Raw genomic sequence first — 62937 nt, 5'->3', positions numbered from 1 at the left:
AAATTAGCCAGGCATGGTGGTGCATGCCTGTAATCTCAGATACTCAGGAGACTGAGGCAGGAGAATTGCTTGAACCTGGGAGGTGGAGGTTGCAGTGAGCCAAGATCGCACCACTTCACTTCAGCCTGCGTGACAGAGCGAGACTCTGTCTCAAAACAGTGACAAAAATCTATACTGGAGCACTTGGATCTCTCAAGTCACCCGCTTGGCCCTCTTCCAAGTGTACTTTACTGCCTTTTGTTCCTGCTCTAAAACTTTTTAAATAAATGTTCACTCCCACTCTAAAACTTGCAAAAAATATTTTAAAATTATACTGGCCCATAAGTATAAATATGTAACGCAATGCAGATCATGTGACAGCGTGTTCTTTACTCATAGTCCAAAAATCACTGCTAAGGTAGAACATTGCTCTCAAATCACCTCATATATATATACATTTATAAAGAAGAAACTGCAGTTAACTAAATAAGTGTTAAGTCTTTCTTCAAATACTTAATTAGTAATCTAGTACAGGAACATATTTATCTCAACAGACATAACCAAACTATTGACAGTTCTCAACATCTGCAACCTCAGCTCAGTTGGAATCTGTTGTCATTTTGCACTCAGGAGAAGCACCAGGAGACTGACTTAAAGGCTCTGTGGTTAACACATCTGAAGTTCACGATCAAGTCCAAGTAAAAATATATGTTGGCATGAACAACTGCTATACATGAAATTATTTAATAACTATATTTGAATAATTTCATTGTTCTTCTGTATATACTGTAGGCCATATACCAAAAAGACATTATAAAAATATTAGGAAAGGTAACACAGATAGGAATTTTGTTGTTTTCTTTCTTTCAAAAGGATATTCAGCTCACTGCCTCTAATTCATGGTTCCACTCTGTAAAGGACTGTCACATAATGAAAAATAGAATGTGTCTGCTAGATCATCCTGTGACCTCCTCCTCTAGTGAGCCTCTAGAGGACATTGATACTGAGCCTGGAGTGGGGAGGACTAAGGCTCCCATGTACTGAGATTGACAGTAAAGTACAAGACAGTTAAATATGAATTTCGAGTAAAGACATATATGTCTATATACATAATATAGCTATTACATAGAAACATTACATGCAAATACTGAAATATAATTACACTAAAAATTATTTGTTGTCTTTATATATTTTGAACTTAACTGTGTGTTCCATATTTTTGTCTGGTGAATCTGGCAACCCCAACGTAAAATAACCATGGATCTGAAAACATGGTTCAGACCTGAAAGAAACCCAATATAAGAAAAACTCATAAAGGTCACATATAAGAGGTTGGTCTGATCTGATTGTAAAGGAGAATTAGGTCTTATCTGATACCATAAACACTTATAAATTGGAAAGCACATCTTAGCACTCACTGTGAGACATGGCAGCCAGGTCGTCCTTGGACTGATTGTGAAGCCCTTGAGAATTCTCAGAAGACAGGCAATGCAGATCAAGTTCATCGTCATATTTCTGACTTCTATCTTAGTCTATTCTTAATATTTAAAGCCACAAAGCATATGCAAAATCATGGAAATGTGAGAGAAAACACCACCATTGACCAGGAACCAAAGACTGTTCATGAAGTCTAAGGGCTTAGATCAGATGTTTGAGAAAGAGAAGGAATGTAATAATAGAAGTCATTTACAAACCCAATGCTAATACGTTATTTTGGACAAAATGAAGTTTGATAATCTCTATTTTTGAATCTTTATAATAATATCCAATATTTAGAGTTGTATTACTTTATAAATTATGTCATTTTAATAGTTTTTTACATTCTGTATTTAAGTATAAATCTATATTACAAAATAACCTGTGTTTTATTATTATAATAATCAAAAAAGTATCATATTTCTTATCCCAATTTTACCATATCCTATGAATAGCATTGTAAAACATATGACTGGTTATCAAGCCAATAAAGTGATTATGAGAATTGCAGATGACCTGGGGTTGGTGGGGAGGAGGGTTTGTTTATTCATCAGCAATAGTTGGCAATCTGCGAAACACAGCTGGCAACATTAGGAAAAGGAATTCCCTTTCACAGCTAAATAAGTTTCATGAAAATTATTTGTGAAATGTACAAATGGCAAGAGAACAATGTTATGGTCCAGACACCTCTAAAAAACTGAAACATGTCTACTATTCTTTAGCGATTTAACTTAGAGTAGGATGCATCTAGAAGTACAATGCTCACTGTGGACGTTCATAACCTGAAGACATTTTATTCTTGGCTCAACTGAGGAAACACATAGGCATGAGAAATGTCACTGCAGGGGTAGGGGACAGAAACACACCGCAGGAGTTTGATCAAAAATCCTGTGCCAGAAATTTTTGGAAGCCTTAAAATCCTGGCTGGTGCGGTGTGTTTTTCTAACTACCAGAACTAAAAAGTTATGATTAAAATATAACACTTTCTTTATCTAAAAACTTTAAGATCTTTTACCACCAAATCCCTGTGCCACACATTAATGAGAAGTTCACAGTCATATTAATTGCATCAATTATTTTATTAGGAAGGAAATAGAGGGCATATCCTCTGTGCTCAGGAACTCTGATCAAGATTAATCAAGACTTATGCTCTAAGACATCCTTTCTCTACCTGAAATGCAAGAAACATTTAAGACAAACTCAAACTGCTCTAATGAGCAGGTACAGAGAAGTTTTATACTGATCAAGTATTTCGAGGTTTCAGTGCCCTCGTGAGCCACAGATAACTGACAATTTCTGTCATTATAATTTTATTCCCTTTGTTTTTGAGTGTCTTGATTGTATCCTCTGTTTTCCATTTTAAAGACACACAGACACTAGAAGGCACTAACCTTATTGAACTCAGATAATGCTAACTTGTAAATTTCAACAACCAACTTGAAACTTACTTGTCACTTTTTGCGAATACATGTTTTATTGAGTTAACTATAATTGAAACCATAAGGGAAAAAAGTAGGGATAGTGAATTTAGAGGATTTTTAAAATAAAAAGTGAATGCTGTGTCATTCAAGTTTGCAAATCATTACTTTATAACATCCTTATCTAAATAGTCTTATATTATTGGAAATATACTAAGTACCTTCAACCAAAAAAAAGAGAGCATAATTAAATAATTCTGAGTTAGTTCAGATTATTGTGCCTGAAAAGATAAAACTTCCTATAAATCCATAAAAATAATTTATTGTTGTACTAATTTATAATGAGAAATAGTCAAGTAAAATTTCAATTGAAACACACCATTACAAAATTACACATATCCTTTCAAACATCTATAAATTTATGTGCCCATAATATTAAAATTTATATTTTTACCTGGAAATACTTATTAGCTATAATTCAGTGAGACACAAGAACAAAATTATGAGAGAGTTATCCACATCATTGAGAAAATCCTCCTCCCACTACACACGTGAGTCTTGATCACTCACTTTTACTGAAGCTAAGAAACATCCATTTGCCCAGCGGAGTCCTGGAGTGAGTCTGTGTGTGTGGATGGTGGTCCCTGAGACTTGGTTATAAAGAAGGGATGCTGTCAGCTCATCTCCCTCCGGGCCCATAGCTGTCCTGTCACCTGTAGAAGCAGGACAGCCCTGGCCTTGAGATAATTGGAAAGGGGAGCAACCAAAGGGAAAACTGAACATATTTAATTCCTGGAAAACATCAGTGTAGGACAGATGGGTTTCAAACTTTAACGCGTGTGAGCTTGTTTGCTTAGGGAATTTTGCCCAGGAGCATTGTCTGGTCTCAGTTATTGCCAAAAAAGTAGAAGTTAAGCAATAACTATAGATTCAAACTTTGATTAGTTTCTGTGTTGCTTTACCAAACATATCCTTGCTAACTCAAGGGATTTCTGGGGGCCTTCACACATGGTCCCCAGTGGTCCCTAAGTTTCAATATTACAGGTAGTCTACGTAAAATTTTTTTGGGAATGAAGAAAATGCCCCCTGCACTAGGCTTACATAGCACTTACAGTGAAGTTGTTTCTGCTTACAGGGATGTTTAACTACACAGTCAGCATTAGAGCATGTACAATAAAATGATTAACACATCCTTAGCAACTGACTACCTTTATCTGCTTCTGAGACACCATCAACGACACCTTTGTTATAACTAGTGCTAACTTTAACTTTAACCTTGATCATGATTGCATTTAGAGTACACTTTCTTAATCAAACATCATCTGATACTGAAGTGGTGACTACTCACCACTGATTTTTCCCCAAGGCACCAGATCTGAATATGTTTGAGTTCACCCTGGTATATCTCGCATGTGCCATATCTGAGGCTGTAACACATAAACTCTCCAGGCCGTGCACAGTGGCTCATGTCTACAATCCCAGCACTTTGGGAGGCTGAGGTGGGCAGATCACTTCAGGTCAGTAGCTGGAGACAAGCCTGGCCAATATGGCGAAACCCCATCTCTAACTAAAAATACAAAGATTAGCCAGGAGGGGTGGCGGCGCCTGTAATCCCAGCAACTCGGGAGGCTGAAGCCGGAGAATCGCTTGAACCCAGGAGGAGGAGGTTGCAGTGAGCCGAGATCAGGCCACTGCACTCTAACCTGGGCAACAGAGCAAGATTCTGTCTCAAAAAATAAAATAAATAAAATAAAATAAAATACAAACTCTCCATTCAGCTGCAGTCAGGACAGCTTGACCCCCAGACTTCTACTGTCTTCAGTGACAATTCTCCCTGTCAGCTTAAATCCAGCTGCCATCACTATGACCTTGAAGCTCAATCCAATCAGTGTCCTTAGGTCCTGATTTATTTTCCTTCTTTGAAGCCTTTTTTTTTTTTTTTTTTTTTAGACGGAGTTTCCACTCTGTGGCCCAGGCTGGAGTGCAGTGGCACTATCTCTGCTCACTGAAAGCTCCGCCTCCCGGGTTCATGCCATTCTCCTGCCTTAGCCTCCTGAGTAGCTGGGATTACAGGTGTCCACCACCACGCCCGGCTAATTTTTTATATTTTTAGTAGAGACAGGGTTTCACCATGTTAACCAGGATGGTCTCTGTCTCCTGACCTCGGGGTCCACCCGCCTCGGCCTCCCAAAGTGCTGGGATTACAGGCGTGAGCCACCCACGCCCGGCCTTTGAAACTTTTCAATTACTTCCTATAAATTATTTTGTCCAATGCTCACAAAAAAAGTTTGTCTAATAAGAACCCTATACCCACAAAAACCAGCTATTAAAAATGAAGGTTGGGGCGGAGCAAGATGGCCGAATAGGAACAGCTCCAGTCTCCAACTCCCAGCGTGAGCGACACAGAAGACCGGTGATTTCTGCATTTTCAACTGAGGTACTGGGTTCATCTCACTAGGGAGTGCCAGACAATTGGTGCTGGTCAGCTGCTACAGCCCGACCAGCGAGAGCTGAAGCAGGGTGAGGCATCACCTCACCTGGGAAGCGCAAGGGGAAAGGGAATCCCTTTTCCAAGCCAGGGGAACTGAGACACACAACACGTGGAAAATCGGGTAACTCCCACCCCAATACTGCGCTTTAAGCAAACGGGCACACCAGGAGATTATATCCCACACCTGGCCGGGAGGGTCCCATGCCCACAGAGCCTCCCTCATTGCTAGCACATCAGTCTGCGATATTGGCGGCAAGGCAGCAGCGAGGCTGGGGGAGGGGCGCCCGCAATTGCTGAGGCGTAAGTAGGTAAACAAAGCCACTGGGAAGCTCGAACTGGGTGAAGCTCACAGCAGCTCAAGGAAACCTGCCTATCTCTGTAGACTCCACCTCTGGGGACAGGGCACAGTAAACAACAAAAGCAGCAGAAACCTCTGCAGACGCAAATGACTCTGTCTGACAGCTTTGAAGAGTGCAGTGGATCTCCCAACACAGAGGTTGAGATCTGAGAAGGGACAGACTGCCTGTTCAAGTGGGTCCCTGACCCCTGAATAGCCTAACTGGGAGACATCCCTAGAGGCAGTCTGACACCCCACCTCACAGGGTGGAGTACACCCCTGAAAGGAAGCCTCCAAAGCAAGAATCAGACAGGTACACTCGCTGTTCAGCAATATTCTATCTTCTGCAGCCTCTGCTGCTGACACCCAGGCAAACAGGGTCTGGAGTGGACCTCAAGCAATCTCCAACAGACCTACAGCTGAGGGTCCTGACTGTTAGAAGGAAAACTATCAAACAGGAAGGACACCTACACCAAAACCCCATCAGTACGTCACCATTATCATCAAAGACCAGCGGCAGATAAAACCACAAAGATGGGGAAAAAGCAGGGCAGAAAAGCTGGAAATTCAAAAAATAAGAGCGTATCTCCCCTGGCAAAGGAGCGCAGCTCATCGCCACCAATGGATCAAAGCTGGACGGAGAATGACTTTGACGAGATGAGAGAAGAAGGCTTAAGTCCATCAAACTTCTCAGAGCTGAAGGAGGAATTACGTACCCAGCGCAAAGAAACTAAAAATCTTGAAAAAAAAGTGGAAGAATTGATGGCTAGAGTAATTAATGCAGAGAAGTTCCTAAACGAAATGAAAGAGATGAAAACCATGACACGAGAAATACGTGACAAATGCACAAGCTTCAGTAACTCGATCAACTGGAAGAAAGAGTATCAGCGATTGAGGATCAAATGAACAAAATGAAGCAAGAAGAGAAACCAAAAGAAAAAAGAAGAAAAAGAAATGAACAAAGCCTGCAAGAGGTATGGGATTATGTAAAAAGACCAAATCTACCTCTGATTGGGGTGCCTGAAAGTGAGGGGGAAAATGGAACCAAGTTGGAAAACACTCTTCAGGATATCATCCAGGAGAACTTCCCCAACATAGTAGGGCAGGCCAACATTCAAATCCAGGAAATGCAGAGAACACCACAAAGATACTCCTCGAGAAGAGCAACTCCAAGATACATAATTGCCAGATTCACCAAAGTTGAAATGAAGGAAAAAATCTTAAGGGCAGCCAGAGAGAAAGGTCGGGTTACCCACAAAGGGAAGCCCATCAGACTAACAGTGGATCTCTCGGCAGAAACTCTACAAGCCAGAAGAGAGTGGGGGGCAATATTCAACATTCTTAAAGAAACGAACTTTAAACCCAGAATTTCATATCCAGCCAAACTAAGTTTCATAAGTGAAGGAGAAATAAAATCCTTTACAGATAAGCAAATGCTTAGAGATTTTGTCACCACTAGGCCTGCCTTACAAGAGACCCTGAAGGAAGCACTAAACATGGAAAGGAACAACCGGTACCAGCCATTGCAAAAACATGCCAAAATGTAAAGACCATTTAGGCTAGGAAGAAACTGCATCAACTAACGAGCAAAATAACCAGTTAATATCATAATGGCAGGATCAAGTTCACACATAACAATATTAACCTTAAATGTAAATGGACTAAATGCTCCAATTAAAAGACACAGATTGGCAAACTGGATAAAGAGTCAAAACCCATCAGTCTGCTGTATTCAGGAGACCCATCTCACATGCAGAGACATACATAGGCTCAAAATAAAGGGATGGAGGAAGATTTACAAAGCAAATGGAGAACAAAAAAAACAAGGGGTTGCAATACTAGTCTCTGATAAAACAGACTTTAAACCATCAAAGATCAAAAGAGACAAAGAAGGCCATTACATAATGGTAAAAGGATCAATTCAACAGGAAGAGCTAACTATCCTAAATATATATGCACCCAATACAGAAGCACCCAGATTCATAAAGCAAGTCCTTAGAGACTTACAAAGAGACTTAGACTCCCATACAATAATAATGGGAGACTTCAACACCCCACTGTCAACATTAGACAGATCAACGAGACAGAAAGTTAACAAGGATATCCAGGAATTGAACTCATCTCTGCAGCAAGCAGACCTAATAGACATCTATAGAACTCTCCACCCCAAATCAACAGAATATACATTCTTCTCAGCACCACATAGCACTTATTCCAAAATTGACCACATAATTGGAAGTAAAGCACTCCTCAGCAAATGTACAAGAATAGAAATTATAACAAACTGTCTCTCAGACCACAGTGCAATCAAACTAGAACTCAGGACTAAGAAACTCAATCAAAACCACTCAACTACATGGAAACTGAACAACCTGCTCCTGAATGACTACTGGGTACATAACGAAATGAAGGCAGAAATAAAGATGTTCTTGGAAACCAATGAGAACAAAGATACCACATACCAGAATCTCTGGGACACATTTAAAGCAGTGTGTAGAGGGAAATTTATAGCACTCAATGCCCACAAGAGAAAGCAGGAAAGATCTAAAATTGACATGCTAACATCACAATTAAAAGAACTAGAGAAGCAAGAGCAAATGCATTCAAAAGCTAGCAGAAGGCAAGAAATAACTAAGATCAGAGCAGAACTGAAGGAGAGAGAGACACAAAAAACCCTCCAAAAAATCAATGAATCCCGGAGTTGGTTTTTTGAAAAGATCAACAAAATTGACAAACCGCTAGCAAGACTAATAAAGAAGAAAAGAGAGAAGAATCAAATAGACGCAATAAAAAATGATAAAGGGGATATCACCACCGACCCCACAGAAACAGAAACTACCATCAGAGAATACTATAAACACCTCTACGCAAATAAACTAGAAAATCTAGAAGAAATGGATAATTTCCTGGACACTTACACTCTTCCAAGACTAAACCAGGAAGAAGTTGAATCCCTGAATAGACCAATAGCAGGCTCTGAAATTGAGGCAATAATTAATAGCCTACCAACCAAACAAAGTCCAGGACCAGATGGATTCACAGCTGAATTCTACCAGAGGTACAAAGAGGAGCTGGTACCATTCCTTCTGAAACGATTCCAATCAATAGAAAAAGAGGGAATCCTCCCTAACTCATTTTATGAGGCCAGAATCATCCTGATACCAAAGCCTGGCAGAGACAAAACAAAAAAAGAGAATTTTAGACCAATATCCCTGATGAACATCGATGCAAAAATCCTCAATAAAATACTGGCAAACCGGATTCAGCAGCACATCAAAAAGCTTATCCACCATGATCAAGTGGGCTTCATCCCTGGGATGCAAGGCTGGTTCAACATTCGCAAATCAATAAACATAATCCAGCATATAAACAGAACCAAAGACAAGAACCACATGATAATCTCAATAGATGCAGAAAAGGCTTTTGACAAAATTCAACAGCCCTTCATGCTAAAAACTCTCAATAAATTCGGTATTGATGGAACCTACCTCAAAATAATAAGAGCTATTTATGACAAACCCAGAGCCAATATCATACTGAATGGGCAAAAACTGGAAAAATTCCCTTTGAAAACTGGCACAAGACAGGGATGCCCTCTCTCACCACTCCTATTCAACATAGTGTTGGAAGTTCTGACTAGGGCAATCTGGCAAGAGAAAGAAATCAAGGGTATTCAGTTAGGAAAAGAAGAAGTCAAATTGTCCCTCTTTGCAGATGACATGATTGTATATTTAGAAAATCCCATTGTCTCAGCCCAAAATCTCCTTAAGCTGATAAGCAACTTCAGCAAAGTCTCAGGATACAAAATTAATGTGCAAAAATCACAAGCATTCTTATACACCAGTAACAGACAGAGAGCCAAATCATGAATGAACTTCCATTCACAATTGCTTCAAAGAGAATAAAATACCTAGGAATCCAACTTACAAGGGATGTAAAGGACCTCTTCAAGGAGAACTACAAACCACTGCTCAGTGAAATAAAAGAGGACACAAACAAATGGAAGAACATACCATGCTCATGGATAGGAAGAATCAATATCGTGAAAATGGCCATACTGCCCAAGGTTATTTATAGATTCAATGCCATCTCCATCAAGCTACCAATGAGTTTCTTCACAGAATTGGAAAAAACTGCTTTAAAGTTCATATGGAACCAAAAAAAAGCCCGCATCTCCAAGACAATCCTAAGTCAAAAGAACAAAGCTGGAGGCATCACGCTACCTGACTTCAAACTATACTACAAGGCTACAGTAACCAAAACAGCATGGTACTGGTACCAAAACAGAGATATAGACCAATAGAACAGAACAGAGTCCTCAGAAATAATACCACACATCTACAGCCATCTGATCTTTGACAAACCTGAGAGAAACAAGAAATGGGGAAAGGATTCCCTATTTAATAAATGGTGCTGGGAAAATTGGCTAGCCATAAGTAGAAAGCTGAAACTGGATCCTTTCCTTACTCCTTATACGAAAATTAATTCAAGATGGATTAGAGACTTAAATGTTAGACCTAATACCATAAAAACCCTAGAGGAAAACCTAGGTAGTACCATTCAGGACATAGGCATGGGCAAAGACTTCATGTCTAAAACACCAAAAGCAACGGCAGCAAAAAGCCAAAATTGACAAATGGGATCTCATTAAACTAAAGAGCTTCTGCACAGCAAAAGAAACTACCATCAGAGTGAGCAGGCAACCTACAGAATGGGAGAAAATTTTTGCAATCTACTCATCTGACAAAGGGCTAATATCCAGAACCTACAAAGAACTCAAATAAATTTACAAGAAAAAAACAAACAACCCCATCAAAAAGTGGGCAAAGGATATGAACAGACATTTCTCAAAAGAAGACATTCATACAGCCAACAGACACATGAAAAAATGCTCATAATCACTGGCCATCAGAGAAATGCAAATCAAAACCACAATGAGATACCATCTCACACCAGTTAGAATGGCGATCATTAAAAGTCAGGAAACAACAGGTGCTGGAGAGGATGTGGAGAAATAGGAACACTTTTACACTGTTGGTGGGATTTTAAACTAGTTCAACCATTATGGAAAACAGTATGGCGATTCCTCAAGGATCTAGAACTAGATGTACCATATGACCCAGCCATCCCATTACTGGGTATATACCCAAAGGATTATAAATCATGCTGCTATAAAGACACATGCACACGTATGTTTATTGCGGCACTATTCACAATAGCAAAGACTTGGAATCAACCCAAATGTCCATCAGTGACAGACTGGATTAAGAAAATGGGGCACATATACACCGTGGAATACTATGCAGCCATAAAAAAGGATGAGTTTGTGTCCTTTGTAGGGACATGGATGCAGCTGGAAACCATCATTCTTAGCAAACTATCACAAGAGCAGAAAACCAAACACCGTATGTTCTCACTCATAGGTGGGAACTGAACAATGAGATCACTTGGACTCGGGAAGGGGAACATCACACACTGGTGCCTATCATGGGGAGGGGGGAGGGGGGAGAGGGGAGGGATTGCATTGGGAGTTATACCTGATGTAAATGACGAGTTGATGGGTGTTGACGAGTTGATGGGTGCAGCACAGCAACATGGCACAAGTATACATATGTAACAAACCTGCACGTTATGCACATGTACCCTAGAACTTAAAGTATAATAATAATAATAATAATAATAATAAAAGAAATTAGTACAGCATTACATCGGTTATACTGGCAATTGGGGGAGGTGCTCTCTTTAGTGAAATGAATGTATGGTTTTAAGGATATACCACCACCCACTGATGAGGTCCAGCCTTGATATCTGGTTGTCCATAGGACATTATTTCAGCTATGACAGACTTGTTTTCCTACATTTGTTAAGGAACAAGAGTCTTGGTAGGGACAGCCTTTCACCTTAAAGGGGCAGAGATACCTTTCTGAGGCTGAGAGCTGCCTCCAACTTTGGAGATCTCTACAGGGTATGACTAGACAAGCATTAAATGTGATAACCTGGAGTGAGCTTGATTTAGTTACATTAATGACAAGGTGGTCAGCATTGGAAGGGGAAAAGAAGGAAGACTAATAGAATAGATGGAAGAGAGTTCAATTTTTCTTAGCTTTAGTTTGAGGGAGTTTTCCCCTGGAATAATGACCCAAGACTTCAAGGGTAGTGGTGCTTTCTTGACTCAGGTGTGATGGGTCCATCCTTTCTCTGCTGTCTGGACTGCGGTTTCAGTGGTGGGAAGTACTAGGTTGGCTCCTTAGGCTGGTGTTGATGTACTGGGAACTCTAGGAGCAGCGCTTGTACTGGAAAATTTTGAGTTCTGAGGGAAGAGAAGGTGGAAGATAAACCAAGTGTATAAGAATGTTGGCAGTGGATTGTTTTGAGAGGTAGTTTGGATTCTTACTAGGGTACTAGGAAGACAGAAGACATTTGATTTATGGCAACCAAGTCTCTAGACTTGTTTGGCTAAAGGTATAAATTCCTATACACATATAAACTTTGTGCTATACATGGCTTGGGGTCTTTAATGGGTCCTCTAATGTAGGTAGGATAGGACTTCCTTCGTAAGAGGTTTGAATAGCAGTTCTCTGAGTTCCCTTTTAGCACCTACAGGAGAAATGGCAGCCGGTTTGGCTTATCTGATTTGGTAGGTTATTTTCTTAACTCTTGAAAAACAGGCTTTTTTGGTGCCTGGGGATACGGACAGTAGCTATTTTTTTCTTTTCTGGTAACTGAAGGTTATTTAACACTTGGGTGATTAACTCCTCATGAACAAGGCTTTGACTTTTACTATTATTTCAGTTTGAAATTTTCTAAACATATGAGCTACTGTAAAGGCGTATTTAGAATCAGTATAGATTAGCATAGATGGTTCTTCTGCAGGTACTCTAAAGCTTGACTAAGTGCAAACAGCTTACAAATTTGGGCACACTAATTATTAAACAATTTTTTTACTTTATTTCTCTAGGAACTTCTTTATTAATTACTGAACACCCGTTGTGTCCTTTTTCTCTTAATCACTTTTGAAGGGGGTTTCTCTTAAGTTTGGCCAGACGTTTGTATGGTAATCAGTTAAATCTAAACATGTGTGCTTTCTTTTTAGATTTGGATCTCTCATCAAGAAACTTGCTAGGTTAACTGAATTATCAGTAGTTAATGTTGTAGCAGGACAAGCCGTAGACAAAACTCCTCAGACACCGAGTGAAAGAAGGAAGGGGTTTATTTGGCCGGGGGCATTGGCAAGACTCCTGTCTCAAGAGCCGAGCTCCCCAAGTGAGCAATTCCTGTCCCTTTTAAGGGCTCACAACTCTAAGGGGGTGCATGTGAGAGGGTCGTGATTGATTGGGCAAGCAGGGGTTACGTGACTGGGGGCTGTATGCATCGGTAATTAGATCAGAACAAAACAAGATAGGGATTTTCACAGTGCTTTTCTATACAATGTCTGTAATCTATAGATAACAACCGATTAGGTCAGGGGTCAATCTTTAACTACCAGGCCCAGGGTGTGGCGCCGGGCTGTCTGCCTGTGGATTTCATTTCTGCCTTTTAGTTTTTACTACTTCTTTCTTTGGAGGCAGAAATTGGGCATAAGATGATATGAGGGGTGGTCTCCTCCCTTAATGTAAACCATCTTTTTTAACAGAGTAGCCTCATGCTTATACATATGTAATTTTTTTCTGATGGCATATTTTAATATAAGTGACTTTAAAGAATCAAAGTTTTTTTCTGTTGGATATTTTCGCTTTTAACACTGGCCTGACCACAATAAATGCTAGTGGATATATCAGCTGAAAGATTACCTGCTTGGGGCATAGGCAGGGGCCGGACCCGCGTGTCCCACAGAGTTGCCATTAATACGGTGCCGGGAACCTGGAAGATGCTGACAACATGTTGCAGCCCATCCTTGATGTTGTCAGCTGGACAAAAGCCACCTGGAAACTTAGGAGCTTGGAGTCCTTTCAAGGGGTGGGGACTGGCTGCCTGAGGGGAAGGGCTGGGTGTATTAGGTGGGGGATGGTCTAGGGGATCCTGTGTGCTGTTCTTTTTGCTAGGATCCCCCGAGCCAGCCCCTTCCTTCACTGTTTTTTTCATTTAAGATAGTTCTATTTTAATGGGGTGTGTGTGCAACTACCTTTCCTCCAAATATTAGTTTTTGACTTGCTCCTTTCAATTCTTGGAGGAGGGGAAAGGACAAGTCCTTGCCACCAACATAGGGCATAATCTATTTCATCCTGGGAGGCGGGTCTACTAGCAACATTTTCTATTAGAAGTTCACAATTCCATTCCTCATTTGACCCAAATTCTGGCCAGAAAACTAAGGGTTCGAGGATTGGTTCTTGAGTCCAAATGGAACAGCAATATTTTATCATTTGTTGTTTTTTCTTATGTTTAGTCTTTTCATTATCTTTCCAGTGTTTAACATGAGACCTAGGGGACTATCAGGGGAGATATCTTTGTTGCTAACTTTATCTTTTTTGCTTGTAATATTTCCCATATTGGGTCCTGGCTAGGCTCAATCCCTCATATTAGGAATCTCTTGCCTATTTGGGGGGTTCCTTGTGGCTCAGCCCCTCATATTAGGCGTTCTCTTGCCCCTCCTTCACTAGAAACTTTGTTAAGGTTCAATTCCCCTATCCTTTAGCTCCACCTGCTGGAGGCTCCTTGCATCCTTCTTTCACTTTGTCCACTGTGGCCGCTTCCCTCACCTGAATATTTCAGATCCCTCTTAGCATTGATGGCCGGTCAGTATAAACCCATGACTGGACCTCCGAAGGGCCACCCTAAGCAGCATGAGGTGACCACGGAACCCCAGATTGGACTCACTCCGCACAGCAGCAGTGCTTGTTACCATTCACGCTCTTTCAACCTCCAGAATGCCCCGACCCCACCCCCGACCACCAAGGAAGTACTTTATCACCCCTGCGACATTTCCTACCTTGGCACAGAGTTACCTGGTCGCTACGGTATTGCAAGCCTTTCTTCCCCACGTTGCTGAGAATTCAGGTTTTTTCATCACAATGGATGGGTCTTGATCTCCTGTCCCTCAGGCCACCGCAACAGGACAGTGGGACGCGTTTCCCCTGGGTAGAGTGACGGAAGACCCCTTCTCGAAGGAGAAGGGGATCCCAGATGAGCCCCCAGAATTGTTGGATATAAAATGCTCCAGGAATAAATGCTCGGTGCCGTGATGTAAAACCAGCACTCAGGCAAAAGTTTAATTCTCTTAGCAAAGAAATTTACTTCTGCAGAAGGGTGCCACTTGCATCAATCAAGATCGCAAGAGCACAGGGAACAAAGGAGACTACGGGGTTTTTGTATTTTTAACACAATCCCTACTTCTGTGTCCCTCCCTGATGGGCTGGGGTCGGATGGCACAAACTGAGCTGACCTGATTGGCTACTTGTACATATTTTTCTAAATATAGAAGAGGAATGGGAAGTGAGGTACAGAGATGGAATGTGTGAGACGTGCAGTTTCAGGGGAACAATGGGTGCAGGTAACCAAGGGAACAGATGTGAGTTATTGATTAGAGCTGACTTGGTAAAGGGGTAGGCTGTTTTACAGTAACCAGGGGCAAGGAGGAACAGGAAAGTTGAGTTTGAGAATCAGAGACAAGGAAGTTAGCCGCTAAATTTTTGAAGAGAAACTCAGAGAAATTCATTGAATCTTACCAGAGACACGGGAGGCATCACCCTTTCAAACTATCAACTCTCATGAAAACTCATTCACCATCATGAGAACAGCATGGAGGAAAATGCCCCCATGATCCAATCACCTCCCACCAGGTCCTTCCCTTGACAAGTGAGGATTACAATTCGAAATGAGATTTGGGTAGGGACACAGAACCAAACCACATCACTTATTTTTCTAGAACCCTGTAGCACAGGGGTGTCTAATCTTTTGACTTCCCTGGGCCACATTGGAAGAATTGTCTTGGACCACATATAAAATATACTAATACTGATGATAGCTAATGAGCTAAAAATAAAAATCATAATGTTTTAAGAAAGTTTATGAATTTGTGTTGGGCTACATTCAAAGCCATCCTGGGTCCCATGTAGCCTATGGGCTGCGGGTTGGACAAGCTTGCTGTAGCCAGCTGGGACGATGTACTCATAGCAGGTTTCATCCAATCATTGCATGAAAGCAGAGATATGCCTTCCACAGCATAATTAGGGCTTGATTATAGATTTTGTTGTTCTTGAAATAAAGCCAGTTTTCAGGTTTCTTTCTTCTTTCTGTTTTCTTCACTGTGAGGAAAGAATGTTCTATGTTTCCATGAGTGGAACTTCCATTTTACTTTACACATTTTGTTTATAGTCTTCCCCTGTCACACCCCCTCCAGCTTGTCATGCAGCACAGTCCTTTTCTGAGCTCATGCACTTCTCAGCTCACCCTGACAATGGCAGTCATGAACACATGCACCAACCACTTCTAGCCTGTTCTCCTTTCCTTCCAAGCATAAAGAGGACGTCTCATTTCCTGGCTCTAAAATTTTGTCAGCAGATAGAGCTTTACTGTAGTTTGGGCCGGGCATAGTGGCTCAGGCCTATAATCCCAGCACTTTGGGAGGCCGAGGTGGGAGGATCACCTGAGTTCAAGACCAGCCTGGCCAACATGGCAAAACCCCATCTCTACTGAAAATACAAAAATTAACTGGGCATCATGGTGGGTGCCCATAATCCCAGCTACTTGGGAGGCTGAGGCAGGAGAAAGGCTTAAACCCAGGAAGTGGAGGTTGCAGTGAACTGAGATCATGCCACTGCACTCTAGCCTGGGCAGTGGAGCAAGACTCTGTCTCAGAAAAAAAAAAAAAAAAAAAAAGAGCTTTACTGTAGTTTGCATTAGATGGGTTGCCCTCTATCCAGGGCACAGTGTGGCTTGGTATCACCCATGGACTGATGCCCAAGAACAATTCACCTGTATACCTTTTCTGGGAGGGTGTCACTCTAGCAGCTTATGGGGACTCTGGGAAGACCTTCCAGAGGGACTTGGACCAGAGATGTCTGCCTGTGTGTAAGACAGACAACCTCCCACCTCCATATACCTGCTGGGCCAGGACATGGGAATCTCACAGGGCACCCTGCCCCAGGCAGAAGAAGAGGGGGCTAGCTTCAGAGGGGGTGGACAGTTCCTTGGTTCCTGAGAGGACTTCAAATGTATCGCAGAAAGAAACCCCTTCACTCTCATTTTCAGTCCAACCAACTTACTTGGTGGCTAGAGAAACTTCATGTTTCTATTTATATACATTTTAAAATATATATTTTTTTATTTTACATGAGATGTGTATTGAAACAACCAGATGCTGAATTTGAAAAGGAACATATCTGGGATTCATTCTGTTCTTGTAGGTGTCACTACTCCTGTGTAAGGACAGATTTGCCCTAGGTGTAACAGCTAAATTTTAAAAAGTTATGAAATCGTCTTTAGTTTCACAATGGAATATTTTAAAAATAAAATTCTCCAATTGAACAATGTTTTGTTTAATTGGAATCAGTGTTTTCCCTCGCCTTGTGTCCACTGGAAATCACTCAACACAAGCCACTGGTGATTCAGTACAATCAAACAAACAAGCAAACAAAATCATCCATATGCTTTTGCAGTTGCACTTGATAATTTCTGTACAGTAAAGGAATGAAGAAGGAGAAAGTGAAGAATAGAGAAAGGGATACTGGACCTCAGATGTGGTGGAACCACATTGCAGTTTTCCACATGAGAATGTCTGCTTGGTCTGTAGGAACAGAGTTCTGGGGTAAAACAGTGAGTGTGCTTTCAGTAGACACTCCCGTCTGCTTCTGGAACACATCAACTGAAACTTTGTCCTCCATTTCCAGTTCTGCAGATGTGTCTGTTTCACTGATTGGCCCCAAAGTGCAATCTGATCTGTGTCATGGACAAACTCTGCCTTTCACCAAAGGCTTCCACTCATTCACTAAGTGGTGTGCACCTCTTCACCGTCAACTGCACCCCAGGACCATCCTACCCACCACCTTCAAATTCATAGGATTCTGCCCTTGGCCTTGACTCAGGCTCTTTCTCTGCCATAGCAGAACCTGAAGGTTCTTCAGCTGCAGCTTCACAAAAGACATCCAGAGTATGCACCAAACTAGCGAGCCAGCAGCCCCCGATGCCACAGGCGGAGGAGGCAGCAGAGCCTTACTTGGTGTTTTTATCACAATCCCTGCAGCAACAGCAGCAGCAACAACAATCACAACCACTATTTCTACTCATGGTAATAATGATCACACTTAGAATAATGATGAATAACAATAATTGTAATTGCTGACATGTTCAATTTATATGTACATTTATTATTTGTAATATTCTATAATTTACCTTTAGTAATATAGACGTTAATTGTGTCATAAATGTCAGGACCCCAAAACACTCCACCTAATGAATGATTCTCACCTATGGACCTATGGCTGCCCACCCGCTAGTGCGGGTCCTCTCACCACTCCACCCCTAGAGCTTTGATCTGTCTGGTCAACCTTCTGGGATGATGAAGTAGCTGAAGCAGTCATATGATCTGATTGGGGTCTTCACAAATAGCTTAACTTGTTAGAAATCAAAGGCTGACTTTAAGATGTACTCAGCTGTTTGGCTAAATTGAGGCAGGAGGAACTGTGTTCTCAGCAGATCTACCTTTGTGTCTCTTGCTTTCAGTGTAAAACGTTGTTTCAGGAACAGCAGTTTAATTTAGTCTGTGTTAAAAATCATAAACAGCCTACAAATAACGAACGGGGATGAAAATAATTTCCACACCTGTTCAGTCCATTATATGTGCTTTCAGATCTCTCTTATGATAAGAAATGAAAAAGTTATGCCTTGATTTTTTAAACTCAGACATCAGCCATCAGCCATTTTCCCAAATTATTCTAAATGTTTCCAAGACATTTCAGAAGCATTCTCTGGTGGGGATTACTCCTAATTGTGAAGAATCCTACTAGAAGGATGAGCATCTCAAAAGAACCTTTATTCTATTGCAGAAGAGTCAGTCTTCAGGATCTCAAAGGCCTAGGGAAGCTGCCTGTGTTGTGAGGTCTATGGAGGTACATGGGCTTTGGAGTCAGGCAAAGTTGATCCTGAGTCCCAGTCCAGCTACTTAGTAGCTGTAGCACTTTGGACAAGTTCCTTGACTTGGAACAGTTATATAAACCTTGTTGTAAGAAAAGGCAGAATGATACTGATTGCCAAAATGGCAGCAAGTCTGCATCCCCTCTGGTGTCCATGCCCTTTGGAACATGCTTTTACAGCTGCTCCAACATAGAAGCAGTATCTGTTTCCTGACACTTGGATCTGGACTGGCCTTATTTGCTCTGGGCAATAGAAAGCTATAAATATGGCAGTATGACAGTTTGGGGTCTAGGGACAAAAGGCCTTGAATGCTTCTGCTTTTTATTTTAGAAACCTGCCATCTCCATGAGAATAGCCACATGTTACCCTGCTGGAGGATGAGATTCCATTGGGGAGGAAAACAAAGGTGCCCCAGTTGACAGCCAGCTCATGCCCAGAAGCAGAGCCACTTAGTCAACCAGCAGCTGACCACACATGCCTGAAGGAGCCCAGCTGAGACCAGAAGAATGGCCCAGTTGAGTCCAGCGTAAATGACTGACCATCCCAATCATGAGCTAATAAGGCTTAGGGTGATTGTTATGCAGCAATAGCTAAATGATACATACACCCGTGCAGTCAGGATGCCAGGATTCAAATAACAGGTTGCTTACTGATAGTTACTTGGCAAACAGAAGGCACTGTATCAGTATTGATTTCCTTTTCCTTTATTTAAAGTGGGCCTCTTGTTAGATGGGGATAAGTTATACAGAAATGCATGTTGACATGCTTGGTGCTTAAACTCACACAGTCCCCACACCACAGGAAGAAACAGCTGGCCATAGCCTAATCATCAGGGCCAAGGGCAAATTGCATAACAAAAAGTTTGCCTTTATTCCCTCCACATCCAAACTTTGGTGGTCAAGTCTGTGGACAGATCTGAAGACGGGGTTTCCGCTTCCTGAAGCCCGACACTCTTTGTTCACTGTCTGACCTTTGGAAGGGTGAGGGAGCCCTGCCCAGCAAAGGTGGGCAGCAGAGGTCGACCTGTGGACACCTCCTTCCTGTAGCCCTGGCTCTCTCACTGGGCACTGCCTCTCCCACCCTTGGGCGCGAGTAAAGAGATGGGCAGGATCTCTGGCAGGAAAGGGGGTCCAGGCCCTCGACTTCCCTGAGGTTAGATGGAGGGGCCTCAGAGTGGTTCTTGAATGCGTCAGCCGCTGCCCATGTGGGGTTGCTGAGCTCTTTGGATAGAGCTGGTTGGAATTGAAAAGTGCTAGAAGTTTAAATACAGAGTCACTTTAAAAAATTGAGTACCCCAAACACCTTCATTAATAATTTCATATTGCTCACATATTTAAGTGATAATATTTTGGATATATTGGGTTAAAGTATCACCATCAATTTCACCTGCTTTCCTTTCATGATGCCACCAGACTACTGTAAATGACACATGCGGCTCACATTTTATTCCTATCGGACATTTCTGACTTAGAGGACTCCGTCTCTTTTCAAATCTCATGCTGCCTTCTCAAGGGACCAGAGGCCGTGAAGGTTATGAAATCTGAAATTTTAAAAGAATCGTTATTATCTAATTTCCAATTTTAAATATTACATATATTACTCATAAATTGATATAACCTTATGGGCACGGTTAAATGCCAATGCCCTGGGCAGCCCCAGGTCCCAGCACAGGGAGTCAGCCCTGCCTTGAAAGGGCTGCAGACAACAGTCATTCATTCCGGAATCATTCAGCCACACCTGTGATCGCATCACCAGTCACTCGGGGGCAAGGGGGCGGGGCCTGGAGCCCTATCCAATCAGCGGCACCGTGGTCGAGCCTGTCCAATCAGGCGCACAGCCGAAAAAGGGGAGCAGTTCCTTCAGCCTGTGCTGGCTTTTTCCTTGGCCAGGTGTGCTTTCCTGCTTGGTGCGCCTCCGCTGCTCTTTCTCCTTCGTTCCGCAGCCTCCTTTGTCCTGTGACCTGCAGGTACTGGAAGGTCGCTAGACAGGATACCTTATGGGAGAATCCTGAAGCCGCGAGATGTTGAGTCTGCGGGGCGGAGCTTCCCGAGACGCTGCAGAGGGCCGGCGGGAATCGGCGGGGACCGGGCCTCCCCACTGGCGGCTCCGGAGTCGGAGCCCGGAGTCTCCTCGGTCGCACAGTGCATCTGGGCCGGCAGCTGAGACCCCGGGCGTCCCTTTCCGTCAAGTCCCTGCGCGGCAACCTCGGCCCTGGCCGAAGCCCTCTCCAGGCAGTTCCGCGCCCTCAGCCCCGAGTCTACCCACGTTGTGCGGTGACGAAGGAAGGGTCCTTAAGGGCGAACCCAGGCTTGGGGTGCAGGGTTCGGGCGTGGGAGGAGCTGTGGTCCATGGGGTCCCTAGTCCGTCCTTTCTTGTGTTAAAAATTAAACTGAAGTTTGGTTAAAAGTTAACGGTTTTATTTGAGCAAATAAGGACCGGTGAATCAGGAAGCCACAACCATGGATTGTGGTTTGGGGTCCACCGGAGGGGCTTGAACGAAAGGGTTTTATAAGGTGCATGAGGAGGCAAAGCCAATTCAGTAATTGGCTACAGTTATGTAGTCCCTTTATTTGAACTGTCCAAGCGGAAATTCCCTGATTATGTAATCAAAGGTTAATTGGTGGTGTGTGGTTGGTTAAGACTGTTTTGTTTTCCTTTAAATTATTTCTAAGAAATGCATGAGTTACGTTTTGCTTTTCTTAGGTAGAAACCCGGGGCCCTGCAGCCACTTCAGTCTATTTGCCTCTTATTTTAACACTCCGCAGGGGGACTGATTTTCCCTGCATTTTCCACATGTATGGCAAGCAGGGTCTCAAATCCACCACCCTGTTCCCCCAAACTAATTCTTCTAAGGCTTGCAGTAAAATTCTAAATTTTCACTTCCTTCCCCTGATTCTCAACTGTCAGCTTCCCCTCTGCAATTCACAACGTTATCAACCATTTGCTCTTTATTGTAGATTTCAAGCAGATGCAGCCTGACCATTAGGGTCAAGGCCAAATTGCAAAAAAAGAAGTTTGCCTTTATTCTACTCCATCCACATCTAAACTTTGGAGGTCAAGGCTGTGGACAGATCGAAAGACGTAGTTCCCTCCTCCTGGGGCTCCACATCCCTCATTCACTGATCTCTGGGAAGGAGGATGGGCAGCTGGTGGGTGGCAGGTGGGCAGCAATAGTCTACCTGTAGACACTTTCACCTAGGCCTTGAAGGATGAGTCAGAGTTTGCCCGACAGACTGAGATGTCGGGGGCAGCATGGAAAAGCACAGAGGTGGAAGGGTAGGTTTCGGCTGTTGTCAGTCCTCTCTGGTTTGGGGAATATAGGCAGTGGAAGAGCCGGCAGGAGCTGGGGTTGCCTTTAGGCAGATACCTGAGAGCACTGGCTTAAGAAGCTTGATTTTGGCTGGGTGCGGTGGCTCACGCCTGTGATCCCACCACTTTGGGAGGCCAAGGCAGGTGGATCACCTGAGGTCAGGAGTTCAAGACCAGCCTGGCCAACATGGCAAAACCCCATCTCTACAAAAAATACAAAAACTAGCCGGGCATGGTGGCTGCACCTATCCCAGCTACTTGGGAGGCTGAGACAGGAAAATCTGTTGAACCCAGGAGGCGGAGGTTTCAATGAGCGGAGATCGCACCACTACACTCCAGCCTAGGAAACAGCAAGACTACTCCATCTGAAAAAAAGAAAAAAAGCAGCTTGGTTTTGTGAGCAGTGCTCTTCTTAGAAGGGTTACAAGTGGCACTCTTGAAACAGGAGGTGGGAGATTGAAGGTGGGTGAGGTAAAGGGTGGGGGTCCTTCGCAGAGCAGAGATCAGTTTGTGGAGGAAGATGAATTTCATCCCTGCAGGATGGGCCTTCCATGATACTGAAGGGAGAGCCACATGTTAATGCCCGGGAGACAGCTGTCTCCTCGGTCTGAAAGGCCTGATCGAGGCCAGGATTGGCTATGAGAGCTGGAAAATGGGAGCACCTTTGAAACCATGGGAGAGGGTGAGGTGAGAATAAGGAGAGGCTGCGGCCCAACACACCTAGCTCAGGACTGGAGGAAGAGGATGGAGCTGGAGAGGGAGGGATGAAGGTATGGTATGTGTCAGGGAGGAGGAGGAGGAAATGAGCAGTGGTCTGGGTGCTGCTGGGTGGATGGATGCACCTGGGCTGGAGAAGCCCCTGGGAGTTGGCCCTGAGGGTGGCCTTGGTGATGTGGGGAGAGTGGTTTGGACAGTGAGCTCAGGTGGAAGCCAAACTGTGGTTGTCCCAGGAGCAGTCGAGGAGGGAGGCACGGGATGTGGAAGGAAGAAGGTGGCGGCCTGCAGGTGCGCCAAGGGTGAACTGGGACTGTGGAGCCGAGGCTCGGGAGGGCACGTGGACACAGTTCCATATGACTTGTGCCCATCCAGGTGGTGTGAGGCGGACAGTCCTCCCTCACCAGCAAGGCCCATCTGACTCAGTGCCTTACTTGTTACCCCCAGAGCCACCATCACTCATGTTCTTGAATGGGAATGGCCTGAAGAGCCTGAAAAAGGAGCGTGAAAGAGGAAGGAGGAGGCTGAGCCACCCTGGGAACATAGGCTGGATAAGTCCAAGCCAGGAGATGACACCACTAAATAGAAGTCACCACTCAGGATTCCGGCTTTTCTGTGAAGATCCCGGCCCCGAGATCTAGCTCTTCTCCCTGCAGGTATGATGGAGGAGTGGAGCTGGTGATCAGGCCTGAGCCTGCTGGGGAGGATGAGGCTGGAAAGCCCAGCTTTGCCTTAGCTCCTCCTGACCCCATGCTAACATGGTGGACCTGGGAATGGAGTCCAGGTTCAGTTACTGCCTTATTGCTAGAGGACAGCTACCAACTGGGCCTACTAGCCCTGTTCAGGGAGAGGAGTGGGAGCGGGTGGGTAGTGTCAGGTCCCAGGACACCCTAGCCTCTTGCTCTGTGCCCTCAGGCAAGTCACCTCTCTCTGGGCCATGACCTTACCATCTGTCACCAGGGCCTGGGGGGTGGTATTGGGTGTTCTCCAAGGACAGAGCCAACCAGAGGACTTGCAGGCTGGTAACTTGGTGGGGAGCCGGACAAGGCCCTCTCATGTCCTCTCTGCTCCCAGGCTTGGGCCCTGGAGCACCCCTTCAGGAAGGAAAAGGCCATTTCCCCTAGCGTGCTCGGCCCTTGGCACTAGGCAAGGGCAAGAGCAAGCCTGTCTTTCTCCCTCCCCGCTTTCTTCCAACTCCCTCTCCTCTGCTCTGGGGTTGCTCTTAGGCTGCAGGAAGAGTCAGTGGGGCCAGGCTCTGTCCTGCACTTGGGCACACAGGTGCCAATGGGCAGGCTGTATATGGACAGAGCCTGGAATGTAAAAGCCAAAAAGTGGGAAACTGAGTATTCGAGACATTTATTCTCAGGACCCAGGTGTTTGGGGCTGGGGAAAGGGGTATGTCCCTGCTCCCTACCATATGGCCTCTCACCAGGGTGGTCTGGGCCTTCTCCCTGGCAGGTATCCCCGCAGGAGATGGTGCTGGAGATCCACCGGGTGTTCATGGACCATGAATACCCATGTCCCCGCCTCACTTCTCACTGCACCCGGGTGGCAGCACGCTGGACCACCTCTCAGAGCTGCGCAGCATGGCGGGGCCGCAGGCGGGCTTGGTGCTCCACATGGTGGAAGGTTGGCCCGGAAGTTGGGCTGCCTGCCCAGGGAGGGCCCCTGTGAGCAGGGCCAGGCAACACTTCACTGCCCCAGCTGGGGCCTGTGTGTCACAGACGAGCATGTGGAGGTGGGACTGGAGCACAGGTCTGCTCTTCAGGGCATCATACCTGCATCTCTAACTTCATGGCCTGGGGTGAAAAAACAGTTGAAATTCTGAAAAGAAAGCCAGTCAGTACGAAGCTAGGGCTTGGAATCAGCCCGATTAAATTCTGAAAAGATGAGCACTTAGTCTCCTAAAGAAACTAAAAAGTTTTACAGTCCTTGAGTGGGGAAGTCAGCTCCAAGCAGCACCATCGGCTGGTGTGGTGAGCCTGGCTTGGTTGCCAAATAAAAGCTTCCATAGACTCAAGTTCCCTGGGCGAAGCACTCAGGTTCCAGGGGCCTGACTATTTATTAAGACTATTTGTGGAAAAGGTCTGTACCTCAAGGGGGCCCACAGTTCATCACAACCTCTCCCCTCCCCCAAAACAATGACCATTAAAATCCCATGAAACTCAATGGGGGCATTGAATTTGGCAGCCCTAGAAAGTTCTCAGGCCACCCCTGCATGAAGGCTGCCCCAGGAGAGCTGGGCGAGGCTGCAGAGGCCCCGCAGTGCCAAAAGCCCTGCCCACCCGAGACACTAGAGCACAAAAAGCAGGAGGCTTTGTGGGCTCCCCAAGGCCTGTGTGTGCTTCAGAAGCAACTGGCAGGAGGTGCTTTGCAAGCGAGGATTCTTGCCCTCAGCCAGCCAGGGTGTGTGTGTGTGTTAGTGTGTGTGTAGGTACATGCGTGCACGCACATGTGTGTGTTGAAACCAAAACTCTAGCTTATGTGTCCATAGCGGAATTTGAAAATGGAAGCCCTTATAGGTTCTGGATATTAGCCCTTTGTCAGATGAGTAGATTGCAAAAATTTTCTCCCATTCTGTAGGTTGCCTGTTCACTCTGATGGTAGTTTCTTTTGCTGTGCAGAAGCTCTTTAGTTTAATGAGATCCCATTTGTCAATTTTGGCTTTTGCTGCCGTTGCTTTTGGTGTTTTAGACATGAAGTCTTTGCCCATGCCTATGTCCTGAATGGTACTACCTAGGTTTTCCTCTAGGGTTTTTATGGTATTAGGTCCAACATTTAAGTCTCTAATCCATCTTGAATTAATTTTCGTATAAGGAGTAAGGAATGGCTGGGTCATATGGTACATCTAGTTCTAGATCCTTGAGGAATCGCCATACTGTTTTCCATAATGGTTAAACTAGTTTACAATCCCACCAACAGTGTAAAAGTGTTCCTATTTCTCCACATCCTCTCCAGCACCTGTTGTTTCCTGACTTTTTAATGATCGCCATTCTAAATGGTGTGAGATGGTATCTCATTGTGGTTTTGATTTGCATTTCTCTGATGGCCAGTGATGATGAGCATTTTTTCATGTGTCTGTTGGCTGTATGAATGTCTTCTTTTGAGAAATGTCTGTTCATATCCTTTGCCCACTTTTTGATGGGGTTGTTTGTTTTTTTCTTGTAAATTTGTTTGAGTTCTTTGTAGGTTCTGGATATTAGCCCTTTGTCAGATGAGTAGATTGCAAAAATTTTCTCCCATTCTGTAGGTTGCCTGTTCACTCTGATGGTAGTTTCTTTTGCAGTTCAGAAGCTCTTTAGTTTAATGAGATCCCATTTGTCAATTTTGGCTTTTGCTGCCATTGCTTTTGGTGTTTTAGACATGAAGTCTTTGCCCATGCCTATGTCCTGAATAGTACTACCTAGGTTTTCCTCTAGGGTTTTTATGGTATTAGGTCTAACATTTAAGTCTCTAATCCATCTTGAATTAATTTTCGTATAAGGAGTAAGGAAAGGATCCAGTTTCAGCTTTCTACTTATGGCTAGCCAATTTTCCCAGCACCATTTATTAAATAGGGAATCCTTTCCCCATTTCTTGTTTCTCTCAGGTTTGTCAAAGATCAGATGGCTGTAGATGTGTGGTATTATTTCTGAGGACTCTGTTCTGTTCCATTGGTCTATATCTCTGTTTTGGTAGCAGTACCATGCTGTTTTGGTTACTGTAGCCTTGTAGTATAGTTTGAAGTCAGGTAGCGTGATGCCTCCAGCTTTGTTCTTTTGACTTAGGATTGTCTTGGAGATGCGGGCTTTTTTTTGGTTCCATATGAACTTTAAAGCAGTTTTTTCCAATTCTGTGAAGAAACTCGTTGGTAGCTTGATGGGGATGGCATTGAATCTATAAATAACCTTGGGCAGTATGGCCATTTTCACAATATTGATTCTTCCTATCCATGAGCATGGAATGTTCTTCCATTTGTTTGTGTCCTCTTTTATTTCACTGAGCAGTGGTTTGTAGTTCTCCTTGAAGAGGTCCTTTACATCCCTTGTAAGTTGGATTCCTAGATATTTTATTCTCTTTGAAGCAATTGTGAATGTAAGTTCATTCATGATTTGGCTCTCTGTTTGTCTGTTACTGGTGTATAAGAATGCTTGTGATTTTTGCACATTAATTTTGTATCCTGAGACTTTGCTGAAGTTGCTTATCAGCTTAAGGAGATTTTGGGCTGAGACAATGGGGTTTTCTAAATATACAATCATGTCATCTGCAGTTATGCTTTATATGAATGAATTCAGATTCCTGCTTCCAGGAAAAGAAAAATTGTGGGTTCATTGCAGAAAAAACTTCCTGATGTTTGATCTTGACATTTGCCTTTTTTCTTGAGGTGATGTAGAAGCTTCACTGTAGTTTAGTGGTGATTCTAGAAATGGAGTGACATAAACGATCATTGCCTACACTTTAAAATCTAATTCCTTTTCCTTATTTTTGACTCAGTCATACTTGGAAGTGAAGCTCAGGATTCCTGTTTTTAAAATGCTTCCTAAATATTGTAAGGAAGCTGACAGGAAACAGTGTTTGGGGAAGTAATTTTCTAGGATCCTCTATAATGTTCCCTCTTTACTGAGTATCCTACTGAGCTGGCAATTAAAGAACTCCCAGCAAGAGTCATGTGACTTTTTCTAATAAGACAGGTCTCGCTGTCTCTTAAGCCGGACCTGATCACCTTTTTGGAGCAAAGGAAAGAGCCCTGGAATGTGAAGAGTGAGGAGACAGTAGCCATCCAGCCAGGTAGGTGGGAGCAGATGAAGTAGATGACATGAGTGAGAGGTCCAGCGGTCAAGAAAGAACCAGACCTTGGAGTGTGAATTGGGAAGTTCTCCAATGGAAATGATTTTTGAGACACCTGGGTTTATTTCTTTCTCTTGCTGTCACAGAGGGACATCTTCTGTCTCATGTTCTTAAATTATCTGATGATTCTCCTTCCCCTTCTGTGATCCACCATCAAATTCACAGTGACAGCCAAAGTGCTCCCCTTGGCCTATGAGGGCCTGTGTGATCTGACTGTTCTTCCATTGATTTGGGGGCTCTGGGAAAGTCTGGGCATGTTTCTACCTCTATGTGGAACCACTTTTAAAGTTCTGGTTTTGCCTCATGTCAGAAATGTATGAGGGGAGTGATGGACAGTGGAATTTTTTTCAGAAGTCCCAGGAATTCTGTGGACAGATGTCACATATTTTCTGGTATATTAATTTCTAATCCTATGGTGGTTTCCAAGATGATCCTACAAAAATTGAGACTCAGTAATTTCATCAGAGCACAAAGTTATCTTCCTAAATGTAAAAAAAAAAAAAATCTGATTCCGTATTTCACTTCAACTTTTCATCTTTCCTAGCCTAAACTAAGATTAGAAATATAAGCTCTATGCACAAATTCCACAGATTTAAAATCATTTAATATATTACTTACTATGTAGAATTCTTAACTAAATGAATGTCTATGGGGAGTTTAGAACATTGCCTATTATATGGCGAAACTCTCAACTTTTACCTTATATGTTAATAAGATTTTATAATTTCGTCTGGATAACTGTGAAGTTTAATGTGGTCTTTATGTTCATTTTCTTTCTTTTCCTTTTCTTTTTCTTTTCCTTCCTTCTTTCATATAGATTTTTTTCCCACACTTGTAAATTGTATATATTTAAGGCATACATCCTGATAATTTGATTTTACATATGTATACATTGTATAATGATTACTACAATGAAATTAATTAGCACATTAATCATCTCACATAGTTGCCAGGATTTGTGGAGACAGCATTTAAGATCTACTGTGTTAGCAAATCTCAAGTATACAAGAGTGTTGTAAACTATATTCACAATGCTGTACATTAGATCCCCAGAATTTATCTTTTCAGTGGAAGTATGTACTCTTTGACCAGTATCTCCCCATTTTTACCACTTCTCAGCTGTTGAGACCCATTGTTCTACACTTTACTTCTATGAGCTCAACTATTTTAGATTCCACAAATAACCAGTATTATACAGTATTTGTATTTTTCTATCTTATTCAGTTACCATAATGTCCACCTGGTTTATTCATCCATGTTGTCAGAAATGGCAGGATTACCTTCTTCATTATGCTGAATAATATTCCACTATATAATGTGAATAATCAGCTATGAACATAGGGGTGCAGATATCTCTTTAACATACTGATATTGATTAATTGATTGATTGATTGATTTTTGAGATGGAGTCTTACTTTGTCGCCCAGGCTGTAGTGCAGTGGTGCCATCTCGGCTCACTACAACCTCTGCTTCCCAGGTTCAAGCGATTCTCCTGCCTCAGCCTCCCAAGTAGCTGCGATTACATGCTTGTGCCACCCTGCCTGACTAATTTTTTTGTATTTTTAGTAGAGACGGGGTTTTGCCATGTTGGCCAGGCTAGTCTTGAATTCCTGGCCTCAAGTGATCCACCTGCCTCAGCCTCTCAAAGTGCTGTGATTACAGGCATGAGCCATTGCACTCACCAGATTGTATTTCTTTTAGTATATACTTAGAATTGGGATTGAGATTCATATGGTATTTCTATTTTTAATTTTTTGAGGAGCCTCCATGCGTTTTCCATAATGGCTGGATCAATTTACATTTCCACCAACAGTGTACAACGTTTCCTTTTCTCCACACTGTCACCAACATTTGTGATCTCTTGTCTCTTTGATAGTAGCCATTCTAACAGCGTGGGGTGATATCTCATGATTTGATATCTCATTGTGGTATCTCTGTAAATGTGAGGTGATGGCTCATTGAGGTTTGATGTGCATTTCCCTGATGATTAATTATGTTGAGCACCTTTTCTTAAACCTGTTTGCTACTTTTATGTCATCCTTGGAAAAATTTCTAGTCAGGTCCTTTGCATATTTTTAAGTCAGATTTACTTTTACTGGCAATTGAGTTGTGTGAGATGCTTACATCTTTTGGATATGAAACTCTTATCAGATATATTTTCTCTCAGTCCTTAGGCCAGTCCTTAGGTTGCCTTTTCATGTTGTTCTTTGTTTCCTTTGCTGTGCAGAAGCTTTTTAGTTTGATGTAGGCCCACTTGTTTTTGTTTTTTGATTTTGTTGGTTGTGCTTTTTTGGTGTGAAATCTAAAAATTCAGTACCAAGGCTGATGTCGAAGAGTTTGTTCCCTGTGTTTCTTCTAAAAGTTATACAATTTCTGGTTTTACATTTAAGTGTTAATTCTTTTTGAGTTCATTTTTGTATATGGTATAAATGTTCAATTTCATCCTTTTGCTCATAAATATCCACCTTTTCCAGCATCATTTATTGAAGAGAACATCCTTTACCCTTTGTGTATCTTGGTGCCCTTGTCAGTGATTGCTAACTGTATACACATGGGGTTATTTTTGCTTTCCTCATTCTGTCCCATTGGTCTATGTGTCTTTGTAGGTCAGTGTAATACTCACTATTAGTATAGCTTTGTAATAGTTTGGAATGAAGAAGTGTGATGCCTTCAGCTTTATTCTTTCTTAAGATTGTGTTGGCTATTTGTGGTCATTTGTGGTTTTATAGAAATTTGGAGGTCAGATGCAGTGGCTCACACCTGTAATCCCAGCACTTTGGGAGATCTGAAGCAGGCGGATCACTTGAGGCCAGGAGTTCAAGACCAGCCTGGCCAACATGGCGAAACCCCGTCTCTACTAAAAATACAAGAATTAGCCAAGTGTGGTAGCACATACCTGTAATCCCAGCTACTGGAAAGGCTGAGGCAAGAGAATTGCTTGAACCCAGGAGGCCGAGGTTGCAGTGAGCCAAGATCATGCCACTGCACTCCAGCCTGAGCAACAGTGAGACTCTGTCTCAAAAAATATATATAAAATAAAATAAAATAAATTTTAGAATTTATTTTTATTTCTGTGAAAACTGACATTGGAATTTTAATAGGGATTACTTTGTATCTGTATATCACTTTGTGTAGTGTGGACATTTTATCAGTATTAATTTTTCCAGTCCATGAACAAGGGCTATCTTTCCATTTATTTGTGTCTTTTTCAATTACATTCATCAGCGTCTTATGGATTTTAATAAGCAGATCTTTTACCTCCTTTATTAAATGGAGTCATAATAATTTTACACTTTTTGATGCTATTATAAATTGGATTGTTTGCTTAACTTTTTTTCTCAGATCGTTTATTGTTAGTATATAGAAATGCTACTAATTTTTGTATGTTAATTTTGTGACCTCAGCTTTACTGAATGAGTTTATTAGCTCTAACTCTTTTTGTATACTCTTCAGGATTTTCTGTATATAAAATCACCTAATCTGCAAGCAGAGAGAATTATAATTCTTCGTTGCTGATGTGAGTGCTTTGTATTTCTTTTTCTTACGTAATTGCTCTTGTTGCAGGGCAGGTGAGCCCCCAGATTGGGGCTTATCCTGGGAAGGTTCATAGCTTCACTTAGGAAGAATTCAAATGCAAGGTAGTGGTAGAAGAAAACAGCTTTATTGAGCTGGCAGTGTTGCAGCTCTATGACTGCTCCTGTGGAGTGAGGCTTCCCTGTAGGCAGTGTGCTGAGAGGAGCAGTTCTGCAGTCATGTACTTATATACCCACTTTTCATTACATGCAAACTAAGGGGCAGTGTTTTTTCCCTTCAATTTTTTGGAAGAATTTGAGAAGGATGGACATTAATTCATCTTTAAATGTGTGATACAATTCATATATGAAGTCATTTAGTCATGGGATTTTTCTCATTGGACTTTTTTTATTATACTTCAATCTCCTTTCTTATTATTCATCTGCTTGGTATTTCTATTTCTTCATGATTTAATCTTGGTGAGTCATTCATTTCTAAGAGCCTATTTCTAAGTTATCCAATTTGTTGTCATACGATTGTTCATAGTAGTCTCTTATTATTCTTTGTATTTGTGTGGTATCAGTTGTAATGACTCCTGTTCCTTTCTTTCTTTCTTCCATTCATTCATTCATTCATTCATTCATTCATTTATCTGAAACAAGGTCTCACTCCAATGCCCAGGCCAAAGTGCAGTGGCATGATCATGACTCACTGCAGCCTCAACCTCCCAGGCTCAGGTAATTCTCCCACCTCGCAAGTAGCTGGGACTACAGGTGTGTACCACCATGCTCAGCTAATTTTTGTACTTTTTGAAGAGAGGAGTTTCACCATGTTGCCCAGGCTGGTCTCCAACTCTTGAGCTCAGGTGATTTACCTGCTATGGCCTCCCAAAGCTCTGGGACTACAAGCACAAGGAAGTACACGCAGCCCATTTATAATTTTTCGACTCCTCTCTGTTTTCATTCCTTTGCTTAATCTGGCCAAAAGTTTCTCAATTTTGTTTTCTTTAAAAAATTCAACTCAGTTTCTTTGATCTTTTCTATTGTCTTCCTATTTGGTCTCTTTTTGTTCTAATTCTTATCATTTCCATAAGTATGCTAACATTGGGATTATTTTGTTCTTGTTCAAGTTTCTTGAGGAATTGAGTTAGATTTGCTTATTCAACATCTTTTTCTTCTTAATGTAGGACTTTATTATTATAAACTTCTGTATTAGAACTGTTTTGGTTGCATCCCAAAAGTTTTGGTTTCTTGTGTTTCTAATTTCATTTGTCTCAGGATATGTTTAGATTTTTCTTGTGATTTCTTCTTTAACCCATTGATTTTTCAGGAGTGTGTTGTTTAATATTTACATATTTGTGAGTTTCCAGTTTTCTTTCTGCTATTGATTTTCAGTTTTATATCAGTGCAATCAGAAAAAAAACTTGATATAATTTTAATCTTTATAAATTTGAAAAGACTTACTATTTTTTACTTTTGGTTTAACATGTGATCTATCCTGGAGAATATTTCATGTATTCTTAGAAGAATGCGTATTCTCATATTGTTGGGTGGGATATATATGTATATTTAGTCTATAGTGTTATAGTGCACTGTTTTCTTAATTTTGTGCTTGAGTGATCTATCCATTTTAAGTAGGATACTAACGTTTTCTTTTATTGTATTTCTGTATATTTCTCTTTCCAGTTCTCTTAATGTTTGCTTTATATATTTAGGTATTCCAGTGTTGGGTGCATATATCTATTTAATTGTTCTATCCTCTGGACAAATTAACCTCTCTATTATTATATAGTTAACTCCTTTGTCTCTTGTGACAGATTTTGTCAGTCTGTTTTATCTAATGTGAGTATAACTACCCCTGCCTGCACTCTTTTGTTTATCATTTGTATGGAATATCCTTTCCAGTGCTTTCACTTTTAGCCTATGTTTGTCCTTAAATCAAACGTGAGTCTCTTGTAAGCATCTTGTCACTGGATTTTTTAAAATCCATTCAGCCACTCTCTGTTTTAAATTTGTTTTGTGACTGCTATATCAGAATATCACAGGGTATTTTAAAAGGAAATGGGTGATTTCTAAGGAATACAAGTTAATTTAGCTTATGATTCTGAAGGCAGGGAAGGCAGAGAGCATGACACTGGCATCTGGTGAAGACCTTTATGCTGCATAATAACATAGCTAAAGGCATGACGGGGAGAGAGCATATAACAAATGCACACTTGTGATGACTAACCCACTGCTGTGATAAGGACATTAATACATTCATTACAGGCAGCGCTCTCATGGCCTAATCACTTCTTAAAAGTCCCACTTCTTAATTCTGTCACAGTGGCTATTAAATTTTAACCTAAATTTTGCAAGTGACATTCAGTCTATATCAGTGTCTGTTTATTGGATAATTTAGTCTCTTTATATGTAATTATTGATAGGTAACTATTATAATTTTGTTTCCTATTTTATACTTCATTTGTTTCTTTTCTCTTCTTATGCTGTCTTCCCTTTGGTTTTGTTAATTTTTTTGTCTTGTTTTTGTTGTTTTTATATACTTTGATTACTTTCTCTTTTTATTGTATGTATCTACTACAGTCTTTTTCTCCAGTGGTTATAAGACTTACATAAACATCATATAACAGTCTAATTTAAGATGATAATAATTCAACTTTTATACATAGAAAACTCTACAGTTTTCCTCTCCTTCATACATTTTAAAACTTCTTATATTGTGTATTCATTAAATTATCAAAGCTATACTTCTTAAAAATACTTTTGTTTTATAGTTCTTATACTAGAATTAGAAGTGATAAATGTACCCACCGTTACAATATTTGAATATTCTGAATTTCATTATTTACCATTTCCAGTGATATTAGTAGTTTTAATGCTTTCATATTTAGTTAGCATTTCATCATTTCAACTTGAGTAATTCCCTTTAGTCCTTTAGCATTTCTAGACAGGTCTAGTGGTGATGAATTCCCTTAACATTTTTTTGGGGGGAGGGGTCTTGAAATGTCTTCATCTCTCTTATTTCTAAAAGATGCTTTGTTGTATATAGCCTTCTTAGTTGTCTTTTTTTTTTTTTTTTTTTTTTTTCCTTCTTTCAGCACTTTGAATATATGGTATAACTCCTATTTGGCCTGTAAGGTTTCTGCTGAAAAATCTACTGATAACATCATAAAGTTTCCCTTGTATGTGAATAATCTCTTATGCTGCTTTCATGATTCTTGCTTTGTCTTTGAATTTTGCCTTTGTCTTTGAATTTAATTATAATATGTCCCAAGGGAATCTTCATTAGGTTCTTCTTGCTGCAGTTATTTTGAGCTTTATGAAACTGGTTGTTCATATCCTTTTCCAGATTTGGGGAATTTTAAGACATTATATGTTTAAATAATCTTTTTTTCCTCTGTCTTTCTTCTGAAAATCCTAAAATGTGTATATTTGTTCACTTTATGGTATACAGCCTATATGCTCCTTCTCACTTTCATTTTTTTTCTAATTGATTACTTTCAAATGACCTGTCTTTGAGTTTGCTGATTTTTTTTTTTTCATGATTGAGTCTCTTGTTAAAACTGTTACATTTTTTCAGTTCTTCCATTGTTCACTTTAGTGCCAAGATTTCTGTTTGGTTCTTTTTAATGGTTTCTATTTCTCTATTAAAAGTCTCATTTTGTTCAAATATTGTATTATAAAACTTTTTAGTTATCTATCTGTGTTCTTTTGCATCTCACTGAAATTCTTTAAGATGATTATTTTGAATTCTTCGTTACCCAACTTTCAGATCTCCATTTCTTTGGAGATGATTACTACGGCTTTTTAGTTTCCTTTGGTGGTGGTGGTGGTGGTTTGCCTGATTCTTCATAATCTGTGTAGCCTTATGTTTATTTCCCTGAATGTGAAGGAGCAAACATCTCTTCCAGTCATTATAGACTAGTTTTAGGAAATAAATGCTTTCTTCTTTCGGACCCTGAGCTGATGAGATTTTGACTAAGATTGCAGTTGAGTGTGTTGGAGCCATGTCACATGACTGCTACTGGGTCTGCAGTGGATTATAGGTTGACAGACCTATTAGCAGGACATAGATAGTCATGGATCCTGTCTGTTCTCTAGCAAGACAACTTTCTTCAGGATCTTGAGCATTGTGGCTGGTTCTTAGATAAGGAATTGCGGTTGTTTCTGCAGAGTGAGAGTGCTGATAGAATAGATGTGGACAGGTGTGGCTCCTGCTGAGTCTCTGGGAGCGCTTTCGTCCAGTCATTGAACAAGTCACTGATAGACATGACTGACCCCTGATCACAGCTGAATGGGTCTGGAACTGATTCACAGGGCTGCTACAGGATATGGGCCCTGGGCCCACAGCTTGTCTCCTTCTAGGTTTCTCATTGAGCAGAACTGCTCCCAGACCCTGGCTGACAGAAAGTAGAGCCAAACTTACAGGGCTGCTTTAAGATTCACAGTGAGACTAATGTCAGCAAGTCTAGCTCCAGGGGCACAGATGTGTGCTTTCAGGCAGGTCCCAGGTTGAGCAAATTTCCTGACCTGTGACTGCATGAAACTGGAGCAAAGTTTCAGTGCCACTTCAGGATTCCCATTCCAGTCAGTGTTGGCAGTTCTACATCCAGAGGCACAGATGGATGTTTTTTCCTGAGGGTCCCTGTGTGGACAGAACTTTTTCCAGACCATGACTGAGAGGTGATGGAGATAGATTTTGCCTTATTCAGGGGCCACAGACAGGACCGGGATCTTCAGACCTGTCACCTGAATCTCAGGTAGGAATGAATCCTCCTGGATTCTTGGAAGATTTTTTGAGTGGCAGGACCAAGGCCAAATGAGCTATAGCTAAATCTACAGTGGGATGTGGCAATTTTTTTGTTGTGTGTCCAGAACCATAATCAACAAGCCTACCCTTCAGTTAAGGACTTGTCCTCAAATTTTCCTCCTTGATCTTGGGCTCCAGCTGGGCATCAGAAATTCTGACCTGGATCACAAAGCTCCCATAAAGGCAATTGTGTTTGGCATGGCTGCCACATTATGTTGTGAGAAATATGCATGGGGGCCTCCTATTCTGTCATCTTGCTTATGTTTCTAATCCTATATGTTTCACTCTTGAAAATGTATCAAATTTGTGATTTTTGGATTCAAAAATTCTGAAACAAAATACTCTAATGTACACATTGTATAAGATGTAAATTAGTTTACTAGTGAGCACCACATATTTATTAATATGTTTTATGGTAAGTTTAAGTTTACTGCAAGCAAAAAAGAATTATTAAGATTTATATCCATTTTATATTTAACTGATATATAATTTAATTCCAAATACTGACTTTATATTTTAGCAATTCTCACTGTATTTTGCAACATTTATATTGTTCCTTGATTTGGAAATATAAAGCTTTTCTTAGCTTCTAAAGACTTTATTATAGCCATTATATTTTGTGTAAGAATAGCACCAATATATTGATAACATGATAAAGAAGTTTTCCTAGTGTCTTTTAAATATTTACTCATTAAACTTTTCTCATTAGAGCTAATTATTAGTGATTATAATGCATTTTCTGTGACATTTTACTACCATTCATTGAATGGCAATGATTCAAAATACCTGTTTTTCATGGGTGCACACAGTTCATAATTGCAAATATCTAAAGGATTATTATTAATAGACTATGCTGTATTCATTTTATACACTAAAATTTCTCTTATTCTTGTTATTCAATATGATTTTTTTTTCAGATATGTTTCCTTAGATCAGTTAATTGTATTTTTGTTTTTCAACCTTGATATTATGAGTTGGATGATAATTTTCAACTCTGTAAGACTTTAAGACAATATGATGTTTAATTTATGTATGAATTAGCTATATGTCTGTTGCTTATTTTAAAATCTATGTGTTTTTCACCTGTATAAATATTGCCTCTACTTTGTTCATGACTTATCTTGTATATATTTTTTTCTTAGCTGTTAATGATTGCTTTATTCTGTCTAGATGAGTAGTTAAGGAAATAATCTTTTTTTTTTTTTTTTTTTTTTGAGACGGAGTTTAGCTCTGTCGCCCAGACCGGAGTGCAGTGGCGCAATCTCAGCTCACTGCAAGCTCCGCCACCCGGATTCACTCCATTCTCCTGCCTCAGTCTCCCAAGTAGCTGGGACTACAGGCACCCGCCACCACGCCGGGGTAATTTTTTGTATTTTTAGTAGAGACGGGGTTTCACCGTGTTAGCCAGGATAGTCTCAATCTCCTGACCTCGTGATCCTCCCACCATGGCCTCCCAAAGTACTGAGATTACAGGCGTGAGCCACCGTGCCCGGCCGGAAATAATCTTAAATTCACAATCCGTTGTTTGGATCTATATAATTATGTAAGAGGAACACTTTTGTTCTTTGAAGCTGATTTTTGAAACATTTTATGACTGTCTCTTTTAAGTAGTCAAATTTTTATGGTGAAAACGTAATAATTGTCATCTCATTTTTAAGTGTACGGTTTATTAGTGTTAAGTATAGTCATATTGTTTTACAAGAGGTTTGTAGATCATTTTTATCTTACAAAAGTCAAAGTGAATACCCATTAAACCACAAATTGCCCTTTCCACACTTCTCTGCAGCTCCTGAAGAGCACCATTCTGCTTAATGTTTCTATGAGTTTGGCTACTGTAGATACTTTATGTAAGTATAATCAAACAGTGTCTCTTTCTTTTTAACTATCTTATTTCACCTAACATAATGTCCTCAGTGTTTGTCCTTATTATAATATTTGTCAAAATGTCTCTGATTTTTAAGGCTCAGTAATGTTCTGTTGTGTATATGTGCCACATTTGTTTAATCAGCTCATCCAATAAGGGACATTTTGATTGCTTCCAGGTATTGTCTTTTGGGAGTAATGCTGCAGGGTACATGGGTGTGCAAACATCTATTCCATGTTCTGTTCTGAATATGTTTGGAATATTTTGGATACACGGATATAGTCCCATGTGTATGTTCTTGCTTTCTGTTGCCTCATCCTTTGATATTATATCCAAAAAGTCAATGCCAAGATCAGTTTTCATGACCAAGCTTTCCCCTTATGTATTCTTGTAGGAGTTTTACATTTGTAGGTTTTACGTTTAACTTTTAGTTTGCTTTTTCAATTGATACAAAATTGTACATATTTATGGGGTACAATTTTATATATATGTGTGTGTTATATAATGATCATATCAGGATATTTAGTGCATTACCTCGTGTATTTGGTAATTCTTTGTAGTGAGAACATTCAAAAGTCTCTCTTCTAGCTGTTTTAATTTTTATTGTTTGTAAAGACAGGATCTCACTCTGTCACCCAGACTGAAGTGCAGTGGCACAATTGTAGTTCACTGTAACTTCAAACTCTTGGGCTTAAGTGATCCTCTGGCCTCAGCTCCCCAAGTAGCTAGGACTACAGGCATGTGCCACCATGTCCAGCTAATTTTTTTAAAATTTTACATATAGGGTCTCAGTACATTGTCCAGGCTGGCCTTCAACTCCTGACCTCAAGTGATCCTCCTGCGTCAGCCTCCCGAAATGTAGAGATTACAAGGATGTAACACTGTGATGGGTCTCTTCTAGCTATTTTGTAATATTCAATACCCTCCTATTAACCATTGTTATCCTGCTGTGTAAGAGAACACCAGAACTTATTTCTCCTATGTAATTGTAATTTTATACCTGTTAACCAACCTCTTTCTATTTCTGCCCCTTCAGTCTCTGGTAACCACTGTTACACTCTCTGCTTATTATCAACTTTTTTTCCTTTTTTTTTTTTTTTTTTTGGACAGAGTCTAGCTCTGTCACCCAGGCTGGAGTGCAGTGGCATGATCTCAGCTTACGGCAATCTCTGCCTCCTGGGTTCAAGCTATTCTCCTGCCTCAGCCTCCGAGTAGCTGGGACTACAGGCATGCACCGCCATGCTCAGCTAACTTTTTGTATTTTTAGTAGAGACAGGGTTTCACCATGTTGGCCATGCTGGTCTTGAACTCTTGACCTAAAGTGATCCACCCGCTACAGCCTCCCAAAGTGCTGGGATTAGAAGCATGAGCCACCACACCCAACCCTTTTTTTCTTTTCTTTTTTCTTTTTTTTTTTTTAGGTTACTCATTTGAGTAAGATCACAAAGGGTTTATCTTTCTGTATATGGCCTGTTCCCTTAACATGATATCTCACAGTTCATCCATGTTATTGCAAAGGACAGGATTTTATTCTTTTTTAATGGTTGAGTAGTATTTCATTGTGCATTTACACCACATTTTCTTTATCCATTTTTCTCTTCCTGTACATTTGGATTGATTTCATATCTTGGCTGTTATAAAGAGTGCTGCCGTAAACATGGGAATGCAGCTATGTTTCTGGCACATTGATTTCCTTTCTTTTGGATATATACCCAATAGTGAAATTGTTAAATCATATGACAGCTGTGTTTTTAATTTTTCAGGAACTTCCATACTCTTCTGTAGTGGCCATACTACTTATCCCATCGACAGTATACACGTGTTCCCCTTTCTTCACATCCTCACCAATACTTGTTTTAGTTGTATTTTTTGTCTTTTTGATTATAGTCATTTTAATTAGAGTGTGGTGGTATCTCATTGTGATTTGGATTTGCATTCCCTTGATGATTAATTATGATAAGCATCTTTCTATGTACCTGTTGGCCATTCGTATGGCTTCTTTTCACTAATGTCTATTAAGGTCTTTGGCACGTTTTTAAACTGGATTATATGTTTGTCTTATTTTGAGATTTCAAATTTCTTATGTACTTGATATTAACCTCTTGTCATATATATAGTTTGCGAGTATTTTCTCCCATTGTCTATGTTGTCTCTTCACTCTGTTATTTCATCTGATATGCAAAAGTGTTTTAGGTTGATGTAATCTCGTTTGCCTATTTTTGCTTAGGTTGTCTTTGCTTTGACGTCTTTCCAAGTCCAATGTTGTAAAGTATTTGCCTGGTTTTCATCTAATAGTTTCATAGTTTAGGGCATTACATTTAAGTCTATAATCCATTTTGAGTTTGTTTTTGTATATGATAAGGGTTAGGGATCTAGTCTTACTCTTCTGCTTATGGATATTCAATTTTTCCTGCACTATTTATTAAAGAGATTGTCTTTTCCCCAAAGTGTGTTCTCGGCATCTTTGTTGAAAATCAGTCAGCTTTAGGTGCATGAATTTATTTATGGACTCATTCGGCATATTGGTCTATGTGTTTGTTTTAATGCCAGTACAATGTTGTTTGGGATACTATAGCTTTGTAGTAAATTTTGAAGTCAGGTGGTGTGATGCCTTCAGCCTTGTTCCTTTTGCTCAGGATTGCTTTGGCAATTCTGGGTATTTTGTGATTCCATGTACATTTAGTTTTTGTGGGTTTTTTTTTTTATATATATATACTTTAAGTTCTAGGGTACATGTGCACAACGTGCAGGTTTGTTACATATGTATACATGTGCCATGTTGGTATGCTGCACCCATTAACTCGTCATTTACATTAGGTATATCTCCTAATGCTATCCCTGCCCCCCCCCTCCCTACAATAGGCCCCGGTGTGTGATGTTCCCCTTCCTGAGTCCAAGTGATCTCATTGTTCAGTTCCCACCTATGAGTGAGAACATGCGGTATTTGGTTTTCTATTCTTGTGATAGTTTGCTGAGAATGATGGTTTCCAGCTGCATCCATGTCCCTACAAAGGACACAAACTCATCCTTTTTTATGGCTGCATAGTATTCCATGGTGTATATGTGCCCCATTTTCTTAATCCAGTCTGTCACTGATGGACATTTGGGTTGATTCCAAGTCTTTGCTATTGTGAATAGTGCTGCAATAAACATACGTGTGCATGTGTCTTTATAGCAGCATGACTTATAATACTTTGGGTATATCCTCAGTAATGGGATGGCTGGGTCAAATGGTATTTCTAGTTCTAGATCCTTGAGGAATCGCCACACTGTTTTCCACAATGGTTGAACTAGTTTACAGTCCCACCGACAGTGTAAAAGTGTTCCTATTTCTCCACATCCTCTCCAGCACCTGTTGTTTCCTGAGTTTTTTAATAATTGCCATTCTAACTGGTGTGAGATGGTATCTCATTGCGGTTTTGATTTGCATTTCTCTGATGGCGAGTGATGATGAGCATTTTTTCAAGTGTCTGTTGGCTGTATGAATGTCTTCTTTTGAGAAATGTCTGTTCATATCCTTTGCCCACTTTTTGATGGGGTTGTTTTTTTCTTGTAAATTTGATTGAGTTCCTTTTAGGTTCTGGATATTAGCCCTTTGTCAAATGAGTAGATTGCAAAAATTTTCTCCCATTCTGTAGGTTGCCTGTTCACTCTGATGGTAGTTTCTTTTGCAATGCAGAAGCTCTTTAGTTTAATGAGATCCCATTTGTCAATTTTGGCTTTTGTTGCCGTTGCTTTTGGTGTTTTAGACATGAAGTCCTTGCCCATGCCTATATCCTGAATGGTATTACCTAGGTTTTCTTCTAGGGTTTTTATGGTTTTAGCTCTAACATTTAAGTCTCTAATCCATCTTGAATTAATTTTCGTATAAGGAGTAAGGAAAGGATCCACTTTCAGCTTTCTACTTATGGCTAGCCAATTTTCCCAACACCATTTATTAAATAGGGAATCCTTTCCCCATTTCTTGTTTTTGTCAGGTTTGTCAAAGATCAGATGGCTGTAGATGTGTGGTATTATTTCTGAGGGCTCTGTTCTGTTCCATTGGTCTATATCTCTGTTTTGGTAGCAGTACCATGCTGTTTTGGTTACTGTAGCCTTGTAGTATAGTTTGAAGTCAGGTAGCATGATGCTTCCAGCATTGTTCTTTTGGCTTAGGATTGTCTTGGCAATGCAGGCTCTTTTTTGGTTCCATATGAACTTTAAAGCAGTTTTCTCCAATTCTGTGAAGAAAGTCATTGGTAGCTTAATGGGGATGGCATTGAATCTATGAATTACCTTGGGCAGTATGACCATTTTCACAACATTGATTCTTCCTATGCATGAGCATGGTATGTTCTTCCTTTGTTTGTGTCCTCTTTTATTTCACTGAGCAGTGGTTTGTAGTTCTCCTTGAAGTTGGATTCCTAGGTATTTTATTCTCTTTGAAGCTATTGTGAATGGAAGTTCATTCATGATTTGGCTCTCTGTTTGTCTGTTATTGATGTATAAGAATGCTTGTGATTTTTGCTCATTGATTTTGTATCCTGAGACTTTGCTGAAGTTTCTTATCAGCTTAAGGAGATTTTGGGCTGAGATGATGGGGTTTTCTAAATATACAATCATGTCATCTGCAAACAGGGACAATTTGACTTCTTCTTTTCCTAACTGAATACCCTTGATTTCTTTCTCTTGCCCGATTGCCCTAGCCAGAACTTCCAACACTATGTTGAATAGGAGTGGTGAGAGAGGGCATCCCTGTCTTGTGCCAGTTTTCAAAGGGAATGCTTCCAGTTTTTGCCCATTCAGTATGATGTTGGCTGTGGGTTTGTCATAAATAGCTCTTATTATTTTGAGATACGTTCCATCAATACCGAATATATTGAGAGTTTTTAGCATGAAGGGCTGTTGAATTTTGTCAAAGGCCTTTTCTGCATCTATTGAGATAATCATGTGGTTTTTGTCTTTGGTTCTGTTTATATGCTGGATTTCGTTTATTGATTTGCGTATGTTGAACCAGCCTTGCATCCCAAGGATGAAGCCCACTTGATCATGGTGGATAAACTTTTTGATGTGCTGCTGGATTCGGTTTGCCAGTATTTTATTGAGGATTTTTGCATCGATGTTCATCAGGGATATTGGTCTAAAATTCTCTTTTTTTGTTGTATCTCTGCCAGGCTTTGGTATCAGGGTGATGCTGGCCTCGTAAAATGAGTTAGGGAGGATTCCCTCTTTTTCTATTGATTGGAATAGTTTCAGAAGGAATGGTACCAGCTCCTCCTTGTACCTCTGGTAGAATTCAGCTGTGAATCCATCTGGTCCTGGACTTTTTTTGTTTGGTAGGCTCTTAATTATTGCCTCAGTTTCAGAGCCTGCAATTGGTCTATTCAGGGATTCAACTTCTTCCTGGTTTAGTCTTGGAAGAGTGTAAGTGTCCAGGAAATTATTCATTTCTTCTAGGTTTTCTAGTTTATTTGCATAGAGGTGTTTATAGTATTCTCTGATGGTAGTTTGTATTTTTGTGGGATCGGTGGTGATATCCCCTTTATCATTTTTTTATTGCATCTATTTGATTCTTCTCTCTTTTCTTCTGTATTAGTTTTGCTAGCAGTCTATCAATTTTGTTGATCTTTTCAAAAATCCAGCTCCTGGATTCATTCATTTTTTGGAGGGTTTTTTGTGTCCCCATCTCCTTCTGTCCTGCTCTGATCTTAGTTATTTCTTGCCTTCTGCTAGCTTTTGAATGTGTTTGCTCTTGCTTCTCTCGTTCTTTTAGTTGTGATGTTAGGGTGTCAATTTTAGATCTTTCCTACTTTCTCTTGTGGGCATTTAGTGCTATAAATTTCCCTCTACACACTGCTTTAAATGTGTCCCAGAGATTCTGGTATGTTGTATCTTTGTTCTCATTGGTTTCCAAGAACATCTTTATTTCTGCCTTCATTTCGTTATGTACCCAGTAGTCATTCAGGAGCAGGTTGTTCAGTTTCCATGTAGTTGAGCAGTTTTGATTGAGTTTCTTAGTCCTGAGTTCTAGTTTGATTGTACTGTGGTCTGAGAGACAGTTTGTTATAATTTCTGTTCTTTTACATTTGCTGAGGAGTGCTTTACTTCCATTTGTGGGGGTTTTTTTCTATTTTTTGTGAAGAATGTCATTGGTATTCTAATAGAAATTGCATTAAATCTATAGGTCACTTTGGGTAGCATGCCCATTTAAATAATATACTTCCAATATATAAACACAATAGATTTTCATTTATTCACGTGTATTTCATTTTTTCATCCATGTTTTATGATTTTCAGTGTAGACATCTTTCACCTTTTTATTTACGTTTATTGCTGGGTATCTTGTTTGTAGTTATTTGTATACACAGAAAAAGTATTTGACAAAATTTAACTTTGTTTATAGTGAAAACTCTAAGCAGATTATGTATAGAAGGTATGTATCTCAACACAGTAAATATGACAAACTAGTGTTAATATACCAAAGAGGGAAAAGAAGAAAGCTTTTTCTCTGAGATCTGTAACATGATAAGGATATCCATTTTCACCACTCCTATTCAACATAGTACTAGAAGTCCTAGCCAGAGTAATTAGTCAAGAGAAAGAAATAAAAGGCATTCAGATTGGAATGGAAAAATGAAATCGTCCTTGTTTACAGACAAAATGACCTTGTATATTAAAAAAACATAAACGTGTCACCAAAAACCTGTCAGAACTAATAAACAAGTTCTGTAAAGTTACAGGATACAAAATCAACATACAAATATCAATAGCATCTCTGTGTGCTGATAGAAAACCATCTGAAAAAGAAAATAAAACATGCAAGTTATAGTAGCTACAAAACGTAAGTCAGTCCATTTTGAGTTCATGTTTGTAAGGTCCAACTTTATTTTTCCCCTGTGGATTTCCAGTATTCCCAACCCTGTTTTTTGAGAAGACTGTCCTTTTCTCATTGTGAATTCTTGAAACCCTTGTTGAAAATAAATTTACTATATACATGAGTGTTTATTTCTGGACTTTCCAGTCTGTTTCATCTTTTATTTATCTTTATGTCAGTAGCACACTGTTTTCAGTACAATAGCTTTGTAGTATGTTTTGAAATCAGAAAGTATGATGCCTCTTTGTTTTTCTTTCCCAAGATTGTTTATCCATCTGTGAAAGATTGTTTATCCATCTGTGGTCTTTTGAGATTCCACAGACATTTTAGACTATTTTAATACTTGTACAAAAAGTTACATTAATATTTTGATGGAGAGCACATTGAATCTGTAGATCACTCTGGGTAGTATTGGCATCTTAACAATATTGTCTTCAAATTTTTTAACACAAGTGTGTTTGAGAATTTATTTAATTTCCACATATTCGTGGACATGCCATTTTTCTTTCTGTTCTTCTAGTTTTATTCTGTTTGTAGTAAGAAGTGATGCTTTGTGTGATTGTCATCTGCTTAAATTTGGTAAGACTGTTTTGCGGCTTAACAGGTTGTCTATCTGTGATAATGTGTCATGTATGGTTACAGATATTATGTATTCTGCTGTCAAATGGTCAGTTCTGTATATGACTGTTAGGTCTAATCTTCTATAGTATTGTTCAAGTCCTCTGTTTCCTTATTGATCTTCTGTCTCTCTTATTCTTTCCATTACTGAAAGTGGAGTATGGAAGTCTCCTACTACTATTGTACTGCTGGCTACTTCAATTCTGTAAAAGTTTGCCAGTTGCTGCATGAATTTTGAGGTGTGATGTTAGGTGCATATAAGTTAATATTTATTATAGCTTCCTGCACAATGAACCCTTTTATAATTATATAATGCTCTTTCTTGTCTCTTGTGACATGTTTTGATGTAACATGTATTTTAACTAATATGACAGTATTTTACTTTTGGCATTTTTTTTTCCATTCTTTCATGTTCAGCTTATGTACATTCTTAGATCTAAAGTTGGCCTTCAGTAGAAAGCATGGAGTTGGATCTTTTTTCTTGAATTTATTCAGCCAAATTATGTATTTTGAATTTATTCATTTATATAGAAAGTAATTACTGAAAGGGAATGACTCACTATTGCATTTTGTTCACTTTTTTGTTTTAGGTCTTGTATCTATTTTGGTCCTGTTTTCCTCTCTTGCTATCTTCCTTAGTGTTTTGTTGATTTTTGTAGTGACATGTTTTAATTCCTTTCCCACTTCTCTCTGTGTATCTATTGTAGGTATTTGCTTTGTGGTTACCATAGATATTATGTAAAACATGTTAAAGTTATAACAGTCTACCTCTAGCTGCTAACCTTAATTGCATACAAAAATCCTGCCTCTCTAGGAACCCTCCCTTCTATTTCGCTTTATATTGTGAATCCATTAGCACAGATTTCTGGTTATTTTTAAGTGTTTGACTTTTCAAATCTATAACAAAATTAAAAGTATTCTATGCACCATCATTATAATACATAATATTTTACTTGTATATATAATTACTGTTACCAGAAAGCTTTATATTTTTACATAATCTTGTGTTACTATTTACCATCATTTTATTTTTCAATATGAAGAATTGCCTGTCTTTAGTACTTCTTTTAGAACAGATCTAGTGAGTATGAATTCATTTGGCTTTTGTTGATTTTGAGTATTCTTTATTTCCAAATTTTTAAAGGATAGTTTTGGAAGATAACATTTTCTTGATTGGTAGTTGTCATTATTCAGCACTTTGAATATATCATTCTTCAACTTTCTGATCTGTGAGAATTTTTGGTGAGACATCTGCTGGTCATCCTATAGGAGTGGGCCTTGTATGTACCAAGTCACTGGGATTTTTTGTTGTTTTTTGTTTTTGTTTTTGTTTTGGCTTCTAAATTCTCTTTGTAACTTTTGAATCTCTGATTATAATATGTCTTGTTGTGGGTCTCTTTGTGTTGCTACTAGTTAGAGTTGGTAGAGTTTCATTAAATTTTAGGCTATTTTTTCCCTCAAATTTGGAAAATTCTCAGCCATCATTTCTTCAAATAAATTTTCTACTCTTTTCTCTCTCTTTGCATTCTAGAATGCCTGTTATGAGTATATTGGCCTACTTGATAGTACCCCATTAGTCCCATAGACACTGTATTGTTTTCTGTTTTTCTTTTTACTGTCTTGACTATATACTTTCAAATAACCTATTACCAAGCTTGTTGGGTTTTTTCTCCTACATCAAGTCTGCTATTAAACCCTCTAGTGAATCATTAAGTTAAGTTATTTTTCAGCTCCACACTTTGTGCTTTTACAGTTTTAATCTCTCCTCATCAGTTCATTTTCTTCATGCATTTTTGTCGTCTTTTGTTTATTTTTCTGTATTCTCCTTTAACTGGTTGAGCATCTTTAAAATAGATATTCTACAAGGCACAGTGGCGTGTGCATGTAATCCCAGCTAGTTTGGAGGCTAAGGCAGGAGGATTGCTTGAGGCCAGCCTGGGCAATATTGGAAGAACCCATGTCTAAGATTTTTTTTTATTAGTTTCTGTGGCATGTGCCTGTAGTCCCAGTGACTCCGGAGGCTGTGTCAGGAGGATTACTTTACCCCAGGAATTTGAGGCTAGGCTACATTGAGCTATGATTGTACCAGTGTACTCCAGTCTGAGTGACAGAGTAAAACTCCATTTTTTTCTTTTCCTTTTTTTTTTTTTTTGATGTACTTTAGACTTTTATTTTACATTCAATGTGTACATGTGCCGATTTATTACAGGGGTATATTGCATGACACTGGTTTGGGGTATGAATAATCCCGTCACCCAGATAATGAGCATAGTACCCAGTAGGTAGTTTTTCAGCCCTTGCCTCCTTCCTTTATTCCCCCTCTGTAAGTCCCCATTGTCTCTTTTTCCCATCTTTATGTCCATATGTACCCAATGTTTAGTTCCCAGTTACAAGAACATGGTCTTTGATTTTCTGTTCCTGTGTTAATTTACTTAGGACAATAGCTGCATCCATGTTGCTGCAAAGGACATGATTTTATTCTTTTTTATGGCTACATAGTATTCCATGGTATATATGTACCACATTTCCTTTAACCAGTCCACCATTGATGGGCACCTAGGCTGATTCCATGTTTTTGCTATTGCGAATAGTGCTGCAATGAACATATGAGTGCATGTGACTTTTTGGTAGAACAATTCATTTTCCTTTAGGTATATGCTAACTAATAGGATTGCTAGGTCAAATGGTAGTTCCAAGTTGTTTCAGAAATCTCCAAACTGTCTTCCACAGTCACTGAGCTAATTTACATTTCAATCAGCAGTGTATAAGTATTCTCTTTTCTGTACAGCTCTTGCCAGCATCTGTTTTTTGACTTTTCAATAATCACTGAGTGGTGTAAATAGTATCTCAGTGTGGTTTGATTTGCATTTTTCTGATGAGTAGTGATGTGTAACATTTTTTCGTATACTTGTTGGCTGCTTGTATGTCTTCTTTTGAGAAGTGTCTGCTCTTACCCTTTGCCTACTTTTTAATGGTTTTTTTTGTTGTTGTTAATTTAAATTTCATATGGATTCTAGAATTAGGCCTTTGTCAGGTGCGTAGTTTGTGAGTATCTTCTCCAGTTCTGTAGGTTGTTGATTCTGTTCACAGTTTCTTTTGCTGTGCAGAAACTCTTTAATTAGGTCCCATTTGTCCATTTTTGTTTTTGTTACAATTGCTTTTGAAAACTTAGCCATAAATTCTTTGCCAAAGTCAATGTCTAGAATGGTATTTGCCAGGTTTTCTTCTAGTATGTTTATTTTTGAGAATCTTAATTTAAATCTTTAATCATGTTGAGTTAATTTTTTTATACAGTGAAAGGTAGGAGTTTATGTTCATTCTTCTGCATATGATTAGTCAGTTATCCCAGAACCATTTATTAAATAGGGGGTCCTTTCACTATTGCTTATTTTTGTTGACTTTGTGGAACATCCAATGATTGTAAGTGTGTGCCTCTATTTATTTCTGGGTACTCTATTCTGTTCCATTGGTCTATGTGTTTTTTTTTTTAATTTTGTTTTTCTTTGTTTCCTCTAAAAAAAAAAAAGTGTGGGGGGGTTTGCAAAATGTGCAGGTTTGTTACATGCAGAAAACAGAAAAAAGGTTTGCAAAACGTGCAGGTTTGTTACATAAGTGTATGTGTACCATGGTGATTTGCTGCACCTATTGACCCATCTTCTGTGTTCCCTCCCCTCACCCCCAAAACCCCCAACAGGCACTGGTGTGTGATGTTCCCCTCCCTGTGTTCATGTGTTCTCATTGTTCAACTCCCACTTATGAGCGAGAACATATGGTGTTTAGTTTTCTGTTCCTGTGTTAGTTTGCTAAGGATGATGGCTTCTAGCTTCATCCATGTCCTTGCAAAGGACATTATCTCATTCCTTTTTACGGCTGCATAGTATTCCATGGTATATATGTACCACATTTTCTTTATCCAGTCTATCATTGGTGGGTATTTGGGTTGGTTTCATTTCTTTGCTATTGTAAATAATGCTGCAATAAACTTGCGTGTGCATGTGTCTTTATATTAGAAAGATTTATATTCCTTTGGGTATATACCCAGTAATGGGATTGCTGGGTCAAATGGTATTTCTGGTTCTCGATCCTTGAGGAATCACCACACTGTCTTCCACAATGGTTGAATTAGTTTACATTCCCACCAACAGTGTAAAAACATTCTATTTCTTCACAGCCTCACCAGCATCTGTTGTTTCTTGACTTTTTAATGATAGCCATTCTGACTGGTGTGAGATGGTGTCTCATTATGGTTTTGATTTGCATTTCTCTGATGATCAGTGATGTTGACCTCTTTTCATGTTTGTTGGCTGTGTAAATATCTTCTTTTAAGAAGTGTCTGCCTGTATCCTTTGCCCACTTTTTGATGGGGTTGTTTTTTTTCTTGTAAATTTGTTTAAGTCTCTTGTAAATTCTGGATATTAGACCTTTGTCTGATGGGTAGATTGTAAAATTTTTCTCCCCTTCTGTAGGTTGCCTATTCACTCTGATAATAGTTTATTTTGCTGTGAAGCAGCCCTTTAGTTTAATTAGATCCCAATTGTCAATTTTGGTTTTTGTTGCAATTGCTTTTGGTGTTATAGTCATGAAGTCTTTGCCCATGCCAATATCCTCAATAGTATTGTCTAGATTTTCTTCTTAGGGTTTTTATGGTTTGGGGTTTTACATTTAATTCGTTAATCCATCTTGAGTTAATTTTTGTTTAAGGTGTAAGGAAGGGGTCCAGTTTCTGTTTTCTGCATATGGCTAGCCAGTTTTCCCAGCACCATTTATTGAATAGGGAATCCTTTCCCCATTGCTTGTTGTCAGGTTTGTCAAAAATCAGATGGTTGTAGATGTGTGGTGTTATTCATGAGGTCTCTGTTCTGTTCCATTGGTCTATATATCTGTTTTGGTACCAGTACCATGCTGTTTTGGTTACTTTAGCCTTTTAGTATAGTTTGAAGTCAGGTAGTGTGATGCCTCCAGCTTTGTTCTTTTCACTTAGGATTGTCTTGGCTATATGGGGTCTTCTTTGATTCCATATGAAATTTAAGGTAGTTTTTTCCAATTCTGTAAAGAATGCCAATGGTCATTTGATGGGAATAGCATTTAATCTATAAATTACTTTGGGCAGTATGGCCATTTTCACAATGTTCATTCTTCCTATCCATGAGGAGGGAATGTTTTTCCATTTGCTTGTGTCCCCTCTTATTTCCTTGAGCAGTGGTTTGTAGATCACCTTGAAGAGGTCTTTCACATCCCTTGTTAGCTGTATTCCTGGGTATCTTATTCTCTTTGTAGCAATTGTGAATGGGAGTTCATTCATGATTTGAATCTCTGCTTGTCTATTGTTGGTGTAAAGGAATGCTTGTGATTTTTGCACATTGATTTTGTATCCTGAGACTTTGCTGAAGTTGTTTATCAGTTTAAGGAGTTTGGGGCTGAGATGACTGGGTTTTCTAAATATAAAATTATGTCATCTGCAAACAGAGATAATTTTACTTCCTCTTTTCCTATTTGAATACCCTTTCTTTCTTTCTTTCTCTTGCCTGATTGCCCTGGCCAGAACTTCTAATACTATGTTGAGTAGGAGTTGTGAGAGAGGGCATCTTTGTCTTCTACTGGTTTTCAAAGGGAATACTTCCAGCCTTTGCCCATTTAATATGATGTTGGCTATGGGTTTGTCATAAATAGCTCTTTTTATTTTGAGGTATGTTCCATCAATACCTAGTTTATTGAGAGTTTTTAACACAAAGAGATGTTGAATTTTATCAAAGGCCTTTTCTGCATCTATTGAGATAATCACGTGGTTTTTGTCTTTTGTTCTGTTTATGTGATGGATTATGTTTATTGATTTGCATATGTTGAAACAGCCTCGCATCCCAGGGATGAAGCCAACTTGATTGCGTTGGATAAGTTTTTTGATGTGCTGCTGGATTCGGTTTGCCAGTATTTCATTGAGGGTTTTCGCATCAATGTTCATCAGGGATGTTAGTCTGAAGTTTTCTTTTTTTTGTTGTCTCTCTTCCTGGTTTTGGTATCAGGATGATGCTGGCTTCATAAAATGAGTTAGGGAGGAGTCCCTCCTTTTCAGTTGTTTGGAATAATTTCAGAAGGAATGCTACCAGCTCCTCATGGTACTTCTGATAGAATTCAGCTGTGACTCCATCTAGTCCTGGGCTTTTTTTTAGCTGGTAGGCTATTAATTACTGCCTCAGTTTCAGAACTTGTTATTGGTCTATTCAGGGATTCTACTTCTCCCTGGTTTAGTCTTGGGAGGGTGTATGTGTCCAGGAATTTATCCATTTCTTCTGGATTTTCTAGTTTATTTGTGTAGAGGTGTTTTCAGTATTCTCTGGTGGTAGTTTGTATTTCTGTGGGATCAGTGGTGATATCCCCTTTATCATTTTTTATTGTATCTATTTGATTCTTCTCTCTTTTCTTCTTTATTAGTCTAGCTAGCGGTCAGTCTATTTTGTTAACTTTTTCAAAAAACCAGTTCCTGGATTCATTTATCTTTTGGAGAGTTTTTCATGTCTCTATCTCCTTCAAGTCTGTTCTGATCTTTGTTATTTCCTGGCTTCTGCTAACTTATGCATTAGTTTGCTCTTGCCTCTCTAGCTCTTTTAATTGTAATGTTGACTTGAGATCTTTCTAACTTTCTGATGTGGGCATTTAGTACTGTAAATTTCCCTTTTAACACTGCTTTACCTGCATCCCAGAGATTCTGGTACGCCGTCTCTTTGTTTTCACTGGTTTCAAAGAACTTTTTGATTTCTGCCTTTATTTCATTATTTACCCAGGAGTCATTCAGGAGCAGGTTGTCAAGTTCTTTAATTTCCATGTAATTGAGTGGTTTTGAGTGAGTTTTTAAATCCTGAGTTCGAATTTGATTTCACTGTGGTCTGAGAGACTGTTTGTTATGATTTCAGTTCTTTCTCATTTGCTGAGGAGTGTTATATTTCCAATTATGTGTTCAATTTTAGAATAAGTGCCATGTGGCACTGAGAATAATGTATATTCTGTTGATTTGGGGTGGAGAGTTCTGTAGATGTCTCTTAGGTCCACTTGATCCAGAGCTGAGTTCAAGTCCTGAATATCCCTGTTAATTTTCTGTCTTGTTGATATGTCTAATATTGATAGTAGAGTATTATCATCTCCCACTATTATTGTGTGGGACTCTAAGTCTCTTTGTAAGCCTCTAAGAACTTATTTTGTGAATCTGGGTGCTCCTGTATTGGATACATATATATTTAGAATAGTTCACTCTTCTTGTTGAATTGTTCCCTTTACCTTCTTTGCCTTTTTTGATATTTGTTGGTGTAAAGTCTATTTTGTCAGAAACTGGGATTGCAACCTCTGCTTTTTTTTTTCTTCCATTTGCTTGGTAAATTTTCCTCCATCCCTTTATTTTGAGTCTATATGTGTCTTTGCACGTGAGATGGGTCTCCTGAATACAGCATACCAATGGGTCTTGACTCTTTATCCAATTTGCCATGCTGTGTATTTTAATTGACACATTTAGCCCATTTACATTTAAGGTTAATGTTGTTATGTGTGAATTTGATCCTGCCATCATGATGCTATTTGGCTGTTTTGCACACTAGTTGATGCAATTTCTTCATAGTGTCATTGGTCTTTACATTTTGGTGTGTTTTTGCAGTGGCTGGTACCAGGTTTTCCTTTCCATATTTAGAATGTCTTTCAGTAGCTCTTGCAAGGCAGGTCTGGTGGTAATGAAACCCCTCAGCATTTGCTTGTCTGGAAAGGACTTTATTTCTCCTTTACTTTAAAAGCTTAGTTTGGCTGCATATGAAATTCTGGGTTGAAAATTCTTTTCTTTAAGAATGTTGACTATTGGCCCCCAATCTCTTCTGGCTTATAGAGTTTCTGCTGAGAGGTCTGCTGTTAGTCTGATAGATTTCCCTTTGTAGGTGACCTGGCCTTTCTCTCTGGCTACCCTTAACATTGTTTCCTTCATTTCAACCTTGGAGAATCTAATGATTATGTGTCTTGGGGTTGATGTTCTCATGGAGCATATTAGCAGTAGACCCTGCATTTCCTAAATTTGCATATTGGCTTGTCTTCTAGGTTGGGGAAGTTATCCTGGATAATATCCTGAAGTATGTTTTCCAGCTTGTTTGCATTCTCCCCATCTGCTTCAGATACTCCAATCCGTCATAGATTCAGTCTTTTTGTGAAGTCACATATTTCTTGGAGGCTTTGTTCATTCCTTTTTATTCTTTTTTCTCTAGTCTTGTCTGCATGCCTTATTTCAGCAAGGTGGTCTTTCAACACTGATATCCCTTCTTCTGTTTGGTTGGTTTGGCTATTGATACTTGTATGCTTCATGAAGTTCTCATGCTGTGTTTTTCAGCTCCATCAGGTCATTTATGCGCCTCTCTAAACTGTTTATTCTAGTAGAAACTCCTCTATCCTTTTATCGAGATTCTTAGCTTTTTGCATTGGGTTAGAACATGCTCCTTTAGCTCAGCCTAGTTTTTTATTACCCATCTTCTGAAGCCTACTTCTGTCAATTCTTCTGTCTCATCCTCGCTCCAGCTCTGCATCCTTGATAGAGATGTTGCAATCATTTGAAGAAGAGGCACTGTGGCTTTGTGGGTTTTTTTGCTGTTGTTGATCCTTTTTCATCTTCATGAGTTTGTCTGGTTTCAATCTTTAAGGCTGCTGATGCTTGGATGGGGATTTTGTGGGGGTTTTTTTTTGTTGTCGATGCTGTTGTTGTTGCTTTCTGTTTGTTTTTCTTTCAATGGTCATGTCCCACTTCTTTAGGGCTGCTGCGGTTTGCTGGGGGTTCACTTCAGGCCCTATTTGTCACATGCATCCTTGTGAAGAGACCACCAAACAGGCTTTGTGTGAGTAATAATGCTTTTTAATCACCAGGGTGCAGGCAGACTGAGTCCAAAAAAGGAGTCAGCAAAGGGAGATAGAGGTGGGGCAGTTTTATAGGATTTGAATAGGTAGTGGAAAATTACAGTTAAAGGTGGTTATTCTCTTGCAGGCAGGGGCAGGGGTTACAAGGTGCTCAGTGAGGAAGTTCTGAGACTCATTGCCTAGAAGAAGGAATGTCACAAGGTTAATTGATCAGTTAAGGTGGGGTAGGAACAAATCACAATGGTGGAATGTCATCAGTTAAGGCAGGAACTGGCTATTTTCACTTCTTTTGTGGTTCTTCAGTTGCTTCAGGCCATCTGGATGTATATGTACAGGTCTTGAGCTCAGAGGCCTGAGACTGTTCATCTGGTTTACTCCTGTGCCTGGAGATGTCACTCAGGGAGGCTGGAGAACAGCAAAGATGCATGCCTGCTCCTTCTTCTGGAATCTCTGAACTCAAGGGGCACTAACCTGATGCCAGTAGGATTGCTCCTGTATAGGGTGTCCGACAACCCCTGTTGGAGGGTCTCACCCGATTGGGTGGCACATGGAACAGAACTTGTGTAATGAAGCACTTTGTCCCTTGGTGGAGGGGTGTACTTCGCTGGGGGGAAACCCACTTGTCTGGGCTGCCTGGATCCCTCAGAACTACCAGTAGGAAAGGCTAAGTCTACTGGTCCGCAGAGACTGCCATCACCCCTCCCCGTAGGGGCTCAGGCCCAGGGAGATCTGGGTTCTTTCCCTGAGCCTCTGGCTGGACTTATTGGAGTTCCTGCAGGGAAGCCTGGCACAATCAGGAAGGATGGGTCAGGGTCAGGCCTGAAGAGGCACTCTGGCTGCAGTCTGCCACAGCCAGTGTATTGGGCTGTGGGGAACATATCTTGGGACCAAGCCAACCAGCCTCTCTGACTCCAGAAGGGGAAAAGTGCAGCCTGGAGCTATAGAGATGGATGCCGCCCTTCCCCCACCCATTGAGCTTAGCGTATTAGGCAGTTGTGAGTCCCAGTGCTGGCTGCTGCCCCTCTACCAAGGGGCTCAAATGGCTTAGACAGCAGGCAGCCGCCGCTGTGGTGCTGGTTGCTCCTCCCACCAGGTGCTTGGCAGGCTTAAGCAGATTCCAGCTGAGAGGCTGTTGAGAATCTGCACAGCCCCAGGGTTGGGATGCTAAGCCCCAGTGGTGTGAGTTCACGAATGGGATCTTGCGATCCATGGGTGGCATAGTTCCGTGGAAAAAGCATGCTTTTCCCAGCTGGGTAGCATCCTCACTCACCACCTGCTTTGGCTGGCAGGAGGGAGCTCTCCTGCCCCGTATGGCCCTCAGATGGGCTGCCACACCACACTGTTATTACTTCCTCTCTGTGGATCATGCCAGCCTCCTAGTCAATTCTGATGGGAGAACCTGGATACCTTGGTTGCCAGTGAAGGATTCACACAGTTATTATAGTTATTTTCGATGGGAGCCTCCAAACCCTGCTGTTTCTAGTCAGCCATCTTGGTGCCGCTTCTGTGTGTCTGTTTTTGTGCCAGTACTCTGCTGTTTGGGTGACTGTAGGCTTATAGTTTAGTTTGAAGTTGGATAGTGTGAAGCCTTTGGCTTTGTTCTTTTTGTTTAAGATTGCTTTGGCTATTTGGACTCTTAGTTCCATATGAATTTTAGAATAGTATTTTTCTAATTTTGTGCAAAATGACGTTGGTAGTTTGATAGAATAGTATTGAATCTCTAGATTGCTTTGGGTAGTATGGCCATTTTAATGATGTTGATTCTTCTATGGGCATGGAATATTTTTCCAATTGTTCATGTTGTCTATAATTTTTTCAACAGTGTTTTATAGTTCCCCTTGTAGAGATCTTTAACCTTATTGGTTAGATCTATTCCTAGGTATTTGGTATTTTCTTTGTGTGTGTGGCTATTGTAAATGGAATTGTGTTCTTGTTTTGGCTCTCAGCTTGAATGTTATTGGTATATAGAAATGCTACTGATTTTTGTACTTTGATTTTGCATCTTGAAACTTTACTGGAGTTCCTTATCAGTTTTAGGAGCCTTTTGGCACAGTCTTTCCAGATGTAGAATCATATCAGCAGAGATGATGTCACTTTCCTCTTTTCCTCTTTGGATGCCTTTTATTTCATTCTCTTGACTGATTTTTCTGGCTAGTACTTACTATGTTGAATAGAAGTGGTAAGAGTGGGCATTCTTGTCTTGTTCTTGTTTTTAAAGGGAATACCTCCAGCTTTTGCCTGGTCAGTATGTTGGCTGTGGGTTTCTCATAGATGGCTCTCATTATTTTGAGGTATGTTTCTTCAGTGCTTAGTTTATTGAGGGTTTTACTTATCATTAAGAGATGTTAAGTTTTATCAAAAGCTTATCTTACATCTATTGAAATGGTGATTTTTTTTTCTTTTTTCTTTTTCTTTTTTTTCTTTTTTTGGAGACAAAGTCCTGCTCTATCCTCAAAGCTGGAGTGCTCACTGCAACCTCTACCTCCCAGCTTCAAGTGATTCTCACGGCTCAGCCTCCCGAGTACCTGTGACTACAGGCACGCACCAACACACCCAGCTAATTTTTGTATTTTTAGTAGAGACAGGGTTTCACCATGTTGGCCAACCTGTTCCTGAACTCCTGGCCTCAGGTGATCTGCCCGCCTCAGCCTTCCAAAGTGCTGGGATTACAAGCATGAGCCACTGTGCCCGGCTTTTAAATTTTAATTCTATGTGGTGAATCACATTTATGATTTCTATATGCTGGAACAACCTTGCATTCCAGGAATAAAGCCTAGCTAATTGTGGTAAATAAACTTTGGCTGTGCTGCTCGATTTGGTTTGCTAGTATTTTGTTGAGGACTTTTCTATGTTCATCAGATATATTGTCCTGCTGTTTTGTTTGTTCATTGTGTCTTTGCCAGATTTTGGTAACAGAGTGATGTTGGCCTCATAGAATGAGAGGGGAGGAGTCCCTCCTTCTCATTTTTTGAAATAGTTTGAGTAGAATTGATACCAGCTCTTCCTTGTACTTGTGGTATATTTCAGTTGTGAATCCATCTTGTCCAGGACTCTTTTTTGGTTGGTAGATTTTTTTATTACTGATTCAATATCAGAACTTGATACTGGTTTGTTCAGGGTTTCAGTTTCTTCCCTATTCACTCTTTGGAGATTGTGTGTTTCTAGGAATTTATTCATTTCCTCTAGATGTTCTACTTTATGTGCATAGAAGTCTTCATAAGTCTCTGAGAATCTTTTATATACCTGTGGGGTCGATTGCAATGTTTCCTTTGTTGTTTCTCATTGTGCTTATCTGGATCTTCTGTTTTTCTTTGTTAACCTCGCTAGTGGTCTATCAATCTTGTTTACCCTTTCAAAGAACCAACTTTTGGTTTTGCTGATGCTTTGTATGGAATTTGGGGTCTCAATTTAATTCAGTTATCTGATTTTAGTTATTTCTTTTCTTCTGCTAGCTTTGTGCTCAGCTTATTTTTCTTTTTCTAGTTTCTTTACATATGATGTTACCTCAGTAATTTGAGATCTAACTTTTAAAGTAGGCATTTCATGTTATAAACTTCTTTTAATGCAGCTTTAGCTGTGTCTCAAAGATTTTAGTATGTGTTTTCTCTGTTTTCACTTATTTCAAAGAACTTTTTGATTTCTTCCTTGATTTTATTGTTTACTCAAAAGTTGTTGAGAAGCCAGTTGTTTAATTTCTGTGCATTTCTGTAGTTTTGAGAGATCTGCTTGTTGTTTTCTGTTTTTATTCTATTTTAGTCCAAGAGTATGGTTGGTATGATTTTGATTTTTTTTTTAATTTATTGAGATTTGCTTTCTGGCTGAGCGTATAGGTTCAATCAACAAGTGTGTCCTGTGTGCATATGAAGGATTTATGTGTTCTATGGTTGATGGGTTGAGTGTTCTGTAGATGTCTATTAGGCCCAATTGGTCTATTCTATAGATGCCTATTAGGTCCAGTTGGTCATGTGGAATTGATGTCCAAAATTTCTTTGTTTATTTTCTGCCTCAATGATATAATGATGTCCATGGGGTGTTGAAGTACACCACTGTTATTATGTGGCTAATTCTTTTCTTAGGACTAGAAGTACTTGTTTTATGAATCTTGGTGCTCCAAAGTTTGGTGCATAGGTATTTAGCATATTTAAGTATTCTTATTGAATTGAACCCTTTATCGTTATGTAATATATCCTTGTCCTTTTGTATGGTTATTGGCTTAATGTCCTTATTTCTTTTTTTATTTTTTTTTATTTTTTGAGACGGAGTCTTGCTCTGTCACCCAGGCTGGAGTGCAGTAGCGCGATCTCGGCTCACTGCAAGCTCCGCCTCCTGGGTTTACGCCATTCTTCTGCCTCAGCCTCCTGAGTAGCTGGGACTACAGGCGCCCGCCACCTCGCTCGGCTAGTTTTTTGTATTTTTAGTAGAGACGGGGTTTCACCATGTTAGCCAGGATGGTCTCGATCTCCTGACCTTGTGATCCGCCCGCCTCAGCCTCCCAAAGTGCTAGGATTACAGGCTTGAGCCACCGCGCCTGGTCCAACGTCCTCATTTCTTAAAGAAGACAGAGAATGCCAGGCATAGTTGCTGGTTTTATCCCAGCACTTTGAGAGTCTGAGGCTGTAGGATTCCTTGAGGTCAAGAATTCTTGACCAACCTAGGTGACCTAGAAAGACCCTGTCTGTACAAAGAATTTTAAAAGTATTCAGATGTGATGGTACATTCCTGTAGTCATAGCCACTTGGTAAAGTTAGGGAGGGTGACTTCTTTAGGCCAGGAATTCAAGGTTCCACTGAGCTGTGATTGCACTCTGGCGTGATGACAGTGTAAGAACTTGTCTATAAGGCAAAGATAGATATTTTAAATTAATTTAAAATTAGTTTGTTGGGAACAGGTCCCCAAATCTGGCCATAAACAGGCCCCAGAACTGACCATAAACAAAATCTCTGCAGCACTGTGACATGTTCTTGAGGGCCATGATACCCACGCTGAAGGTTGTAGATTTACCGGAATGAGGGCAAGGAATACCTGGCCCACCCAGGATGGAAAACCACTTAAGGTATTCCTAAGCCACAAACAATAGCATGAGCAATCTGTGCCTTAAGGACATGTTCCTGCTACAGATAACTAGCCAGAGCCCATCCCTTTGTTTCCTGTAAGGAATACTTTTAGTTAATCTATAATCTATAGAAACAATGCTTATCACTGGCTTGCTGTCAATAAATACGTGGGTCAAACTCTGTTTGGGGCTTCAGCTCTGAAGGCTGTGAGTCCCCTGATTTCCCACTCCACACTCTGTATTTCTGTGTGTGTGTCTTAAATTCTTCTAGCGCTGCTGGGTTAGGGTCTCCACAACCGGGCTGGTCTCGGCATTAGCTAATAGATTTCTACTACTCTAACTTCACTTGGATATTAATATGTTAATTAATAGATTTCTACTTCTTTAGATTCACTTTCATTTTGGTCCTTTGATTTAGCCGTGTTTTTTGGTACTTTGATGTTTTGTGGTTTTGTTGATATTTTGATCAAGTAAGAAACAGCTACCTATTCCATTTTTTATGGAATGAATTTTTACAGATGAAAACTGATAGCTGTCAGGCCACTCTAGTCATTCTGGGAAATTCTTCAAACTGTTGTCAGGATGTGTCTTCTCTGGACTACTGTGTGTATTTTCCTATTAAAAAGATTTGCCTTTTTTTCTCTTAAGAGCCTTTAATCTCTCCCTTTGGTGAGTGTCATAGTCACTACTTTCTTTCTGTTGTGGAAATAAGCATTCATCTTTGTTCTCAGTTGACCCAACATGTCATTTCAACTATATCACCATTTTCTTCAGCACCACATATTAAAGGAAGCAATGAACAATCTTTAGCCCCAGAATAACCCAGAACTTTGGACATATGTTTTGCTCCTTTTCTTTTCTTTGCTGGGGGCAAAACAGAATGTGAAAAATTTCTGTGTAACTGCACTGTGCTGTGGTGCACAAATACAACAAATTTTCTTCCTTCTAAATGCGACCATTCTTGGCTTTGTGTTCACCTAGGCGCCGCAAACTCAACTGGCTTTAGTCACGCTAATATATTTAAGTTCATATATCAATTGAGAAAACAAAGGGACCTCAAGTTTTTGATTCAACTATCATGGTGTTCTCAACGTGGTATAATTTGGTATATTACATTTATAAAGTATTTTCACCTGAATTTAATAATTGGAATTTTTAAAACTTTTGGTATCTTTCAGATATGTTTTCTCATGATACTCAAGGCCTCTTGAGAAAAAAGTGCATAGAAGCATCATTCCAAAAATTGATATTGGATAGATATGGGAGCTGTGGCCCTCAGAATTTACACTTAAGGAAAGAGTGGGAAAGTAAGGGTAAGTATGGCAGTCACAACAGATGTTGTGATGGACATACAAAATGTAGCACAACTACCTGTAACAAAAACGTCACTGCTATAAGCGGTCAAAAACAAAAAACTCCATCTATGTCAGTTGCTTTTTCTAATCCATGTGTTTCTGCAACTAAATGTCAGCATCAATTTTTGAAACATACCTTTTCTTTGAAAGAAAATTTGGAAAATCTGAATAGTGACTTAGTCCACATTTCAAATAATCTTATAAACCAGTTAAAACATAGAATTAGAGTAAATGTTCAGTCAAATATTTCTGAAAAGAAAAGATTTAAAAATGAAGAGGTGATTTCTAAATATGATCAATTTGATGGGTCCTTTGTTAAAAGTTTGTTTCACCAACAAATAACATCTCCTTCTGCTTGTGATCGATATAGAAATGTCTTCATTCATTCATCATTGATTAATCAAGTCACGAAATAGATAATTTGGGAAAACATCACACATATGATAAAATTTTGACAGCCTTTAGGCAGGTCTCTACCAGTATATTTGTATTGCAGAGAAAAATCAGTACAATAAATCTGATACAACATTAAGCCAAGGCATAAGCCCCAGAAGACATGAGAAAACTCATTTTCTACAGAACCATTACAAATGTAAAATATGTGAGAAAGTCTTTCATGAATGCACCAACCATATCCATCAGAGTATCCATATTCAAGAGAAGTCTGCCAAATGTATCAAGTGTGTAGAAACTTTTATGCAGTCATCAAAACATACTCAGCCTCAGAAAATCCATGTTGGAGAAAAGTCACACAGATGTAATAATGGTGAGAAAATCCTTAGTAAATTGTCAAGTCTAAGAAACCATAAGATAATCCATAATGAAGAGAAACCTTACAAATGTAAAGAATGTGACAAAGCCTTTAACCATCGTTCACACTTTACTTAACATCAAATAATACATACTGGAGAGAAACCATAAAAATGTAAAGAATGTGGCAAAGCCTTCAATTCTAGTTCACATTTTACTATACATCAGAGAATCCACACTGGAGAAAAACTTTACAAATGTAAAGCATGTACCAAATATTTTACTTATTCTTCAAATCTTGTGCATCAGAGAATTCATACTGGAGAGAAACCTTACAAATGTAAAGAATGTGGTAAATCATTTAAAGTGTCTTCAGCCCTTACTCAGCACAAGAGAATTCATAGGGGAAAGAAGCCCTACAAATGTAAGGAATGCAGCAAAACCTTTAACGGTAGGTCGTACCTAACTAAACATCAGAGAATTCATACCAGAGAAAAACTTACACATGTAAATCATGTAGCAAATCTTTTTCTCATCCCTCGAGTCTTATTATCCACCAGAGAATTCATACTGGAGAAAAACCCTATAAATGCAAAGAATGTGGCAAAGCCTTTAATTGTAGTTCATGCCTTACTTGACATCGAAGCATTCATACTAGAGAGAAACCCTACAAATGTAAGGAATGCAGCAAAGCCTTTAACTATAGGTCATACCTAATTAACATCAGAGAATTCATACCAGAGAAAAACTTGACAAATGTAAATCTTTTTCCCATTCCTCAAGTCTTTTTGTCCACCAGAGAATTCATACTGGGGAAAAACCCAATAAATGCAAAGAATGTGGCAAAGCCTTTAATTATAGTTCACGCCTTAATCAACATCAAATAATTCATACTAGAGAGAAACCCCACGTATGTAAAGAATGTGGCAAGTTATTTAATCGATGCTCAACCCTTTCTCGACATAAGATAATTCATACTAGAGAATATCTATAGTTGTGGTAAATGTGGAAAGAGTTTTATCCAAAATTTAGAACCTAAAAATCACCATAGAGTTTATAGGGAAACAGACTTTGCACACTGAATAAATGGGAGGAAGTATTTAATCAAAACTCAAGTCTGAATGTGTCAGGACTTACACAAAAAAGGACTAAAGCACAGATCCCAGACTTTACATTAAATAAGAATATTTATTATGGAGAATTACTCTAAAGCCAAAGCAGTTATTTATTTTGTTATGTGTTTCAAATGAGCAAAAACATTGATGTTTGGACAAGTAATTATTCAGTGAGCACTTTATTTGTATTGAAAATATTTGAGATTTGTATAAAGCAAACAATAATTCAATTCTCAAATTAGTTGTTATACCTTAATGCCTAGTGTTTATATAAAAACATATAGTCTATTTTTTCTACATCAGAGCTACGAGAGGTTGTTTTAAAGTAGATGAACATCATTAATATCAATTTATTTTCATGGAAGTTTAATGGCAAATGTAGAATACGTGAAGAAAATCTAAAAGACGCTCTTTGTGTTTGAATCATAAAACAGTAATGCATGTAAATATATAGTACATATTTAGGGCATTATTATTCTATACAAAAAGAAGAATATTCTGAGTTTATTACATCAAT

The 62937-nt window shown here is 39.8% G+C and overlaps 1 protein-coding gene across 1 annotated transcript; it reads left to right on the top strand.

Moving 5' to 3' along the window:
- Positions 1 to 20588: 20588 nt before the first annotated feature.
- On the top strand, positions 20589 to 62299 carry LOC100428196 (uncharacterized). The gene is given in 8 exon segments (XM_028840739.2): positions 20589 to 20735; positions 23240 to 23448; positions 24251 to 24530; positions 27463 to 27559; positions 60379 to 60513; positions 61052 to 61801; positions 61804 to 62022; positions 62025 to 62299. Coding segments are annotated over 6 exon segments (1707 nt in total). The 5' UTR covers positions 20589 to 20735; positions 23240 to 23448; positions 24251 to 24299.
- The last annotated feature ends 638 nt before the right edge of the window (positions 62300 to 62937 follow it).

The sequence above is a fragment of the Macaca mulatta genome, chromosome 20 (genome assembly GCF_049350105.2).
Source record: "Macaca mulatta isolate MMU2019108-1 chromosome 20, T2T-MMU8v2.0, whole genome shotgun sequence".
Classification (NCBI taxonomy): Eukaryota; Metazoa; Chordata; class Mammalia; order Primates; family Cercopithecidae; genus Macaca; species Macaca mulatta.
Note: the sequence above shows the minus strand (reverse complement) of the source record. Positions and strands in the feature narration are given on the sequence as shown.